Source organism: Cajanus cajan, chromosome 11, assembly GCF_000230855.2.
Source record: "Cajanus cajan strain Asha chromosome 11, NIPB_CcT2T_4, whole genome shotgun sequence".
NCBI classification, from domain to species: Eukaryota; Viridiplantae; Streptophyta; class Magnoliopsida; order Fabales; family Fabaceae; genus Cajanus; species Cajanus cajan.
The window spans coordinates 10468791-10540879 of record NC_138527.1 but is presented as its reverse complement, the minus strand read 5'-3'; the positions used below and the strand labels follow the sequence as shown (position 1 = coordinate 10540879).

At 34.9% G+C, this 72089-nt stretch overlaps 1 protein-coding gene across 5 annotated transcripts; it reads right to left on the bottom strand.

Annotated features, from left to right (window-relative positions):
- Positions 1 to 30327: 30327 nt before the first annotated feature.
- On the bottom strand, positions 30328 to 56790 carry LOC109790441 (DExH-box ATP-dependent RNA helicase DExH5, mitochondrial). Of its 5 annotated transcripts, XM_020349587.3 has the most exons (19): positions 56628 to 56790; positions 56344 to 56489; positions 56153 to 56240; positions 55547 to 55792; positions 55142 to 55237; positions 52973 to 53161; positions 52705 to 52864; positions 52490 to 52620; positions 49041 to 49208; positions 48688 to 48960; positions 48215 to 48409; positions 46889 to 47092; positions 46654 to 46723; positions 46417 to 46565; positions 44836 to 45141; positions 44652 to 44711; positions 44364 to 44516; positions 44133 to 44243; positions 30328 to 31123 (listed from the first exon to the last, which is right to left on the bottom strand). In XM_020349587.3, exons 1-19 carry the CDS (start codon positions 56736 to 56738, stop codon positions 30671 to 30673), a joined length of 3309 nt encoding a protein of 1102 aa, XP_020205176.1. In that variant the 5' UTR covers positions 56739 to 56790; the 3' UTR covers positions 30328 to 30670. The 5 variants fall into 5 exon arrangements, with proteins under 5 accessions (XP_020205176.1, XP_029125499.1, XP_020205177.1 ...); XM_029269666.2 differs by lacking the exon at positions 48215 to 48409; XM_020349588.3 differs by lacking the exons at positions 46417 to 46565; positions 46654 to 46723.
- Positions 56791 to 72089: the final 15299 nt, after the last annotated feature.

The window sequence follows — 72089 nt, the reverse complement described above, 5'->3', positions numbered from 1 at the left end:
AAAATGAATATATTTTAATTCTAGTTCCTATAAAATTTTTATTTATTTTTTATTCCTCTAAAATTTGAAACTATGATTTTAGTTTCTATTATTGTATGACTTTTTTTTAACTATTTATATGTTTTTTAAAAGGTTGTATATTTTCAAGTAATACTCACAATTGTATATGATATTTTATCTTTACATGATATTTAAAAAGAATTATAAATTCTTAAAATAGTCATTAAGAATAAAAAATAATTTTAAATTTTAGAAAAATAAAAATGAAAGAAAAATATTTTATAGAATCAAAACAAAATTTGCTGAAATTACATGGTCAAAAAATAATGCTTGCAAAAACAAAAATAATATTTACAAATTTTAAAAGAATGAAAAATAAAAATATTACAAAATTAAAATTAAAACTCGCTTATTTTTAAAGATTAAAAACATAATTAAATTTAAAGTTTAGTTATATATAATAAATATTAAAATAAAATATTATTTTGTATAAATTGTAATATACATGCAATTAAAAAATATATAAATAATCTTTAAAATTAAAAATTGCATTATATAGCTTTTTAAAATTAAAAAATTTACCAATATCGTTGGTATGATTATAATTAAATTTGGATCCATTAGATAAGATTCCAAAGCTTTGTGAATAAAAAAATCAGAGTCCAGGAAAATACTTTACAAAATTAACTAATAAGTTCCAACAAAGATTTCAACTTCAACTTTATCCATCAATCAACATAAGTTAATAAATTGAAACAGTTGATAGTACTTAATACTAATAACATAAAATTTAAAAATATAGATTAAATTATATTTTTATTTCTTTATTTTTATTAATTTATAATTTTGATTATTTTATTTTAAAATTAAAACTTTTACTTTTAACTTTTTATTTATAGTATTGTTTCAAGTTTAAATCCTACTTATGACGCTACTTTTGGAGGAAAAGTTTTATTTTCATAATAGTTTTATCCAACTCAAACATTATTTTTAATAAAAGATATTTATAGTCTTAATTAAATGAAATTAAATATTTTTTATACTAAAAATAAAATTTAATATTTTTTCAAATTAAATTTCTAAAATTTTATCTTAAATTAATTTGTTTCAATTAGGTAAGTAAAGTTTGATAATAAAAAAATTAACTCCACCAAAAATTGAACGTGGACGTTATCCAAACAATTTAATAATGAATTCAACATATTAAGAATTTGTATCCTACTTGTTAGTTAATTAAATACTAAATATTTTATAAACATATTAATTTAAAATATCTAACACTTAAAAAATATTTAAACAATTTTTATTTTTAAGAAATATATTAAAAAAAAGAGAATAATATTTTTCAAAAATAATAATGATAATCAAATATAAGTCCTCACTTTTTATAAGAGAACAATATTTGATACACAAAATTAATAATTTAAATTTTATTTTAGTTTGGCCACGAAACCCTTTGCCTAACCACAAGCTAACGCCGACTCTTGCCATTTAATTTCCATTGCTGGCAACATAATCGGTTAGAGCAATGTCAGTGTCACTAAATAGACTTTTTATCAACGGAATCAAGTTATTACATAAATTTACATGAAACATATTAAATCGTGTATATAATCTTATTAATCAACTTTTATATTTTAAATATAATTTATTCTTCAATAATAAAATTTTTAAATTTTTTAGTTTATTTGATATTTATTTATTATAATTATTTATAAATTAAATTTTAAGTTTTTAAATAAATTATCAATAAATAAAAATAATATTATATTATAATACAAATTATTTATTATAAATTTAAAATATAATTTATATGTTTAAAAATATTTATTAATATAAAATTTTAAATATAATTTATATATTTAAACATAATATTTATTTCTATATATAATTTATTATAAACTTTAACTATATATAATAAATATTTAGCATGTGAATTGTAAATGTTAAAATATTGGTCAATAATATTTTAAAATTTAAAATTCACACATTAAATATTTATTTTAATAGTATTTTATTTGATATAATATTAAATGTTTATTATATATATTCTTATCAACATTTGTACGAATATCGACGATAGAGATAATGTCATGATTATTTCAATATCAATGATAATGAAAATACCTATAAAGACACTTTGACTCTAAGGAACTTTCTTCGGTGATGTATTCTATATTGTATACATACAAAACATTTTTATGTATATGATGCATGTCAAACAAACTCTATGCATTACATTCACATGGTTTTATAATCTCATATTTGACACATTTATCATGTCTCATTACTCATCACATGCCTTTGTATATTCATCAACAGAAATCAATTTATATCCATATCAACTATACATTACAAGAGTTACAACATAGGGTTAAACATAAGAACAATGAAAGAATCATATGTAGAACGACACCCAATGACACATGTCTCGCACTCGGCGTAATACCTTTAGTGGATCACATTAGTCTATCTAGACCACAACCTAGGGTGACCGAGCCCATGCCTAATGAGAACACTACTAAGAGCTCTATAAAGTGTCCATGCCTGACGAGAGTCAGCTCACACCCAACGAAAGCATCATAGGGAAACCTTGAGCTTTCATGCCTGACAAGGATCATCCCATGTCCAACATGAGAGACCCTGAGAGTAAACTTTGCTTTTTACCTCAACAATGTCCAATGCACCCCCAAGTTGCACCCGACAACAAATCAGACACCAGGCGTAGCAAAAAATGCATAATTTTGAATCACGTGTCAATTCACCAAAACTCACAATTTGATCCATAAGCATGTTCTATAACAAGCAATTAACATCCAATATTATCCAATTCACACATACAACCGATATCATTTCTCAAAATCACATTAAACTCCCTTAGGTTTTCCCAAAGGAACCCATAAAGACTACAAATCATACAATTACCATCCAAAACATAAAATTAATCATACATTCAAACATTTCATGCCATTAATCACGTACAAGAAGAACAAGAACTAAAACAGACACAATTAGAGAAAATCTCCCATACATGAGCATACAGTATACACAAGATTCGGGTCAATCTCATTATCTAACATACAAACTCACATTCAAAGCGAGGTTTCTCACTCCCATTTACCTGAATAAGCACTAGATGATGGGTACACAACTCCAAGGTGATTTACTTCTTGCTGTTATTCGAGCTTTGATACACAAACGCATGCGTGAAAAATAAGAAAACGTAAACACTGATCAGAAACTCTTCTTTTTAAAATCTTAACTTCCCTATAACCTTAGTTAAAAAAATTAACTATAGTTACAAATTATCTTCCTCTTGATTAATTTAAATAAATATTTAATTAAAAAATTTGAATAAAACACTTTATATTATACTCTAAAATATATTAAACAATTAAATAAATATTTAATAGCTCCTATTAATATAATAAGAATACCAAAATTATTAATAAAATACATATATTATACTTTATGAAAAATGAGGTATTACAACTTAAGTGATGTTTCAATCGATCCAACTCGAACTTGTCAATAATATTAACATTTTGGCTCACGTAATTGATGTATTCCTATTATGACATTATAATAAAAGCAAAATAAATTAAAAATATGGAATATTATATAATAAATTAACAAATGCAAAAGGATTGGATAACAAATACAAATAATTAACAAGTAAATTAACTTACATTGTAGGGATGCATATCTTCCATCTCTTGATTTCCCACTAACATAAAATCTTGTCCATTTAGAAGAATAAGTTAGGAAGTTGAAGCATCCAACGATGTTGTCCTTACATTCACATATTCCTTAAAAAGCTTGTACATCTTTCCTTTTATGCCATTTATCTTTTCATCACAAGTCAAAGGTTCAAGCTTTGAATAATAAAATTGAAGTGCTTCAAGTTTCATCCGTGGGTCAAGTATCATAGCAATTGAGAGAATAATATTATAATCACTCTAATACTTGCTAAAATTTTCAAACATCCTCATCGCCATGTCTTTCATTAAAGGATCATCACATTTGAGTGTTTCTCGCAACAAACTTTCAAATTTCATACTTTCATGAAGTATTGATTAAAGATTGGATAAAATGTGCATGAAATTAAATTGGTCATCTTATAAAAAGGCGTTAAAAATTTACACATCCTTTAAGCTATTTTCCACTCATTAATTGATGGATAATACTTTTAAATTCTATCACAAATAGTGAAACTACCAAACGCACAACGATACCTAAGGGCACTTTCAAGCATGGCAAAAGTAAAATTCCATCTAGTAGATACATCCAAACTCAAGCCCACCTTGGTATCAATATGTGGGCAGAACACCTAACATGAAAAAACTCACCATCACACAATAAGCTATTTTGCAATCTTAATTTGCTCAACCAAAATTTCCTACATACAAGTATTGGCACTAGCATTGTCTAAAGTGAGGGAAAATATTTTTCTATCAATTCCTCTCTCAATCAAGCATTCAAACACTCTATTTGCCAATTCATGACCGGTATGAGGAGGCTCCATTTTACAAAATGCAAGAATTTTTTTACTATTCAATTTCCAATTATTGTCAACAAAATGTGTTGTTAAACAATTATATGAAGTTAGACATGAAACACATAGAAGGGGGGTTGAATATGTGTGTGAGTACGAAGGAAATTTTAAAACCATTTTTGCAAAAGTAATGTTCTTCGTCCAATGCACTTTTAAAAACCATACGATTATGTAGAATTTGCTTAACACAAGGTCACTGCGTCTGAACAATTTATCAACTACTAAAGGAAAATGTTTCATATAACAATAATGATTAAGGTTCTTGCATTTTCCTTTTTAAGATAGTTTCATTTAAAGATAGGCAGTAGATAAAACTTTTCAGTGTAATATATTTGGTAAACAAAATTTGCGTCTTCGTCTGAAAAATGATTTTTATGAAGAATAGACAATAGACAAAGTTTTTAACATGATTTGTCAATTAAGAAGAGTTTGCGTCTGAAATATAAATAAAACAATGCAATCATTTTTATATTGGTTCGCTCAACTGAGCTACGTCCAGTCTCCTTCAACTGAAGGGTTCCACTAGATAAACAATTCAATACAAAAGTATTGTCGATCACTTCTAGCCCGTTGACTTCACTCATCAACTCTGGTATCTTCTTATCAGCCTCTTCAGGCTAGCATTGAGTATTATGGACCACCTAGGTGAGAACCACTCCTGGTCCAAGTATTCTCGACCTCTCCAGGCCTTGAGTATTCTAGACCATCCCGGTCACGGCCACTCCTGGTCACGAGTATTCTCAACCACTCCTGGTTGGCTAGCTTCACTCACCAGCTCTAGTATTCTTAAACCACTTCTGGTTCCCCAAGTATTCTCGACCACTCTTAGCCTGCCAGCTTCACTCACTAGCACTAGTATATTCTTATCAGCCACTTCTGGCTAGCAATGAGTATTATGGACCACCCAGGTTAGAACCACTCCTCGTCCAAGTATTCTCGACCTCTCCAGGCCCGCTAACTTCACTCACTAGTGCTAATATATTCTTATCAGCCACTTTTGGCTAGTAGTGAGTATTCTTTGACTAGCCTCTCTAGGCTTTACAAGTATTCTTTCCCTAACCTCTTCAGGCTTTACAATATTAGCTAGACAGGTTTGAGTGTTTGGGTTACTCTCACAGAGGGGATACATATATGATCTACACTCTCTAAGGTTTCATTACCTTAGTCCTACAGAGATTCTGAGTGTGTGGGTTACTCTTTACAAAGAGGATACATAAGGTTATAACACTCACTAAGGTTTCCTTCCGAAGATACACTTGGAACACCTTAGACTACAGAGATGAATATAATGATACATTGTAGATTTGACTATGAAGAATCGATCTCTAATTTCTCTATTTTTCTTTTGGGCTTGATATTACTTTTGGTGCTTAATGCTTAGAGCCCAGGGTAATGCCTATGATCATTATTTCGTTGCTTCTTGCCAACCTTTTTCGGTTTGAGGTTATTGCATACTTATAGGCCTGTAGAATTTGCCCGTTGCATATGTCCGTTGAAGTTGATATAGTCTTTCATGACTAGTTTGATCCTTTCATTTAATGCATTTGATCTTGCATTAAATGTTGCTTCCTGTTTTTAGACATTGCGTGTATTGTTCTGAATCTGCAGATATTGATTTTCACAAAATCCTAGGGATTAGCTGCAGAGACGTTATCTTTATCAAAAAGTAGGTGTCCTTTTTCTGACACACTTGGGATTTGACGTTTTGTGCTTACTTTTCTTCTTTCTTCTTTTCTTCTCACAATTTTGACAATTTCGTGTGTTCTCCTGTGAGTGTGGAGGATTTTCAAATTGTCCTTTGAAACTTGATTCCTCAGGTGGTTGCGTGACAACTTTCGTCTGCGCTGGTAGTCTATATGTAGCTCAAACCTTGACCTTTGCCTAAGCATGTTATTAACGCATTGACTTTTCCTTTTCGTCTGGATAACTTGTATATGGTCAAACTTTCAAAATATCTTTGTCCAACCTTCATTTGAGTCTTTATGTTTCGCTTTAGGTTGTGCTTGACGCGCTTTTGTCTTGTTCTTGATTTGGCTTGTTGGATGCTTGTGTTAGCCTTTCGTTTGTCGTCTTGTATCGTCTGATCCATATGTTTGTTCTTCACTTTTTCTATATGTATGTTTTTCTGAAATACTAACACACTTGTTAGAGATAACCACGTGCATTATATTTGTCACACTCAAAACCTTTCTGGGAATTGCTTCGTCTGACTTAACATTATATCCCTCTTAAGTACAAGTAATCCAAAAATCAAATGTTAAACAAATTTGGTTATTACATTTTTGCATTACATGTTTCAATCTCTCCTTCAATTCATAATGAAATTCAACACATCATTCAGTGTTGTATTCCTAGTCACATGTTTAACATTCGAATTTAAATATGAGAGAAATTCCCTAATCTATTTATATTCAACAAATTTAAATGGTAAGCCATGTTCAATAATAGCCCTTGGTATAAGCTCATGTACATGTTTGTCATCAAGTTCTCTAACTCTTAACTTTTCTGCATGATCAATTATCACTCCACCTATATCTTGATATTTAATGACACCTCCTTTACACTTTATCTTATGGAGTTGTAATGTTAGTCCCTATTTTAGTCCCACCAACTACATACTCATTCCCACATGCATTATATTTTGCTTCTTTTCCATCTTTTACACCAATTTTGGTAAAATACTTCTAAAATTCAGATGTACATATCCTAGCTTTCTTACCTTGTTTTTCATTGTCACTTTTTTCCTTGTCAATTGGGTTTGGTTCCATGGGTTGTTCATCTCTGCATTCATTATCATCTTCACTGGATATTTAATTAAAACTTCTTTTATGGATAGTTTCAAATTCCACAGTGCAACAACCAGCAAGCCAACAAACATCTATAAGACAAGTAAAAAATTAATTGTCAAAAAATTTAGTTTACTACAACTATATATATATATATAAAGCAAAGTTAAAAAATTTTAAAAATTAGGCCATGCGACAACAATGGACCAAAGGAGGCCACAGGTTGCAAACAACATGACGAAAACAAACCAAGCAGGCACACAAACAGGGACATAAGGTAGATGGCAAATACCTATCAATAGGGATAAAAGAAAGGGCGCGCAGAGGTGAAGTGGTGAACAAGGACAACTAGACAAGGTAGAGGCGTGTAAATGCGAAGCCGCAAACAAGTAGAGGTGCAAAGGTAGAGCCATAGACAAGTAAAGGTGCACAGAGGCAGAGCCACAAACAAATAGAGTTGTAAAGAAGCAAAAGTGATAGGGTTTCTGATTTCTCCCTTCTTTTGAAAAATGAAACCCTCTTTTCTTTTTTGATTGACTCTACTAAGACTGGGAGTGAGAGATCAAAGATGGGCTAATGACCTATAGAGGTTAATAAGGTAAGTTAATTTTGTCATAGGATGTGGGTATGGTTTTTTTTTATTAATAATTTTAGTGGGTTAAACATGCCAACTAGACTCACTTAGGTTCGAACTCATTTAACTCACGAGTTAAGTGAGTTAAGATGGATTTAAATAACAGTTGTCAAGTTTTTTTCTCTTGACCCAACTCGACCTTTACCCGTGGTGAGTCGGGTTGGCCCATCGAGTTTACCTCGTTTTGACACCTTTATAAGTAAAGAGTCCTTGGACATCAATTTCTATATATTAAACATAAACCTTTATCTAGCGCGATAGTGTTTTTAGAAGCTTTTTTTTTTAATGAAAGGGTTTATTTGATTTTTTTTAATTTCTTATTTAATTCTATTTTTATTTATCACACTTATTTATAAATTAAATAATAATATTTTAAAATAAATTATCAAAAAATAAAGAAAAATTTGTTACAATACAAATTATTTATCATAAATCTAAAATATAATTTATATATTTAAAAATATTTATGTATACTAATTTTAAATATAATTTATATATCCTAATATAATATTTATTTATATACATAATTGATTACAAACTTTAATTACATATAATGAATATGTTTGTACATTACATAGACTAAAATATTAGTTAAAATAAGGAAGAATTAACATTAATGCCACAACATAATGATTCTTTTGAAGAAATTGGAAACGGGTTCAACAATTGTGACCAAATTTGGAAAGGAAAGGTTTATTTGTTGAAGAAAAATAAGGAAGTTGAACATGTGCAAACTCTACAACATTACCATGAGTCTAAACCAAGATAGAATTTAATAAACGAACTTAATATAGGTAAGACTTCTTTCAAATCCAATAATCAAATTGAGTCTTTTGAAATAAATATGCCTATAACCCTTTTGTAAAGGTTTTAGATCTTCTATAAGCATCCTCTATCCCAATTTGTGTCATTCTCAAATTTGTCTTCTTCCTTTGGTGTATTTACCTCTTAGTTGTTTAGTGTAGAAATTCTAAAAATGTACAAGAAGTTCTAAAGTTTCAAAATGGAAGGTAGTTTTTCTTGAGGAAATAAAAACTCTTGAGAAGAACCATAGTTGGAGTATTATGCCATTACTAGCTTGCACTACAAACAAAACGCAAATTTTCGACGGAAATATCCGTTGGAAAATTTATATTTTTTGACGAAAAATTTTTGTCGGAAATTTTCGACGGATTTATATTTCTGTCGAAAATTTCTGACAGAATTTTCCGTCAGAAATTTTCAACAGAAATATCCGTCGAAAATTTTTTCGTCAAAAAGTTCTAACGGAAAAATAAATCTGTCAGAAATTTTCGATGAAAAATTTCCGACGGATTTATTTTTCCGTCGGAAATTTCTGACGGATTTATATTTCCATCGGAAATTTCTTATTTTTATTTTTATTTTTAGTTCTTATTTTCATTTTTTAAGATTATAATTTTTATTTTTAATTCTTTTTTTTATGTAATCATTTTTACTACTTTTTATTTTTTTTTAAAAAAAATAAATAATTATCTTAGGTGTCACCTACAACAATTATGTACTATTATCGTATTGATATTTAACACCTCTAATTTTTTTTGTTTTTTAAAATAAATTATTTATCTACCTTAAAATAATCAAGCTAGTGAATTTATATTTTAGAGGGATGAAAATCAAAGAAAAATATTTTACTCATTTTATAAGTAGGAAACAATCTTTATAAATCTTACAAGGATGAAAGATAAAGAAAAAAATTTACAAAGACCAAAATCAAAATCACCCATCTTATAGGGACTAAAATATATTTAAACCTTCTAAAATTAATATTTTCGATCTTAAAAATTATTTTAAATAAATAATATTTATTTTTAAATATTTATAAACTACTTAGAGATGTTAGTATATTGTCTTTAAAATTATAGTAAGCAAGTTCAAGTGTGAATATTTTCATATTTGTGTGTTTGATGAGATTTCTATTAAATAATTAGTGCATATATTAGTTTATTTAACATAAATAGTAGTTTTATATTTTAGAAGAAAAAAAAATTATTTTCTAGAAGTAATAAGCTTAAAATTACATATATATATATATATATAATATAGGAGATTATAATTATACCGGTGTAACTTTTATTAAGTATTACGCCGCTCAATAACATTATATTAAATGTGAATTTTGTAAATCCAACCGTTAAATTGAAAGTTCATATCACTTTATACGTGTATATCAAATTTTGTTAAAATTGAACAACAACTGGAAGGTAATCAAAGTGTTCATATTTTAGTGTATTTTGAAATGAATATATTATATCAATCTAACGGTTGAATTTACAAAATTCACATTTAATATAAAGTTATTGAGCGGTGTAGTACTTAGTAAAAGTCACATTTAATATATATATATATATATATATATATTAAATGTGACTTTTACTAAGTACTACACCGCTCAATAACTTTATATTAAATGTGAATTTTGTAAATCCAACCGTTAAATTGAAAATTCTTTACTCTTAAATCATATATACAAAAAGTTATATTAATCGAAGATGATTTCTTATAAAACAAAATTAAATCTGTCGAAAAATTTATATTTTCGATGAAATGTTTTTTTTGTAGGAAATGCTATATTATTGATGGAATTTTTCGACAAATTTATATTTGTCGAAAATGTAAGATCTGGTTTTAAATTTGATATGAAAATATTATGATATAATTAGATAAGATTTTAAGTTATTATTTTGTTAATGGTTGATAATTAGAAAATAAAACAAGGATAAACACAGTTTTTGAATTTTATATGTTTGATTTAAGATAACTTACAAAATAACTCTTAGTAAAGTTATTCCGCTCAATAACTCATGGTGTGTGTTGAAATTCATCAATCCAATTAATTGTTAAATTAAAAGTTATTAAGTTTTACTAATAATTAATATATAAAAAAATTAATTAGCTTTGGAATAAATTATTTGCTAATTAACAATATAATTGAAACATTAATTATTTTAAATTATTTAACTAAAAGCTTATTGAAAATTTATTATATGATCTTATTATTTTTGTATAACTAATAATATTTGGTTTTAAATTTGATATGAGAATATTATGATATAATTAGATAAGATTTTAAGTTAGTATTTTATTAATGGTTGATAATTAGAAAATAAAACAAGGATAAATACATTTTTTGAATTTTATATGTTTGATTTAAGGTAAATAAATATATTAAATTAATTAATAATTTATTTAAAATGTTAAAATTTAATTTATAAGTATGTAAAAAATAAATATTTATAATTTTATAAATTATATTATCATTATAGTACAAGTATGAGATTGTATAGTTGAGGATGACTTAAATGAATTAATTTGTACAAGTTATACTGACAACATACATATACATTTCAGTAGCTTACTCTCATCAGAACTTCACAGTTAAGCGTGTTTGACCTGTGGTAGTATTGGGATGGGTGACCTTTTGGGAAGTTTCCCAGAAATTGCGCAAGTAAGGATAAGACACGCTAAAAGTGAAATGTCATGAAGTAGAACCCTTGAGAGGCCAAATATGAGGACTGTTACATTAATAAATTTATTAAAATTTTCCGTCGGAAATTTCTGACGGATTAAATTATTTCCGACGGATTTTTTTTCCGACGCCACTTTTTCCGACGGATTTAAATCTGTCAAAAAAAACAAAATCCATCAGAAATTTACCCTTTTTCGCCGGAAATTTTCGTCGGAAATTAGCATTTTTCTTGTAGTGTTGGAAGAATATTGTGGGATATAAATGGGTTTTCACCATGAAGTATAATATTGAGGTTCAATGGAAAGATACAAGGCCCAATTGGTAAAGTTGAACAATATTAGAATTCTCTTACATCTTTTGTCACCTTAGATTTGTCGTTGCATCAATTAGATGTAAAAAAAATTTCTTCCTCAACAATGACTTAGGGGAACATGCATAGATGTATTGTTTTTGTTAACTCAAAAGAGAATTTTGGATCCCTTGAATCTAGAGTTTTGATGCTAACTGTGACGTAGCAAGTTGGTGTTTTAGTAGCCCAGAACGGGCCGTTCCCAATCTGGAACGAGCCGATCCAAGCTATTAAAATGACCTGTATATCGTGGTTGAGAACGGGTCGTTCTAGAGGGAGAACAGGTCGTTCTAGAGGGAGAACGGGTCATTCTGGTTGGAGAACGGGTCGTTCTGGATGGAGAACGGGCCGTTCTGGATGAGTTCCAGAATGGGCCGTTCTGATTTTAGAACGGGCCGTTCTGCATGTGATTTTTGCACATAATGAAGGGGTGCAGAACGGGCCGTTCTGGCCACTCCGGAATGTCTATAAATAGAGGTTGTGAGCAGTTGAGGAGATGAGGTTTTTAGAGAGAAGTTCTAGAGAGAAGGGCTCTGGACTAGAAAGCTTACTTTTGAAGGATTAAAGTTCCAGGTTGAGCTTCGGAAAGGGAATTTTGTTTCTTGGCTATCCTGATCCAATCTTCAGGTAAGGGAAGCTAGTTCTTTGGTTGATTTTTGTTTGAAAATGAGTTCATAAACTCATTGAGTGGCTGATTTTCTGATGATTGATGAGCTATTTTGATGAAAACGAGTTTTCTGGGTTTCCGGGGTTTTGATGAAAATCTTGGGGTTTTTCTTGATTGTGGTTGCATGTGGGAAAAGCTGGGATTACTGGGTTGTTTGATGAAAATGTGATGTTTTGAGCCGATTGCATGCGTCTGGAAAGATGAGTTGGTGCAGGTTTTGAAGAAAATTTTCGAAGTTTGAGGGTTGCTGCTGGGTATCACGCTGGGCGCGTGACCATCAAAGAGCTCCATTGGGCAAGTCCACCGGGCGCAATGGTGTATGCGCCGGGCGTGGTTAGACCGCACTGGGCGCGATATCAGTAAGTGACATTGCTTGGGGATTTCTGGTGAGGCACCGGGCGTGACCTTGTCTCGTCGGGCGTGGAGACTCCTTGAGAGTCTCTGCCAGAGGTGGCGCCGGGTGCAATTTATATTGCGTCGGGCGTGAGACTTTGGGGAAGTCTTTGCTTACCCTACGCCGAGCGAGGGTTTGCACGCTGGGCGTGTGAGACCTTCTGAGGTCTCTGCCTCCAAGCACGCCGGGTGCAATGAGAATTGTGCCGGGCGCGCTGAGCCCTGGTGCCCTCTAGTTGTGCCACGCCGGGCGCGACTATGAGCGCGCCGGGCATTGTCATGATATTTGATGTTAAGATGTTATGTGTAGAAATTTGCTGATAGATATGCTAAGCTGAGCTGTAGATGTTAAATATTGTTGTGCTGACTAGTGGATAATGCTGAATTATGATGTTGAGCTGTAGTTGATGTTTATAGCTGTGTTGTAAGTTGTTTAGCTGTGCTGGATGCCGATATTGCTGTGCTGTAAGTTGTTTAGCTATGCTGGATGCCGATATTGTTGTGTTGTAAGTTGTTTAGCTGTGTTGGATGTTGATATTGTTGTGTTGTAAGTTTTTTAGCTGTGCTAGATGCCGATATTGCTGTGTTGTAAGTTGTTTAGTCGTGCTGGATGCTGATATTGCTGTGCTGTATTTTATTTAGCTGAGCTGTAAGCCACTATTGCTGTATGCTGATTTGTTGTGTTGTGGTATATATTGTTGACTTGTGCTGTTATTGCCGCTATGCGGTGCTGTTATTGCCACTAATGTGGTGTTGTTATAGCCGCTAAGTCGGTGTTGTTATAGCCGCTAATTCGGTGCTGTTATAGCCACTAAGTCGGTGCTGTTATTGCCACTATGTGGTGCTGTTATTGCCGCTATGCGGTGCTGTTATTGCTGCTATGCAGTGTTGTGCTCCGTGCTGTTAGGAGATGTCGTAGGCCGTAAGGCTGAGCTGTTGATCACTAAGACTAGAGGAGATGTTTTTCGAAATTTCTCATCCCATTGTGTGGATTGAGTGGCTGTGGTGCTCTTAGAGCCCAATTTGTTGAAAAACCTCCCTGGAAAGCTGACCCTTGGAGTGGTAACTTGCTGTTCTCCTCTAAGTTCTTAGTGACCCGTGTGTGGGCAAGGTCGAGGCACACGTGTACAAAGCGACCACGGTATAGGGGCCAAGTCGAGCTATACCGCTTACAAGCGACCAATACTAACTTATATGCGTGACGACGCACTGTGTGTTTACTGCTATTTACCGCTGTGTACTGTTGTTTACTATTGTTATTGCTGAATGATGTAAGATGTGTGCTGTTATATATATTAAGCTGATGTTGTTAAGCTGATTGATGTGCTGATAGCTGTAGCTGTTTATTATTCATATATCTACATATGTATGTTGTTTCTTTTCACTAGCTTACCCTTTGTTGTTTCCATATGATTTGGACTGCGATGATCATACTATGTATGGGAGCAGAGCAGGGTTAGATTGGTGTGCTGAGGAGAGTCTGCAGCTGGCAGATGACGTTTGATTATTCTGTTGTATTTAGCTATTTAGTATAGTGATGCTGGTTGTATTTTGTGCACTCTAACTCTGGCCAGATTTGGACCTTGTATATATATATATATATATATATATATATATATATTCTAGACACTATATGTATATACTTGTTCGTTTCTGTGTGGTGTTCTGGTGTACTGTGCTGTGTGTAGTGACCAGACGGGTCATTACACTAACAAATAAAATATTTTTATATAAGAAAATATCTTCACAAATGTCTTTAAAAATACTTATCAAATGAAGTGTCAGATGCATATTGTCTATAAGAGGATGTAAATCAAATGAAGCACATAGTTTGTCTCACATATAATAAATATTTATTATTTATTGAGACTTACAACAAAAGTTTTTTGAATACTTCATTTATTAACAGACCGAACTAGAAGATTATCTTGAAACTGACAAATCTGTTAAAGAGAACAAGATCATACTTTTCATTAGGACCAAGGACAAAGATCCCTAAAATCACATAGAAAAGTAGATAAAGTCACTACTTTCGCACTACACTGACATTGCCTCTTTAAGCTTCGTTTTGGTATGAAAAGTTGATAAATAATTTTCTTGATCAGATAAGAGGTATTATTTGGTAAAATATATTTAATGCTCATATTTAATGAGTCAAATAGTTACCTATCATCATAAGGAAAGATAATGAAGACAAACAAAGGAAACTTGCGAGCTGGACTCAAAGTGTTACAATGATCATCTTCGAACAGGTCTATAATTTACTTAATCTACAAAGGCAAGGAAAAGATGCCTCGGTATAATCTTGATAAACGCCATGATCGCTATGCACGCCATCATAGTTCCCAACTTATTTATCTTACTATTGAGAAGCCTAAATGACTTCCCCTTGTCTTGGGTCAATACTTCACCATTTACTCTCTCTTTTCCAAGGCCAAGCCTACTCCATTCAACACTCTCTCTATCAGACGATGACTATACAAATATTATTCCCCTTATAACATTACTTTTCATATGCATTGCACACTTTCAGGGAGAGTCCCCTATGCATTGCATATAGCACTTAAAGTATGCATATATGATTTGATTACATATGTTCTAACATCTAGGGTAGAAATATATGCTTTGATATACTTTGATATCCTATAATATGCATAATAAGAAAAAGATAAAACAAGTATGCTATGCCTTATATAATATATCCCTTGTATGCTCTAATTTAGCTCTGAAATAACAAGACTAGATCTCATAAAATCTATATGCACACTTAGTCTAACATGCTCTAAGGATTATTAGATATCATTGTAGTTGACTTGATATAATTCCTTAGTCTATCTCAAATACTATTTCGAATAATGATAGAACTAAGTAAATTGAGATGATACATGTCTTTAAAAGAATGTACTCGTAAAAATCAATTTGCTTGAATGATCTTACAATTTCTTAGATGTGTGCCTTACATAACTATGATAAAAACATATCCAAATTGCTTCTACATTTTTAAGAAAAATATCTTGGGCAATATTGAAAAGTTTTATTTTCTTTTAAGGTTAAAAAATTCTTTTCAAGAAAAATACCTTTTAAAAGATGACAACATTTTCAAAAAGACAAAAATCTTATCGTCTTATCAAAACAAAATATTTTCTTAGGCAAAAAATGGCAATTTCAAAAATACAAAAATGTGTTTATCACCATAAAAAAAGGGGAGATTGTTAAGTCAAAAGACAATCTTGGATTCCAAAAGTTTAGAATTTTAATGTTAACAAACATAATATTTTTATAAGAGAAAATGTCTTCAAAAACGTCTTTAAAAATACTTATCAAATGAAGTGTAAGATGCAGATCGCCTATAAGATGATGTAAACTAGACGAAACATATGTTTCATGTATATTAAATACTTATTATTGATTGAGACTAATTAAAAAAGCTTTTTGAATACCTCATTCCTTAATAGATCAAACTTGAATATTATCTTCGAACTCACAAATCTGTTAAAGAGAACAAGATCATACTTTTCGCTAGGACCAAGTACAAAAATCCTTAAAATTAAGGAGAAAACACAATTAAAGTCACTATTGTTGTTGCACTGCATTGACATTACCTCTACAAGCTCTGTTTATTATGAAGTGTTGATAAGTAGCTTCCTTGATTAAATAAGAGGTACCATTTGGTGAAATGCATTGAATTCTCACATTAAACGAGTTGAACGATTACCTGCCATCATAAGGAAAAATGATGAAGATAGACAAAGAAAACTTATGAACTAGACTCGAAGTGTTGCAATAGTCATCTTTTTCAAGCTACTATATTAGAAGATCCAAAGCTCAAGAAAGAATACACACATATAGAAAAATATATAGAGGACCAAAGATAGAAATATAGACATATACAAGAGACACGTAGTATACAAGAAATACTTATATAAAAAAACACTATAAATTTACTATTTCTTGTAAAAAAACTTACTGCTTTATATTGGTTGTATAACGTCTAAGTGAGACAAACACAACATTTGTGTAACCTTCATAACCATTGTTATAAGGTTGAGTCTGGAAGGGCTTGACTGTAAAAGAATACTTGATTGTTAAGCTTTGAGAGACTTATTGTTAAAAGAATACTTGAGTAGTTGCTTGAATAGACAAGTCAAAGAATACATAGGGTTGAGCCAGAAGTGACTCGTTGAAATAATATTTGTATCTTTGTTTAAAGATAGTTGAACTTAATCTGGTTGGATTGAGAACTGTACATAGTCCCAATGGTAGAGATGAACCAACATAAAAATACTCAGTGTTTCTTTTGATTGCTTTTTTCACTTCATCTAACTAGCATTACTACTTCACTACGAAAAACGTGCGAGTTTAGTCAACCCCCTTTTAGTGTTTATCTTTTCTCCATTATCCTCTTGACTTTGAAGACAAATTTGGGTTAAAGGTATGTAAACTTAAAAAGTCTCTCTATGAACTTAAATATTCTCTAAGAGAAAGGTTTATAACATTCACTAAAATAGTAAAAAAGGTGAGGGTACTCCCAAGGCCAGGAAAATCATACCTTATTTAGAAAATATTCCTTTAAAAGGAAAGTTGTTGTACTAATAGTCTATGTTGATGCCACCATTCTCACTAAAATGATGAAGTAGAATCTAAAAGTTGAAAAAGAGCTTGGTAGTCGAATTCAAGATCAAGGACTTGGGATCTCTAGGATATTTTTTGGCATTGGGTTGCTCATTCAAAAAAATGGAGATTACTATTTCCCAATGAAAGTACATTTTGAACCTTTTGGAGGAAACTAAAATGAGTGGTTGCTTACCAACATATACACCTATGAATTCTAATGTGAAACTTTGGGAAGAAGGAATTGTTACAATGAACATTGGAAGAGACCAAAGGTTAGTTGGAAGGCTAATTTACTTATATTATACCTGACCAAGCGTTAATTTTCAGTGAATGTTGTAAGTTAGTTTATGCATTCTCCTCATGAAGAACACCTTGAGGTAGTCTACCAAATTTTAAGGTACTTAAAGAGCAACTCAGGTAAAATTCTATTTTATAGAAAAAATGAAAGTAATGTTGTTGTGTTCACTAATATGAATTGAACAGGTTTTGTAACTTTTAGAAAATTTACCCCAAATTATTGCTCCAATATATGGGGGAAATCTAATAACTTGGAGAAGTAATAAATAGTAGTTGTTGTTGGAAGCAATGCAAAAGTTGGGGAAATATACCTAAAGAATTTGTGGGGGACTATGGATTTATATTCCTAGAGGAACTAAAGATGACAATTAAACTCCAATTGAAGTTGTACTGTGACAATAAGGTTATAATGCACATAGTTCATGTAACACCCTTTACCCCACATATATATAAAATTTAAAATTCATAATAAAGGGTATAAAAATCTCCAAAATCGTTGCATAAATAATCAAAGTGAAAATCCCTAACATGAGGTAAAGAGTCTCACATAACAAACTCTCAAACAAAACCCCATTCTAAAGCAGAAATATATAACTAAACATTATTCCTATCACAAGAATTAATAAAGAACATTCTTAGTCAAAGTCCTAATGTCACACGTCTTATCAGAGTACTCCAAGGTAAGGACTAAGTCTCATTACTAGCATCATTGATATCTAGATGACTCTCACCTGTATCAACATTCTCAACAACAATAACATAAGAACTAGGGGAGTGAGAAACATCTCACTCTAACTCATGGCATGAAGTAAGAGATAAATAATCAAACACACTTAATAGATTTTTATAGCATTATCAATTTGATGGAGGACCATCCTTGGAGCTTCATGTGGGATCCATCAATAAAGTCCATGGCTAGGAGATGGGAAGAGTATAGGGAAGCTAACACCCCTAGAGACATGCTTCCCTTGGCTAAGGAATATCAATCTTTCTCCTAAACCTTATTAGCATAGAATTTATCTTTTATGCCTATTTTTCCCTTGTCTTTATTTTTCCGTTTTTACCCTTGTATTTTGGGTATCTTAGACACAGGATTTATTTTATTTGTATTTTCCATTTTACCCTTGTATTTTGGGGTATTTTAGTCATAGGATTTATTTTTTTGTATTTCTCATTTTACCCTTGTATTATGGGGTGCTTTAGATCTTAGGATTTTATTTTTGAGCTAAGGTATTTGATTAGGGTGGGATAAAGGCTAGACACATTTTTTGGTGGTTATTGGACCTATTTTTGGACTTGGAAAGGCTTAGGCCCAAGTGGAGAGCACTAGGTTGCATGGTCTTATCATGCACCTAGATGTAGCCTAACCAAACCCAAAGATTTCATCATTGGCCACCAAGTTGCATCTAGGGTTAATTTGGATTTCATTTGGTGTGCATTTGGCATTGCAAATTTCAGCCATGCAACCCTAGATGCCTCCCACTACTATAAATACCCTAGGCACCTCACCTTGTAAATACTTTGGATTATATGAATTAGAGAGAGCATTTTGCCTTAAATCCTTTCCTTAGTCACTTGGTCTACACGACCTACCTCTCCTATCTCCTCCCTTGAGTGAGTTTAGGGTTCCTTGAGTGGCCTTCACCTCCACTTGGTGAAGAGAGCCAACCTAGAGCCATCAAAACACCTACCTCCACCCATTTCTCCTATTCGCCCACCATAAACATCTCATGTTCCTCCACCCTTGAAGGAAAATCCACCCTCTAAGGTCACCATCTTGGCCTTGTCAAGGAGCTCCTCTTCACCATTGAACGTCTTGATCATCCCTTCGTGGAAGGAGTCATCATTTGGTATCATGAGCTTTGGTTGTCTTCAAGGGTAACTAAATTTTTCTTCACTTCTTTGAGTCTTTATCTTTTTTTTGAGTCATCATTTGCGTCTTCTTGAGTCTCTTTGTCATCCATGAAAACCTTATTAAAAATGTTTTCTTATGTTGCTCCATGGTTCATTACTTGTTCATGAGTCTCCTTTTGTGTTTCAGGGTTTTTCTTGAGTTTTAGGTTCTTGTGTGCCATTTTTGTTTTTACTCTTGTTGCTGGAAAAATATTTCAAGAACATGAAGAACATGTATTACATCTCTTTTTGATCTTTTTACCTTTCAATTTTTGTCAAAAGTTGTGTTTCTCTCACCCATCTCAAAAAGACAAATATCTTGATGTATGATGCACCCATTTGATGTATAAGAAAATGAAAATTTGTGATGTATGTGTTTTTCCATGAGGTGGCCGAAATTTTACTGCACCATTTAGAGGTCATTCATACATGTTGATTAGTCCTTGGCATGCTCCAAATTTGTGTTGAAATCTATGTGTTATTTGCTTCCTACACATACATGATTGGCCACCTTTCCATGCACATCATTACATGATTATCCCTTTGTCCTTTTGTGCACATGTGTGAGTGATAAATTTTGTGTGTGAGTGCTGGAATCTTTGAAAAAAATCTGCACCAAAAATAAAATAGTACAAGACACACTCCACTCACAAAATGCTTCTATACCCACTCATGTGTTGCCACTTGTCTCTCTATTTTTGACTCCTTATATGTGCTGCATTTTTAATCACCCACAAGTGTAAAAACCAAGCAACAATTTTAAGAAAAAAAAGAAAACAAAATCTGGACAGAAAAGTGAAAAAAAAACCGTGACCAAAAAGACTTAAAGAAAAGAAAGAAAAACAAAAAGGACTTGTTGCTAGACTTGTGGACATTGATCTAATTACCCTTGCACATTGGGACTTGGACTGAATTTTTGGACCTTATTGGACCCTTTTGAGACACAAAACCGTGGCTGAACCTTTACCAAAAAGGACTTAAAATTTCACAAGTGCAAACCATTTAAGTTTTAACTACATTCTAGTGCCATTCTAGGACTTTTCCTTTGTGTGCTAGCCTTTTAATGTGTCTTAATTTTTGCTTGTCTTCTTTGGAACTCTTATGTTTGTCTCATTAATCTCTCTTTGAGTTTAGCTTTTTAATTGAGCATTTTCAATTTTTATTCCTTTGGCCTCCTTCTTGTTCTTGGTTGGTGTGTTATCTTTGGGTGTACGTGAAGTACTACCTCCAAGAAACCCTTAGCAAAATTTCTTTGGGGGATTAAGAGGAGATTAAATCCGTGGGGTCCCAAGTGCTGTGGAGAAGGATACCATATCTCAAAGAGTGCAAACACCAAAGGAGAGGACTAACCAAGTTTGTTCCTTGTGAAGGGGAGCCAAATTGGAGGAGTTGAAGACTTGAAATTTTGCTTTCTTACTTGTTTTCTTTCTTGGTCAATTTTTGTCCATTTGTATTTGGGCCTTTTTTCTTTTATTTTGGGTTGTAAATTGGCCTCTTTAAACCTCATAGTCTTAGGGTAATTTGAATAGTACTTGTGGGAGTGGCTTGAATACCACCAAGGTTTCTTCAAGCTCTCACCCTAGGGAAACTGACTAGCACATGTTTTAGTTGCTTTCCTTGCATGTTTCTTGCTTTAGTAGTATAATTGTTTAGGTTTATTTTACCTTGTCATTTTCGTTTAGAAGGCCTCTTTTTGCCTACTAAGGGTCCATGCACACACACCTTATTCTTGTGCAAAATTGTTTTGTAAGAAAAGTGTCAAAAGGGCTTAGTGATTTCTACTTGAAAAGGCTTGGTTTTTAAGTGATTCCTTGTAGTCCACCTCCCTTTGATAGTTCAATTTGTACACTTAGGCCTTTTTATACCAATCTTGAACCTTTAAAAACTTTTTGTGAAAACCTTTTTATCACTCACTCTTTGTGAAAACCTTTTTGTGCCAATATTTTGAACTTAATTTGTGAAAATCTTTTTTTGATCAAAGATGAGTGATCATTCTAGTGTACATGGTCATAATTCTTGTAGTACTAGGTTTAGTGTTAGGGATGAGCTTAGACAATTAAAAGAATACTTGAGAAAAAAGAGGAAGAAAATATAAAAAGAGAAGAAGAGAAAAAGAAAATGAGAAAAACAATGAAGAAATAAATAGGTTGCTTGCTAGATTAGTTGTGGGAGGAGAGGCTAGTGTATCAAGACCAAAAGTCTTTTACCCTAAATCCTCAAAGGGCAAAGGGGTTAGAATACCCTCAAGTGTTCATGAGGAGGAAGGGCATCATACCCAACCTCCAAGTGATATCTTCTATAGTATTCATCACAATGATGATTACTATCAAAGACCCCCAAGTCAACCAAGACATAGGGAGTCTTCCAATAGGGAACCCAACATCACTCTTCCCCTATTCCATGGCAAAGACAATGTTGAAACCTATTTAGATTGGGAAATGAAACTTGAACAACTTTTCTCTTGTCATGGAGTGAGTGAAGAAAGGAAGGTTTCTTTGGCAACCCTTAGCTTCCAAGGGAATGCCATGTATTGGTGGACCTCCTTAGAAAAAGAAAGGAGAATAAATCAAGAGCCCCCAATTCAATATTGGAATGAGCTCCGTAGTGCCTTGAGAAGGAGGCATATTCCTCCATACTATGACCGAGAGCTTATGGATAAGCTACAAAGGTTAAAACAAGGGTCATCTAGTGTGGAAGAATATAGGCAAATTATGGAGTTGCTAATGATAAGGGCTGGGATTAGGGAGGAAGAGAGGACCACAATCTCTAGATTTCAAAGTGGTCTTAATCTTGAGATAAGAGACAAATTTGAACTTTTGCCTTATAGAGATTTGAATGAACTTGTTCAACTTTGTTCAAGGGTGGAGCATCAACTAAAAAGAAAATCTTTTCAAAAAGACTCCACTCCCTCTTATCCCAAGAGTTTTAAGAAGGAGGGTCACTTTTCCCAACCTTATCCCAAAGAAGAAAAAAAAAAGAAAAAGAAAAAGAAAAAGACAAATAATCTTTCAAAGCACATTCCAAAGACTCTAAGTCAAGTGAAATCAAGTGCTTCAAGTGTCTTGGAAGAGGACATATTGCTTCTCAATGACCTACAAAGAAGACTATGGTTTTAAAAGCCCAAGATCACTATAGTAGCCTTGATGAAGCTACTTCATCTTCCTCTAGTAGTGAAGAAGAAGCCATAGAGTCCGAGGAAGAAATCTTACCTTGTGAAGGAGACTTATTATTGGTTAGAAGGCTCCTTAACAATCAATCTAGTGAAATTGACCATTCTTAAAGAAAGAACTTATTTTGAACGAAATGCAAGGTTCTAGAAAAAACTTGTTCTCTCATTGTAGATAGTGGGTCTACTTCCAATTGTTGTAGTATTAGATTGGTTGATAAGCTAGCCTTATCTACAAAACCTCATCCTAAACCTTATAAAATGCAATGGATCAATGAGGAAAGAGGTATTGTAGTTGACCAACAAGCAAGCATACCAATCTCCATTGGCAAATACCAAGAAGAAATTTTGTGTGACATAGTGCCATTGGAGGTTAGTCATGTCTTGCTTGGGAGGTCATGGCAATTTGACAATAAAATAATCCACGATGGCCTCACATATAAAATAAGTTTTCAATACTTGGGCAAGAAATTTGTGTGGTGTTTTCTATCACCTTTCCAAGTGAATGAGGACCAACTGAAATTGAAAGCCAAGAAAGATGAAGAGGAGGAAAGCAAAAAAAAAAAAAAAAAAAAAAAAAGAAAAGAATTCTCCCTTTGGAGAGAAAGAAAGGATAGGTTCAAGAGAACCTTAACCCTTGTGTCATCCTCATTCTTTTGGTGCCATAGAAAGATGGCGATGGAGGATGAGCTCCTTTTATAAAAGTCATCATTGAATAAAATATAGGCACCCAATCCCTAAGCTAGATGATTTGATGAATGATTTGTATGGGGTTAACAACTTTTCAAAATTTTCTTGTGTTGGTGATGTCTTTTTGGCTCCCTCAATACCCCTAACACTTTCATTCAACAAATTGTGTACGTAAGGATTGCATATCTAAGTTTACTTCCCTAATTGTGGTCTCACATATTTTGAAGGACCAATGGAATGGAAGAGCTTCAAGATTTGAGGTCAAATCCTTTTCAAGAAGGAGGGGATGATGGAGGACCATCCTTGGAGCTTCATGTGGGATCCATCAATAAAGTCCATGGCTAGGAGATGGGAAGAGTATAGGGAAGCTAACACCCCTAGAGACATGCTTCCCTTGGCTAAGGTATATAAATCATTTTCCTAAACCTTATTAGCATAAAATTTATCTTTTATGCCTATTTTGCCCTTGTCTTTATTTTTCCATTTTTACCCTTGTATTTTGGGTATCTTAGACATAGGATTTATTTTATTTGTATTTCCCATTTTACCCTTGTATTTTGGGGTATTTTAGTCATAGGAATTATTTTTTTTATTTCCCATTTTAGCCTTGTATTACGGGGTGCTTTATATCTTAGGATTTTATTTTTTAGCTAAGGTATTTGATTAGGGTGGGATAAAGGCTAGACGCATTTTTTGATGGTTATTGGACCTATTTTTGGACTTGAAAAGGCTTAGGCCCAAGTGGAGAGCACTAGGTTGCATGGTCTTATCATGCACCTAGATGTAGCCTAACCAAACCCAAAGATTTCATCCTTAGCCACCAAGTTGCATCTAGAGTTAATTTGGATTTCATTTGGTGTGCATTTGGCATTTCAAATTTCGGCCATGCAACCCTAAATGCAACCCTAGATGTCTCACACTCCTATAAATACCCTAGGCACCACACCTTGTAAATACTTTGGATTATATGAATTTGAGAGAGCATTTTGCCTCAAATCCTTTCCTTAGTCACTTGGTCTACACGACCTACCTGTCCTATCTCCTCCCTTGAGTGAGTTTAGGGTTCCTTGAGTGGCCTTCACCTCCACTTGGTGAAGAGAGCCAACCTAGAGGCATCAAAACACCTACCTCCACCCATTTCTCCTATTCGCCCACCATAAAAATCTCACGCTCACCTTTCTTGTTCCTCCACCCTTGAAGGAAAATCCACCCTCTAAGGTCACCATCTTGGCCTTGTCAAGGAGCTCCTCTTCACCATTGAACGTCTTTGTTGCGGGTTGCATCAATTGTCCCGTGGCGGAGGCTAGGTGGGCCAAGTCACTGTCGAATCATGGCGCTTGGGCTACTACGCTCTTAAGTAGAAAGAGTTGCGCCCTGACTATCAGCTATAGCTTTTGGCCTAGTGGTAAGCGCTCGATCCAACAATTGGTATCAGAGCCAAGGTCATGAGTTCGATACCCAGCGGGGCAATTGCTGAGGGAGAGATTGTTGCGGGTTGCATCAATTGTCCCGTGGCGGAGGCTAGGTGGGCCAAGTCACTGTCGAATCATGGCGCTTGGGCTGCTACGCTCTTAAGTAGAAAGAGTTGCGCCCTGACTATTAGTTATAGCTTTTGGTCTAGTGGTAAGCGCTTGATCCAACAGTCTTGGTCATCCCTTGGTGGAAGGAGTCCATCACAATTGTATTAAACTTATAATTAACACTATAAAAAATAATAACTCATTCACAATATATTAAATCATTAATCTTAGGATACAAATATAGCTACATGCGAATATGAGATGTAATAGACTAGACTCTCGATTTGCACACATGTAGTACTAATCACAAAATATGCACAATGCATATGTAACAATTTGTTGATTTATCGATTTACATGCATATGATACATGTCACACAAACTCTCTATCATATCATAAATCACTATGTATACTCAATGATTTTCCATGCTTACGATTGTTATTCACAACGATTTACCATACACAGGATTACCCTGCATAATTCAAGTATCACCCTCAATCAGTACATTAATAACATCCATGTTTATTTCACACTCATCAAGCATTAAAATACTCAACCAATTCATTTTAATTCAAGTAAAAGAATAGTTTCATACATGAGGTGGCTCCCGATGAAAGTCAACTTATGTCCGACATCACTCATCCAAAGAGAACTCATAGCTCTTAGGATGGTTTACACCTGACAAAATTGCAACATGGGGTTCCCTAGAGCTACCATGCCCAATGAGCCTCAACTCGTGCTCGAAGTGAATGGCATAAAGGCTCACCTTGATAACACCCAACAATACATGACTCGCATCTAGTGTGAGCGAAACAAAGAGTACACTCTACTCTCAAGTACAACGGTGCCCAACGAGACACAACTAGCACTTGACATCATATCAATAAACCAAACCTACAGAAATGCAAAGTTTGCCATTTTCATACCAAAAGTCACAATTATTATTTAATCGGTAAAACACTTCAAAATAATCTTAGCAAACATCTATAAGACATTGAATGCATACAATTACATACTTCTACTATTTACTCACACCACAATTCCCAAGCGCATACTCTTCGGGTTCTCATAGGCAACTCAATTAAGACCAACAAGGCTCAGTATACGAAATTATTCATAAATAATCATAATTTATAACAATTCAAGAGTAGAAGAGTCATGAGAAAAATAACAAACGAAAACAGAAAGCAATTGGGGTTTCCCCTTCATACAATGCACACAACAAGAAAAGGTTGGTGACCAACCCCACTATTTATAAATTATCCCACACCCTAGAGTGAAATTATTCACTTTTTCCTTACCTTCAGCAAAGAGCGAAAAACGTGGGTCTTCGAGATGATTTCCTTCTGTCTCATCTCCTTTGGATTCTTCAAAGCATAAAAAGAAAAATGGAAGCATAAGAAGAAACTGACATATCATTTCTTTTAATTTAAAAACTGACTCAGCCTCTCATTCACCCTACCAACAATTACATACCTCTAACTAAGGTTATATTTTCCTTTCCCTCAAAATAATCTTAATAATAATAATAATAATAATAATAATAATAATGACATAGTAATAAAACATTATAACATATCATACTTGCATATAATATTAATTAAACAATTACGAAAATACTTTATTTTATAATTAAAGCACTCCATAAAATTAGCCTATTAATATCTTAAAATAAAACATTAAATAATTAATTTTAAAAAATGCAAAGTTTATGATTCATAATCCCATTCAACATGATAAGATGAAGCATATTGGGATTCAATCAAGGAATAAACCTTAAAAGTGTGTTTGGATGAGGAATTTAGTGGAGTAATTCAATTTTTTTTTAAGAATTACAAATGCTTTGAAGGTGAAATATTTTATTTAGATGGAAAATTCATAAAAAATTTGAAATTCAAACATTTTTAAAATTTTTTGTTTGGATAAATCAATTCAAATTTCTTAAATTTTAAACTTTTAGTTTAGATATTGTGATTTGATTTTCACTATGGATAAAATTGATTTTAAATATATATATATATATATATATATATATATATTGAAATTTTATAAAAATATTAATCAAATTTTAAATATTTAATAATTTTTAGAAAATAATGTTAGATAATATTTAACAACTAAAAAATAATTTTAAATATTTAATAATTAAAAAATCTATTAATATTTTTTTATGTAAACTTTGAAAAAGATGAGAAGAAAGTAGAAGCCAAAGAAAATGGAGGGAAATTTGAAAATAAAGAAGGGCAAATACATGGAGAGAAAAAAAATAAATAAAAGAGAGATAAAAGACAAAAGAGATATATGAGAAAGAAAAGAGATAAAAGTAATATCTCCACACCTACAATAAAAAATAAGATCTCCATTATTGTTTGTTTCCTTTTATTATTCCTTGAATCAAGGAATAAGTCTATGAAGCATATTAAGAATCATTCAAGGAATAAAAAGTTTTATTCCTTGATTGAGAAGTTTTATTCCTTCATTGATTCTTAATAGGCTTCATCCTATCACACTAAAAGGGATTGTGAACTATGTGGAATGCAACCCTATTGTTATAGTACAACTTCAATGTTAAATGGTAGGGATGAAAAATAAACATGTACATGTAGATATTGTTCAAATCCGCCTTGATTTTAATGAGAAATTTCTAGAAACTTATCTCCACCCCTCTTTAAATTTCAAGAAATGTAACATATATTTTTTTAGAATTACTTGATATTTATGTAATTCTTACTCTATTTTAAATTTTGTTAAATAAAAATTATTTAATGTAATTTTTTAATTATTACTCTATGTTGGAATTATGTTTGTTTTTTTAATATTTTTTGCAAAATAAATATTTAATTAATTTCCGAGCGAGTACATGTATACTCGATAGTCTACGAAGATGAAAAAGAAATATGCTTTTTCTATATTTTTTTGCAAAATAAATATTTAGTTAATTTCTGAGCAAATACATGTATACTCGATAGTCGATGAAGACAAAAATGAGACATAAATTTCATATTCATTGGTTATGAAGATAAAGATAAGTATAGGGTATGAACTCGGAGACAAAAACGAGTGAGTATATTGAGACCTGCATATGGTTATATGTGTGAGTACAAAATCAATTTCACCCCTGACAAAAATCAAATTTTGTTTTCCAAACTAACAATTCAAAATTTTAAAAATTTAAATTCATCTATCCAAATTTTTTTTTAAAGAATGATAAAAATTAATTTCAAATTCCTTGAATTTTCAAAATTTTTCATCTAAACACACCGTTAAAGTAATTCAAATTCTTAAATTTTCAAATTTCTTGAACCTCCATATACACTATAACATAATTTCTAAATATAAGCATTGTTATACCAAAGGATAAGATATGAAAGTTTCCACTATTGCTTTCTACATATACCATATTAAATTTTGAGAGACAAATATTTGAGAAGAGTTTCAGACTTGAAAAAATTGTCTTATTCAACCTGTATGTTGTATATTACATCATACTTATATCGAAGAGAAAGTAGCTTCTAATGGAAACTATTGTAACCGAAAGAGTAGCCTCTAAAGGAAGCTATTAACTCTAACTAATTCTTCAACTGGTTAAAGTATTAGAGTATCTAAGTAAATGTAAGTTACTTAGAGATGCCAGACGGAACTGTCAAAACGATATTAGAATCTATATCAAATTTAATATTAATTTATGCGTTATAATCTACTATAAATTTAAATAGCATACCAAAGCGTCTCAACTATGTATAATCCACGTACCAATATTTTGTAAGGTCACGAACAGCATACATAGCATATTACGAATTATGACTGATATACACATGGTTGTCAATCTCTAGTGATAACTCGTAAACTCGTACGAGTTTACGAGTTTACAAGAGCTTACCTGTACAACTCGGAGGTAAACTCGTTTTTTAGTGAACTCGGGGCAATCTCGGTGAACTCGGGTAAACTCGTGTAAACTCGCGAGACTACTTTCAATATTAAGAGATCACCGTTTTTTTTTCCACTTACACAAAACGCACGTTTTGTGTTGTGTGTTAGGGCACTTTCACTCCAGACCAGACCTCTCCTACTCTCCTCTCCATTTCAGACCTCCGCAGCGCTTCCACGGCTCTCCTCCTTCGCGCCTCACCTCCTTCGCGCCTCACCTCCTTCGCGCGCCTCACCTCCTCCGCGCGTCTCCTTTCCTCTCCGCGCGACACCTCCGCGAGTCTCCTCTCCTCTCCGGCGAATCTCCGCCGATCTATCCTCTCTGATAGTGGCTCTGTATTCCCCGGCATCTGCAGATCTGTCTTCTTCTAAGAGGGAAGGCAGCGACGACGGCTTGAGGAAGGGTTGCATTGCAGGAAAAATAATTAGGGTTGGAATATGGGCCAAATGGGCCAAGTTTTATTTTTTGTTTTGATTTGGTTAAGAGGGTTTTTACTTCATTATTTTTTTTAGAAAGTAACCTCTCTTTATTAATTATTAATTATTATTATTATTATTTAGATAATATTTTAAGTAATACAAAATTTAATATAAGACCTTAAATATTTTTTCTTAATTTTTTTATTTTGTTTAACTACTATAAATTTTTATTATTAAAAATATTTAATGTATAAATAGTTATATTTTTATTTTTATATGTATATTATTAATTATTTGTATTATAAATTATCTAATATTTATATATATATATATATATATATATATATATAAATAAATTAGAATGGTGTAATCCTGCTATATTTAATAAATTATTTTATTATTAATATAATTTGTTATTTTACTCTTTAATATAAAGTTAAAATGTTTAATTATTATATAATTTTTAATTATTTTTATAATTTTGTTTATTGAGTAATCTCTTACGAGCTTACGAGACGAGTTTACGATACGAGTTTACGGAGCCTTCACGAGATTATGTAAACTCTCGAGATTGACAACCTTGGATATACACGCCCAGTTCTGTTGTACAATGTACAGAAAAGCTACATATTGAACCAGATCTACCGCTATAGAAAATAAGGAAAAGAAAAATAGAATAAAATTGTACTCCATTAGTAAGAAAAGCTATCAAAAAAGTTCTGATAGTCGCAGAAAGTCCCCAGAATGTTGTCGGAAGTTGCCAGAAAACCATCAGAGATATGAAGGTTGCTGGAAAATGTCACCGGAAAATTTCAGCTGTATTTTCTAATATTTGGCAGCTTCAAGAGCCCAATCAAACCTTCTACAAAGATGCTTTTTTGTAGAAACAAAGGCACAGCCCTTTTGGTCGGGAGCTCAGATACCGCAATAAAATGAAAAATAAATATTTTTTTTGAATATGCTTGAGTGATTAATTCCATCGAGCAAAATGGACTTATTTATATTCAAGAGAATTACAAAATGGAAAAACAATTTACAAGAGAACTATTAAGATGCCACTACTTTCTATGATGCATTGAACCTAGCTAATATCAAGTATCTAGGAAACAGAAAAATAAACATGAAAGGAGTTCCTATCTGCTAAGATTTTCCTTTTCCAACAATACTTAACATAAATCTCGTCTTGTGAATGTATTGTTTGCTAACACAAGATTTATGTAAAGTATGATCCTTCTTAACGGCCCATAAAGCTCATCATCATATCTGATTGCTCAATTATGATCTTTCTTACTTTTCTTCAGCAACATTGTCATGTGATTGACATCCTCATTTCCTGTTTGTCTTCTATCCATAAGCCACTGCAGTGCCTCAGCCGCAGCATCTTTCTCTGCATTCTTCTTGTTGTTATAGGGATGACCCATTATTTGGACTCCGTTAAACTCAACTGTAGCCTGAAACTGGTTGTTCTTCAATTGCTTAGTGATGTAGAAGGGTGCACCATATCCAGCTCGTGTCAGCAACGTTTGAAGCTGACCTTTAGAATTATCACCCCCGGGTCCACTGTCTGTTCTTGAAACCAATTTTTGCTCCAATGCCATCATTGATGGTTTAAGCAGCTGGCTACTAAATACAAATCTGCCTTCACATTTGTCATTGCAAATCAGCAACCGTATAGCAAATAAGAGCTCATGGAATGAGTGTATGCTCATCAATGGACTCTGCAGCTGCAAAGAGTAATTTTAAATAGAAACCATTATCAGTGCAAATTGGTCCAACAAAAAACACCAAAAGATACTACAGCCTACACCAAAAGAGTTGTTACGATAGTTTACTTTCTAGTTATTCTTATGGTAGTTAGGTTAGCTATTGTCTGTACTTTTAATGATTCTGTTTGTTATGGAAGCTCTCTCTTGATAAATCAGAGAACAGTGAGGTCAAAATTTCACTGCAGAAGTTTCTCCTTTTTCATGTTTCACATGGCATCTAGAACAGGGTAGAAAACCATGGTAGTAAATGGCAGATAGTGGCGTGGAGCAGCCACCCAAAAAATGCTGTACGGCTATAGTAGGATCATAGATACCAGGATTACCACTATTTACATATTATAATAAAATAAAATAATATTAAGAGCTATAATAAATAATCTGCTAATAAATTTATTGTATATTAATTAAATATTTGTATATAAAAACCTATAAAAATTAATATTTAAATTTATAATAAATATTCTACAATTAAATTTATTATATACTAAGGGTATGTGAAAATCTTGATAGCCTGAAGGTGTCTCTCTTGAAGGTCATGCATAAATTTACTAGCCACACTAATAGCATAGGCAATATCATACTTAGTGTTTGATAGATATAGTAGCTTCCCTTCCAATCGTTTGCTCAATGGGCACCCTAGTGGCATTGCATCCCAATTTTCCTTTCTCCTTCAAAAGATCAAGTACATATTTCCTTTGAGAAATAAAAATGCTTTTTTCTGAAATAAGCAACCTCTATGCCAAGGAAATACTCAAGTTTTCCCAACACTTCCATTTCAAAATGAGTTACCATCTTTTCTTTTAAAACTAGTTTCTCAACTAAATCATAACCTATAAAGATCATATCATCTACATACACTATGAGAAGGGTGAGTTTGCCATCAGGGGAATGTTTTATAAATAGAGAATGATCACCTTGATTCTATTTGTATCCTAGGGATTTCATAGCTTGAGTAAATCTTCCAAACCATTCTTGGGGAGATTGTTTGAGTCCATACAAAGCCTTTATCCACATACTCACTTTGTTCCTTCCACCATAAGATTCAAATCCTAGGAGACTCTCCATGTAAACTTCCTCATCCAAGCCGCCATGCAGGAAGACATTTTCAACATCAAATTGTTGTAGATCCCAACCAAAGTAGGCAACTAGGGAGAGAATGAATCTTATTACTTTCACTTTTGCTAAAGGGGAAAATGTCTCCTTATAATCAACACCATAGATCTATGAGTACCCCTTGGCCAGCAATCTTGCTTTGTATCAATCCAACGTCTCATAAAATTTACATTTCACCGTGTATTATCGATATGCAACCTACATCTTATTTGTTTGGGTTTATCAACAATCTCTCAAGTTGAGTTTCTCTCTAATGCCTTCATCTACTCATTCATGGCTTTAACTTAGTTTCTATCTTTTAAAGCTTTTTGGACTGATGTAGATGTTTTGATTGCATCAATGGTTGCAATAAAGCTTCAATCTTGAAGAAAGAGATGGTCAATACAAAAATTGAGAAATAAGACACCTGACACATGATCTCTTCCTTTTCCTCAAGACAATATGCATATCGTTTGTAACTTTTCCAAAGAATCGACCTTCCTCTTTTGCATCATTATGATATTCCTTTGACTTTTCATTGTGATCTTTTTGTGCTTCTTCAATATTAGTGTCTTGGACATCCTACATGGAAGAGATAATGATCCAAAGACAGACTCAACTTCTAGAATACTCTCCCTAAAGTTGATGGTTGAAAAAAAGGGTACGGATTCATGAAATGTGTCATTCATTGGTTTAAAAAAAATCGACGATTTTGAGGGTGATAACACTTAAACTTCTTTTTATTGGAGGGATAACCAATAAAGATACATTTGATAACTCTTGAGTCTAACTTACCATAATGAGGACTATGATAATGAAAAACTGCAACACACCCAAACACACAACATGGGAGACTTAAAAGTAGGGGAGGAAAAGAGAAGAACGACAACATGTGTTCAACTCGACTAATACCTTATAAAACATGAATGGGTGACCTGTTAATGGGATACATGGCAATTACGACAAATTCTCCCAAGTAGACATTAGGGACAAACATTTGAAAGAGTAGAGCTTTGATGACATCAAGTAGGTAAAGATTCTTTCTGCAATCTCATTTTTTTGGAGGATTATTAACATAGGTTAATTCATGGATAATACATGCTATCTAACAAACTTAGAAAATTCAAGGTTAACATATTCAGTTTCATTATCTAATGGAATTCTTTTAATGGACTTACCAAATAGATTTTTCCCAAGATAGAAAAAATTGACAAATATTTGACAATCCTCAAATTTGTGTTTCACAAGGTAAGCCCATGTCACATGGGTACAATAATCAATGCAAGTTACAAACCATCTAGCACCAGAAACAATTCAACAAGTCCCCACATATCAAAATGGACAAGATCAAAATGAGAAGCACTTTTATTATCACTAGGTGAATGTAGAAGGACAGAATTTTAGAGAATTTAGTAAAACGTATTATTGATAAAATTGAGTAAATGTATCGGTGAGGTATAAGCTATATATATATAGAGAGACCAGTCTCAACAAAGTAGATAACAATCCTAACAAACTAACCAACATGATGAGTTGGCAAATCTTAACAAAAAAACAGAATGTCTTAAGCTAAGTCAATATAGCTGATAACAAAACATTTATTATTCTATTCCCTAATAGTGAAAAGGAAGCACAATGGTATTTAGAAACTTGACAAATATTACAATTACAGGACTCAACATACTTTTTTATAAACAATTGTGGAAAAAGCAATTTAAGTACCCCAAATGGAGGATGTTCAAGATGCTTGTGGTGAAGCCAAATTTGTTAACCAACCCTAGTGTATGTGGTTTCCTGTTGACTAGAAGACAACTCCTTTTTCTGATATTTTTGTTAAAGTCAAATATGATTTTGTCATGATTCCCTCTAATGTAAATAGGGAAATATGGAAACTTGTATAGCTGAAATTTGGGATTACAGTAGTTATTTCTTTTCCCAAATTTTAGCATTATTGATTATGAATAAAGCTAGTATGTGTGATTAGTGGACATGTAAATCCCTGATGGTATCAAAAGTTTAAATTTGTTATTTTTTTCTTTTGCATGAACAGTAACACGAATTACTGTAGAACTTCATGGGCCGTTGCCGAGCCACCTTTTTTCTGGCACAACCATACCACTATAGTTACTACTCTCAGGCGACCATCATGCCACCAAACACACCATTGATTGCTACCACACACTCCCACACGCGCAGCCTCTCTCCAACTAGTGTGTTTCATGAGCTTGTCACAGATCAGCGTGTAAAGTCTTTTCCAACGAGACCCATTGTTACCTCACCATTACATTCCCTTGTACCTGACAACCCTATTCAACCCTATTTGGCTTCTTTTTCCATGGTTGCTCACGACACCTCTTTTGAATTCTGCTCTGTTGTGACCATCTCTATCTCGTTGATCCCTTGTGAAAAATTAACTGGGACAGCCAACTACAGCAATTGGGTCGTTGCTTTGCATCTCTAGTTCCATGGCCAAGGTCATGTCGACCACTTGATCGCTCAAGCCAAAGATATTTCCACCACAGATTGTATTGTATTCTTGGCAACAAGTAGATGCCTCATTATACAACTTCCTATAGTTCTCTACCATTCCCAACCTCTAGCCCTAATATCAGGCCTTTCCCACCTGTTTCGAGGTTTGGACCAAAGCCAAACAAGTGTATTCCAATGATGTCCATTGTCTCTAGTGTCATCACCACTTTGATGAATGCAAAGTTAGAGAACATGGGTATGTAGACCTATCTTGGTAAGCTCAATCATTTAATTGTTGATTATGCCACACTTATGCCATTTACTAATGATGCAAAGATGTTTCATAAGCAATGTTGCCAAATCTTTATAGTGTTGGCTCTTGCTACTCTCCCATCTAATCTTTATGTTCTCCACAATCAGATTTCATTAGGACAAATGGTGCCTACTTATGACATGGTCCATGAACAATTGTTATGTATCTTGACTCCACATGCTGGTGATTCTTCCACTCTTGTCTCCCACTCTTCTACTCGAGGTGGACGAAGTGGGGGTCATGGTGGTCATCGTCTACCTTGTTGCAATTACTGCAACTGACAATTACTACCCTTTGTTACCCTTTGTTACTCTACATCCTAACCTTTTCCTAAAGTTTGCCTTATTTGTCCCTGGTTGTCCTTTTCTTATTCAAGATTGACATACCAGACAAACAATTCGAGCAAGGCATGAGTCTAGAGGATTGTACCATCTCTCACCACCAATTGCCTGTGTCTCACATTACTCCCCAACTCTTGCACATCAGTGTCACAGACACCATAGTTGAGAAGTTACACCTTTTGGTTCCTAGTCTTTCTACTATTACATTTCTTTAGTGTGAGTCTTGTCGGTTAGGCAAACACACTTGACATACTTATAATAAACATGTCATGTCATTATATGCTTTAATACACTCGACATACTTATCTCTATCGATGTTTCTTCAAGTTCACCCCTTTCTTCTCTTGTCCCACAAATGAAGATGGTCCTCTAGATGTTTTGTTTGTTCTTCCGATTGTTCCAATATCAATTGTTGCCTTTGCTCCACCACCACTAATTAACTACCACAGGTAGACACAACCTCCCTCAGCAATCCCACCTACTAATCCTCCAGCATCATCTCATGCTTCAACTGCCCCTCTGCCTATGTCTCCTGCACCAGATCTTCCTATTGCCCTTCGAAAACGTATTCGATGATCTCACAATCCTAACCCTTTATATGTTTTTTCTCTCAATTATGATTGTGTATCTCCCTCCTATTTCTCCTATATCTTTTTTTTGGAATTTGCATCTATTCCTAAGTCTACAGGTAAGGCCATGGCTGATCCTAACTAGCAACAAGTGATGTTGGAGATTCTGCTTTACATGATAGCAACACTTGGGAACTTGTCCCTCTACCCCTTGACAAGAAAACAATGGGTTGTCAATGGGTCTATACGGTGAAGATCGATCACATGATAAGATTGATTACTTTAAGGCTTGCTTGGAATCTAAACGATACACTCTGTGAGGGAAAAAGTTGCCCTTAGGAGAAGTCACTATAAACTTTGTGAGCTCCAGTGAACAAGTGGCAAACATGTTTACTAAGCCTCTCAAGGGCTCTCGTGTTAATGACATTTGTAATATTGAATAACAGAAAGAATTGTGATGAGAGAGTTGTGAGAAGAAGAAGAGAGATTGAGTGGAAGCAATTCAGTAGAGAAAGAAATTATATTTGCACGGACTGATTTGATTAACATTACAACTTGTCTATTTATATGTATCTATAGCTTCAAAGGAAGCTATAGATACATTGACCTGTTGAGCAGGTAACCAAACCAGAAAACAGAAAAATAACTAACAGATAACCAACTAATACAAGAATAAAAATAATACAATACGAAGGAGTAAAGATATACTCCAATAGCCCCCCGCAAGATCAAGTAGGGTGAGGCGAAGAATCAACCAACTTGAGCTTGGACCGAAGTTCACAAAACCGAGATGGAGATAAGGACTTAGTAAGAATATCAGCATATTGATCAGTTGCCGGAACATGAACCACGTGAAGAAGACTGGCAGCTACTTTCTCCCGAACGAAGAAGAGATCCAGCTCCATATGTTTGGTTCGAGCATGAAGGACAGGATTATGCGCAAGAGCAACTGTGCTCATATTGTCACAGTAGATTACAGGGGAATGATGAGAGACATGTAATTCGGAGAGTAAGGTTTGAATCCACAGAACTTCAGCAGTGGCAAGAGCAAGATTGCGGTATTCAGCTTCAGTGCTGGAGCGGGCAACAACAATTTGTTTCTTTGACCACCAAGAGATGAGATTGGGTCCAACAAAGATGGCGGCACCAGAGGTAGAGCGGCGATCATCAGGATCAGAAGCCCAATCAGCATCACAGTAGGCATGAATGGATAAGGGAGAGTTAGTAGGAGCAGGTTGGAGATGGAGACCCAGGGACATGGTTCCCTTTAAGTAGCGAAGGATACGCTTGACAGCAGACCAATGGTGCTCCAAGGGATTGGACATGAACTGACACACCTTGTTGACCGAAAAACTAATTTCAGGACGAGTGATTGTGGCATACTGTAAGGCGCCAACCACAGACCTGTATAAAGACACATCCAAAAATTTGTCAGAACCAGACTTAGAGAGTTTACACCCAGAGACCATGGGTGAAGTAATGGAATTAGAGTTTTCCATGTTGGTGCGATTGAGGAGATCACGAATATATTTGCTTTGAGTCAGAGTGAGCGAGCCATCAGAATTGGATTTGACTTCAATACCAAGAAAATAATCCAATCTACCAAGATCCTTGAGGGAGAAGGCGGAATTGAGTTGGGAAACAATATTTCTTAGGAAAGTAGTATTATTGCCAGTGATGATAATGTCATCTACATAAACAAGAATGTAGATGACATTATTGGCATGGGAATAAACAAAGAGAGAGGGATCACACTTGCTGATCTGAAAGTTGATATGAAACAGTGTGGCTTTTAGTTTATCAAACCAGGCACGCGGGGCTTGTTTAAGACCATAAATGGCTTTGTTAAGTTTGCAGACCAGGGATTTGTTTGAGGACTCAAAACCGGGAGGCTGGGACATGTAAACTTCTTCTTCAAGATTGCCATTGAGAAAGGCATTGTTGACATCCAGCTGCTGAATGGACCAGTGATGGGTGAAAGCAAGAGTGAGAATTAGACGGATGGTAACAGGTTTCACAACCGAAGAGAAGGTCTCGGTATAATCAAACCCAAATTGCTGATGGAAACCCTTGGCAACCAGGCGAGCTTTATGTTTGTGAACAGTTTCATCAGGATTCTCTTTAATACGAAAAACCTACTTACAACCAATGGCTGTTATGTGGGAGGGAAGTGATACTAGAGTCCAGGTGCCATTGGCCATTAATGCATCATATTCCTGCTTCATGGCAACAAGCCAGGTGTCACTAGCCAGAGCTTGTTTGGTACTCTTGGGTTCAAAATGTGTGAGTAAAAGAGTGGGTTGCAGTTGGGGTTTGACAATACCCGCTTTAGCCCGAGTAGTCATGGGATGAAGATTGACAGGGGGAGCCTCAACATGAGTGGGTAAAGAAGTGGAGGAAGACGGACTGGGTGTGGGAGAAGTATGACTAGGCCGAGAAGGTGAAGAATCAGTGGAAATTGGTGGCGAGGGTGGAGAAGGAAAGTTCGAGGTAATAGGAGCCTGTGGATTGGTGATAACAAGAGGAACAGAGATGGATGAGAAGGGTGAACTGGGAGTGGATGGTGGGAACAAGCTTGGGTAGGGAAAACGATTTTCACAAAATATGACATCTTTGGAAATGAAAATCCTACCAGATGGAGCAAGACATTTGTAACCCTTATGCGAAGTGGAGTAACCCAAGAACACACATTCTTGAGAGCGAAATTGAAGTTTGGTTTTATTGTAGGGCCGAAGGTGAGGAAAACACGAGCAGCCAAAGACACGGAGAAAGTTGTAGTCAGGGAGCTGATGAAACAATTTTCGGAAAGGAACATCCTGTTGGATTGAAGAAGAGGGTAGTCTATTGATGAGATAGACACTTGTTAGGAAGGCATAATCCCAAAAGTGCATAGGAAGGTGAGCTTGGGCCAGCAAGGTAAGGCCTAACTCAACAATATGACGATGTTTGCGTTCCACAACACCATTTTGATGGTGAGTGTGGGGACAAATGATGCGATGATGAATACCATGTTGGGCCAGGTAAGAGGTGAAAGAGCGAAATTCGCCACCCCAGTCAGTTTGAATTGCTTTAATAGGTAATTGAAATTGATTTTGAACCATGGCGTGAAATTGTTTAAAAATATCAAGCGTATGAGCTTTACTTTTGAGCAAAAAGATCCAAGTAAATCGAGTATGAGCATCAACAAATGTAACGTAATATTGGTAACCATTATCAGACAAAACAGGTGCAGGGCCCCATAGATCACTGTAGATTAATTCAAAAGGAGTATGATAAACAGTTTTAGATAATTGAGAGGGTAATTTGTGAGATTTGCCAAGACAACATGAAGTGCAAAAATCAGAAACACTTTTATTAATGATGGGAAAGTTACACAGTTTGAATACAGATTTGAGTACATCATTATGGGGATGTCCCAATCTAGAATGCCAAGTGGCATAGGAAACAGAATGAGAAGAGACAGTGTGAGCAGAGGGTTGTCTTGGCAGAAGCAGAGACGGAAACTGATATAAGCCATCAGGACCGACAACTCCAAGGAGGAGAGTTTCGTTATTGGCCTGTGATTTAACCAAACAAAAGGTTGAGTGAAATTCAAAGAAGACAGAGTTATCCTTACAGAATTGACTCACACTAATCAGATTTTTGGTGATAGTGGGAACATAAAGGAGATTATGAAGAGTAAGAGAAATGTGAGGTTTGAGAGGAGAAGAGAAATGAGTAACACCTAAGGAGTTTATGGGGAGACCTTGGCCATTGCCAATTACAATCTTGTTAGATATAATTTTATCTTATGGTTATTTTATCTTATGGGCCTAGGCCCACTACTTTGTATTTAAACACATCTTTTGCTTTGCAATACACAAGGAATATGTTCTCTTCATTCACCATCACTCTCAACATGGTATCTAGAGCCTAATCCTTGACCTCCCGGTGGACCCACTGTTCATCGGTGCCCGGAAAACGTGTCTCATTCCGTTTTCCGGCTACCCACCCTGTCGTGTCTCATTCCGACAATTTTTTCTATTTTTTAGGGTTTTCTTCGTCACTGCCGCCGTCGTCCACTGCCGCCGCCGTCGACTTTCCGGCCGGCGACCCACCCACCCAGGTCGCCCTGCTCCGGCGACTCACCCGCCACCGGTCGCGCGGCGAACGGAGATCGCACGCGCCCTCACGCGCCGATCTCCTCCTCGCGCGTTTTCTCTCTCATCCACGCCGGCCGCCGCGCGTGGCGGCGCGTCCGGCCACCTTTCCGGCAGCGACCACCGGCGCCGGACTCGCCCAGACCCCCTGTACCCCGATCTGTGATTTGTTTTGTGATCGGTCATCGTTTGTCACGGGTCTCTTCCTTCTCGGGCCGTTTCTTTCTCTCTCCTGTTGCTGTTTCTCTCTCCTATTACAACATCTATGGCTTCCTCTTCCGCTGCTCGGCCTGACTCTGCTATTTTCACTAATTATGTCAATGTCCCTCTTTCCATTGACAAGTTAGATGGAACCAATTATGATACTTGGGCTTCGGATATCAAGCTCTGGCTTAAGGGACAGGATTATGTTGCTCACCTTACCCAGACAACTGCTTCTATTGATGAGAAGGATCGTCCTCGTTGGTTGAAAATTGACGCTCAAATTTGTAGTGTCCTTAAGTCGACCATTCATCCCTCCTTAAAGCAAATTTTTCGTGCCCATGAGACATGTGTTGATTTATGGGAACAAGCCCGAGTGTTATACACCAATGATACTCAACGTCTCTATGGTGTGTGTCAACATCTCCAGAATATCATCTCTCCCCGACGCCTTGATGGTTCCATGGCTGAGTATTTGGGCAAAGTTCATGGCCTCCTACATGACTTCAATGAACTTTTGCCTCCTGCTGACACTCCTGCCAAGGAACTAGAGATCCGACCCTTCAAAATGGGTGTATTGTTGTATATTGTGAGATACGTTGGTAACATGATTAGAGGTGCCAGAGTCAGGATACCATATATTGGCGCCAGGTGAGGAGCCATTGCCAAAGCTGAAGGTGGGGCGTGAAGGTTCCCAGGAGAGACAAGGTAGGCTTGGGATGTGTTAGGATTGGGTGGTCGAGGCCCCAAAATGCCATTGGAGAGGCCAGCAGGGTGAGGTGCAGGTTGAGATTGAAAGGGGGAGGTAGTGTAGCCAAAAACAGGGTGGGTGATGGAGGTGTTGGCGGGGAAGGAGTTATCAAGGGGTAGGGTGGGAAAGAAGTTGCTATCAAATCGATAATAACAAGTGGAAGCAATGTGACCATAGCGATGACAAACCTGACATTGGGTACCAGAAAACCTGCCACGGCCACGGCCATAGTGGTGGTTGGATCGGCCACCGCGCCCACTGCGTGCACCAGGTCGACCACCACGGAAGGAAGGAAACTGAGAATCTTGATGGGCAAGGTTGGCTTGGGGTTGCGAGGTAGGGGTGTTAGAGCCCGATGAGGATTCAAGAAGATTGACGGAGATAAGATTCTTCTTCTTGAATTTCTCAAGGCGGGATTCATGGGCAAGAAGGAGGGTTTCAACCTCTTCGATGGACAAAACATCAAAGCGACTGCTGATTAGGAAGACCGTGGACTCGTATTCTTCTGGTAGACCTTCAAGAACAATATCCAAATGTTCTTTAGAGGAGACAGAGTCACAAATGGCTGTGAGAGAATCAACTAGGGATTGGATGCGGAAAAGATAATCGGAGATGGTGCAGTTGTCAAGGGTGGTGCTGCGAAGGTCACTGCAGAGTTGGCGGGCTTTAGCGTTTGTGTGGGCATGGAAGTACGCATGGATCTTGTCCCAAATCTGGAATGAGGACTTGCAACCGATGACGCGGGTGAGCATGTCCTTGGACATGGAGGATTGCAACCAGGAGAGAAGTAACTGGTCTTGCTGTTCCCAAGCCAGATACTCTTCGGAGACGCGATTTTCATCCCTGTCGGAAACCGTGAGAAATTTTGGAGGAATTTGAGGATTGACCAGAAAATGATGAAGACGATGGCCTTTGATGACGGGTTCAACTTGTTGGCACCAAAGAAGATAATTCTTGGTGTCAAGTTTCTCAGAAATAGTATAGGCAAAGGTGAGGGAGGGAGACGGAGAGGGTTTTACTGGGGTAGCTTGAAAGTGTGGTGGTGCAGTTGAGGAGGACGATGGTGGTTTGTGGCCATGAGGAAAGACCGGCAGCGAGAAAGAAGGGGGCTGAGAAAGAGGGGAGGAGGGATTAAAAAGGATAAGATGGAGGAGGATCGATGAGCTCTATGATACCATATTGAGTAACAGAAAGAATTGTGATGAGAGAGTTGTGAGAAGAAGAAGAGAGATTGAGTAGAAGCAATTCAGTAGAGAAAGAAATTATATTAGCACTGACTGATTAACATTACAACTTGTCTATTTATATGTATCTATAGCTTCAAAGGAAGCTATAGATACATTGACCTGTTGAGCAGATAACCAAACCAGAAAACAGAAAAATAACTAACAGATAACCAACTAATACAAGAATAAAAATAATACAATACGAAGGAGTAAAGATATACTCCAATATGTAACAAGTTTGGTTCATACGAAATATATGTTCTAGCTTGAAAGGGAGTGTTAAAGAAATCATATATGATTCTGTTATGATTTGCTCTTATGTAAATAGGGAAATATGAAAACTTGTGTAGCTATAAATTAGGGATCACAATAGTTATTTCTTTTCCATAATTTTAGCATTATTGATTATAAATAAAGCTAATATGTGTGATCAATTGTCATAAAGCTTCTGTAAATCCTTGAATTATCACTTGTCTTATGTTGCAAGAAGTACAACCCACCTTGCTCTTTAGCAATTAAAATTGTCTTACCTGAGGCAAGGTCTTGAAGGCATAATGAGAATGAAAAAAGGTTATTGAGCAATTCAAGTCTTGAGTAAGCCAATGTATAGAAATGAGATTATTTGCTAATTTAGGACATGAAGATTTTCTAGGTATAGAGATGATTGAAGTTCGATGCTGCTAGATCAAACAATAGGAACACGGTCTATAGCAACTATAATAAGTTGTTTTCTAGGTTCTTTGGTATATGTTGAAAAGTGTGTAGAGAACGAGGTCATGTGATCTATTGCCCAAGAATCAAGAAACCATATACTTTGGTTAATAAAATTAGAAATATTAAAGAAACCCTTACCTTTCATGGATTTTTGAGATCTCACATCCGCTCTCGAACCACCTATAGATGCCCAGTCTTGCAAATTTCATGCTTGAGATGTCCAGCCCTCAATGTGAGGGGAGTATTAGACATCTCACATTAACTAGTAGCCATAAAAGTGTATATAAGTGAGGAGCAATCCTCATCTTACAAGCCCATTTTCTTAAGAATGGTCTTGACACATGAATCAGAGTACTTACTCATGGAATAAAGGGTTCAAAAACCATTTACCTCCTCCTTAACGAAGGTTCAAATATCCCAACGAACAATAAATGTGAACAGTAAGCGAGAAGAATATTGAGAACAATGCAAATGAACAATACCCTACTAAACAGTGCTTGCTAACAGTACCACTTTGAATAGTACCGTGATGAATAGTGCTTGTGTTAGGAACCAAGAATTGAAATGAAAAAGAAAAGAAAGATTTTATATCTTGATTGCCAAAAAACAAAGAATTGGGAGGTAACTCTCCTACAAGGGTTTCCCCTTCACAAAGGATTTATCTTTTGATAAAGAGCTAATGCTCAATTTACAAATGAACAAACACGAATGAATTTTCTCCCTTTCATTCCCCATTCCAAAAGTCTTAACAATGAATGAACAGTGTTTTTAATATCTGACCGGCAAAGGAAAGTTGCACCTCATGGTCTTATTGTCGACAATGGTGACAGACAATAACACAGGTATAGCAATGAAAACAGTCCCCGGATTAGGAGCTCTAATACCAAATTGAAAAAAAAAACTATATATTAATTGTGTATTTTGTACATTCCCTAATCTCCTTTTTTATAGGGTTAATGACTATGTTTAAAGGAAATAACAATAATAAAGATATAGGGAAACAAATATCTAAAGATATTTATGGATATTTTTGACTTCTTAAATATATATGATATTTATGACACCCTATTTATATAAAGATAAAATCACATCTTTAACAATGACAAATATCAAGGGAAAGTTGGTAGAAACATGAAATTAATTTGCACCTACCTTCCTCTGAATGAGGTTTTCAAGTTCTTTCCTAATACTCTGGTACATGTCAGCAACAGCAGGTTTCATAAAAAACTCTAAATATCCTCTTGACATTTTCAAGTGACCATCCTACCAGAAAGAATAGAATTCTGGTAAATCAACATAGGATTAAAAAGTAGAGGCTAATTTGAAACTGACATTTTATATACATTTAGACTAAACATTAAAAAAAAATGAGAAGGAACTTACAGTATCTCCTTTTGAGATGCTTCCACCAAAAAGAAGCACCACTGAATCAGGCACAGCTGTTGAGTCACGGAGAAATACAGAGTTTACTTTTATCTTCTCATTAAACACTAGCCATGGATATAGAATTCTAGTATCCCGAGCATTCACTGAATTCTAGTCAAATAAAATAAACATGGAATTGGGGTCAAGACAAACGAACAAACAAAAATCAAAAGATAGAACATAAAACTTGAGTATTTATTCAATTTCAATGTCGGAAGTAAATTATAATGATTTAGATCGACTAACCGAATGTAGAAACACCTTTCCATCCTCCATTGTCTTTAGAGAAAATGACTTATCCTTATGCTGCAAATGAAATTACATCACAGTTATTTACCCATGACAAATGTATGGACTAAAGTATACAATATGATCAGTAGGGGAATCTACAATAAATGTTTTAACATTTATCCAGTGTTGCAAAACATACCACAACCGAGCAAATTCCAGGATATAGGCCATAGCAAATAGCTGCTCGTATGAGATACTTATCATAGCTCCAAGCATTGCAGCAAGTCTTGTTGCTATCAACTAATCCAATATCCTTGAGCAGGGATAAGAATTCCATTCGAAGAGCATCAATAACTCTCATGGATTGCGCAGAAAGAAAATTTTTCCAGCAATATTCATGTCCAGCAAAGTCTATTTCAGCATCCTTCCAACCCTCATAGGCCCTCAAAATGGCAAGATGATCACTGTAATCATTGGAAAATTGAGACTTTGCTTCCTCTGCAAGCTGCAACAAATAAATTTGATAAATCTACTAAACAAATCATCATAATGAAGTTGTCAAGCCATGAAAAAGAAAATGGGCTAAAATACAAAACATCATAATTCCTCTAGTTGCAGTTATTTCTACAAACATTCACCTTCCAGGTTCTATTTTTCTATTTTGAGGCCTAACAGTATATAACCACAATACCCTTTATAATGGCCTAGGCCAAGGTTGTCAATCTCGAGAGTTTACGTAATCTCGTGGAGGCTCCGTAAACTCGTATCGTAAACTCGTCTCGTAAACTCGTAAGAGATTACTCAATAATAAATAAATAAATAAATAAATAAATAAAAATAACATAATAATTAATGTGTTACATCAATTATTAATATGTTATGTCAATTGTCTATGTGATATATTAGTAATTAATATAAATATAAATACACGTTGAAAACTTTTTTAGATTAAGGATATTTCTGTATGAAAAAAATAGGGGTGAAAGTGCAAAAATTATGGGCCGTGTAAACAGCATTGATGAGCCCACTTAAATTCGGGGCCAATATACAAAACTAGCCCATCAAACCTGATCCCACGAGACACGACCGGTGTGCATCCCGAACCGGGTTTAACGAACAAAATTGCAAGAATCGAAGAAGTTAGAAGCTAGTTAGATCAAACATCTAAATAGAGATCGGAGAAGAAGAAGAGAAGAGAATGGGAACGACGGTGGCGGGTCTAGCACCGGGTCTGTCACGGAAGCTGAAGAAGGTTCTAGAATCGAGGATCGACATGTCTGATCTCTTGTCTTCGCTCAACTCGCGCAGACTAGGTGTTCCGCTCGCAGTGGAGTCGCGCGGACCAGGTGTTGCGCTCAAGGTGGAGTCGCGCGGAGGGGAGAGGAGACTCGCGGAGAGGAGAGAAGATGCGCGGAGGTGTCGTACGAAGGAGGTGAGGCGCGCGGAGGAGTCGCGCAGAGGAGGTGAGGCGCACGGAGGATTGAAAAAAAAATGGTGATCTCTTAATATCGGAGGTAGTCTCGCGAGTTTACACGAGTTTACCCGAGTTCACCGAGATTGCTCCGAGTTCACTAAAAAACGAGTTTACCTCCGAGTTGTACAGGTAAGCTCTTGTAAACTCGTAAACTCGTACGAGAGTTTACGAGTTTACGAGTTGTCACTAGAGATTGACAACCATGGCCTAGGCAATCCTTGTCCCTCAAGCTATTCTTTTGCAATTAAGTACAGTCTGCTCTCAATTCCAATAATGTCGCAGTCATTTATAACATAAAAAACTTACATCCTTTTTATCCAAAGGTGTTAGAAAAGGATCTCTAACACTAAGGCCAGCAACAATAGTTAATATGGGATCCAGGCAATTGAAGATAACACCAAATATAAGCATCTTGCCAAGTTTGGGTTCCATGGGAAGCACTGTCAAGTTGTGCCCTGTCAATTGGCAGACCAGCTATGAGGCTTTATAATTTTAAGGAAAATAATCAGTATGCAGATTTTCATGCCATAATGGTCAACAAACCTAAAATAGTCAGATTCTCATCCTCATCCAAAGCACCAATTATTTTTAAATATTCAATTGCATTTTGCACCTACGTAAAAAACAAAAAGAAAAACTAAGGTGACAGAAAAACTATATACAAATAATCAAATACTAAATGAATAAGTGGATGTATTTCAAATATAACAAGAAAAAAATGTGCATGAATTGGAGATAAAATGATAACACAAAATTAGAGCATTGAATTTATCATTACCGCAAGTAACTCAGGAGACTGTAAAGCCCTAGACAAAAACTCAGATATACTTCCTAGTTTCAAACTTTTGATTTGCAGGCAGAGAGACTGCAAGGGCGTCCTCAAAATTTCAGGTAATTGACTCTCTGCAAAGGCATCATATACACATCTAGGATAAAGATGGTAACATTCTCCTGGTTGAACCCGACCAGCTCTTCCTCTTCTCTAGAAAAAAAAAAAAAAACGAATTCAGTGGGAGGATAAAAAAAATTGTCAAAAGGTCAAATGGTCTTAGTTAATGTAGGATCATGGTTTATAGGTAATTGGACTTTTGAACCATGATCATTGTGTTTGATTAAAGTTTCCTTACGGATATCTAAAAACCAGCACATTGCACCCCAAGATGATGCCAATCTCCTCCTAATCTGTTAGATTTAACAGCTATAGATCATATTCACATGACACTGGGAAAAGGTACAAAGCCAGTTAAACAAACGGATACATTAAAATGGTGGAATGCACATACAACCGTTCATTAGAATGGCAAGGCATTCAATCCCAAAGTATGTGTGAAATATCACACATTGTAATCTGACATTAACTTGAGAGCTAGCCAGTTGATATGGACTGGCTGAAAATGGCAACAAAGCTTATATATTAGGGTGTAACGGTCACTTTCCAAATATCATGAGGAAAATACAGCTCAACCTAAAGATTATCAGCTAGATTATTGGTTCCAAAAGAATATAAAATCAATTTTAATTGCATAACTTGATGTAAACAAAGGGCCAAACATTAACAGTAATCATTTAACACATACAACTTGTTGACCAATCCCCTCTCCCCCACCCCTTTTTAAAAAAGGACATTCAATCAGCCCATTAGCCTTGTTTTTATGTAATCAAATTTTACCATATAACTTTAACCAAGTATAATACCAGCATTCCTGTAATCACAAGTTATTCAATTCTAACTGAATAAGTTGATGTTTACAGAGAGCTAAACATTAAACCATATAATCATGTAACACAAATGTCATGTTTGCCAATCAGGCCCCCAAACCCACCCTCCCCCTTTTTCCAGAAAAGGATCTTCAATTAGTCTATAGCCATGTTTTTATGTAATTGAATTATACCCACATAACTAAGTACAATGCCAGCATTCCTGTAAACACAGCACTCAGCCAACTAAATTAATAAATTAAGCAGATACTGTTGCCAAAATTTCTACTAAATTTTTTTTGGATAAAATGAACCCAGTATAATATGTCAGACACCAGAAGCAAATGGACCCATTAGATATAATCATTACTTCCCATGACATAAAAAAGTTACAACATAACCTTACTTGTTGAACTGAAACCTTAGAGATCCAGGTGGGAAGCAAACAAGGTGTATTATTCAGTGCATCATATGATGATTCTTTCACCTTCCCACAGTCAAGAACAAAAACAACATCATTTATCGTGATACTAGTTTCAGCAATATTTGTTGCTAGGACTATTTTTCGTACTCCGTCTTCAGGTTCTTCAAATATTAACCTCTACATACAATATGAGTTTATCAATAAATTGATTGAAAGCAAGGTGGTAAAATACAACAACACTACAACAGTAAGTACAAGCTTTGTTATCAGACTGCAAACAATAATTTATGTTCTAAAGTAAATATGTTGCCAGAGGACCTAACATTATGCTTATTTTCTTTAGCAACAACATTATAATATGTAATCCAGCTTAAGAATGGCTAACAAGTAACAATGTAAGTTTGCACATTAATAAGTAAACACAAGCAGAATACAATCAACAGACAACTTATTACCTGCTCCAAACTGTCCATTGAGCCATGACACATCCGCAACAACACTCGGCTTGGATCACTCAAGACAGGATGTGTTAGGAGCTTCTCCTTGAGAGCATTTATATCATCCCATCCCATCATAAAAACCAAAATAGCACCAGGTCTTTCATGCTCACATATATTGCACAAGATATATTGTATGAGGTTAAAACCAATACAATCAGGATTCCAACAAGACAAAGACTCCCTTGTCTGCAGACTGTAATCATTGAAATCAGCAGCTCTTAATGCATCCTGATCATATTTTTCCAAAAGGAACTTAATAAATACATGACACGGATTGAAGCAACTGTAGCTCAGGAATATTTAAATACCTCTACAGCAGAAGAAATTTGGCTTTTCCTTTTTCTTGGGGCCTGTTTGTTCATTTTCCAAATCCTTTCTTGACCATAGTCATCAATTTGATTGTCAGCAGTCAATCTGTATCCCGACATTTCCAAAATATCCTCCAAAAAATGAGTTCTAACAGGGTATGTGAAACCCTATTTTAGTCACCACAACCCCAACCAATAAGAATGGAAAACTTTTAGCTTTTAGCACCAATATAGTAATGCTCAGTAACATCAAATAAAGAAATAGTATTGCTCAGTTACGTCAAATAAAAAAAAACAGTATTATCAAATAAAAAGGTAGAACATAAATTTGAATCTCCATCCCATTTCCAACCTCCCTACCTCCCTAAATTTGAAAATAGAAAGGAAATTAAAACCTGTTAAAATTACTACAGAAACAACTAGAAATACTAATAATGAATTCTTGAGCATTTTCAATCCCGTTTAAGATGATATTTTATCTAGTTTGCACCCTGTAATTACTTATATACTTGCAAATAGTGTCATTTTAACATAGGTATCAATCTTGGATAGTGGCATGGTACAGAGCGTCTAACCCCTAAACAGCTATAGTGGGATACTATTGTGAAATTTGTAAATATAAATTAAACAATTTATATTTCATAAATACAAATTCTCAAAAATAAATAAAAAAATTGACCATAATTAAAGACGTTCATAATTAATAATTAAAATTCAAAATTTTAAGCCAAACACAAAAGTTAATAACAAGAGTCAAGTAATATAAAAGGGGGGAAAATGGCCAACATAGGGTAACCTATCTGAATACAACATTGAAAGACCAAGAACAAGTTGAAACATGACAGGGCCAAGTATTTTATTAATTTCAATCATAAAAATTACATTCTGATACTGGTTATTAGTAGAAAAATTCTGATACTGATTGGAACTAAAACCCTGGTTGTAGTTATTGGTGGTGGAGGGAGCATAGTTGGGGTTAAGGCGATGATAGCATATTGATGCGGTGTGTCCAAACTTATAACAAACTTGACACTATTGATCCTCGCCCTCTGCGGCTGTGACCACGGCCACGACCTCGGCCTTTACCATAGCAAACACCATACTGCATGTTAGGGTTTGCAAAGTACAGCTGCGAATTGTTTGCAATAATTGCTTGTGGTTAATTTGTTAGGTTTTAATCACTGTTCTTCTAATCAGACTGCACAAGAAGAACAGTGGCAAAAGTAACATTGTTTTGACGATATCGCTCCAAACGAACTTCTTGAGCTAAAAGAAGAGAATCGTACTCCTTGGGAAGACCTTCAATAATAACATCTAATTGTTCCTAAGACGAGACCAGATCACCAATAGAGCAAAGCGCATTGACTATCGCTTTGATACGAAGAATGTATTCATAAATCAACTTGTCCTCTTTCTTTGTGTTTTGTAGTTCTGTGTGAAGCATTCTTACACGTGCACGTCTATGCGTATTCAAATAGTTTTGCAGCTTGTCCGAGAGCTGCCAAGAATGAACGCATCAAATGAGGCGAGAAAGGATTGGTGTTGTGATTGAAGATTGCAACCATGACAAGAGAAGTGAATCTTTCTGTTCCCATCGAAGAAAGAGAGGATTAACACTTGTGGCATTGCGATCTTCTTTGATAATAAATCGCAGTGAAACTTGTGGATTTACAAGAAAGCAATGATGCTGATGGCATTTGATTAATGCAATTACCTTTTCTCACTCAGTTTCTGAAAAACTTGATTCGAAAAAATTATCTTCTATGGTGCTAGCAAGTTGAACATGTAATCAAGGGATATTGTTTGCATCAATATCTTGTTAATCCTCAAATTCTTCCAAAATATCTTACTCTTGAAAATCAAGATGAATATCACATCTCTAAAATGTACCTTGCTTGGGAACAACAAGATCAACTTCTATTGTCGTGACTACAATCATCGATGTCGCACGAATTGCTTATGCACGTAATTGGATGCAAATCCCTGTGGCAGCTTTGGGATGAAATTAATGCATTCTTTCATTTGCACACTAATGCAAAAGTGAGGCAATTGTATTGGAACTTTGTAATACATTGCTCAAAAATCACATTGTCTTGTATTATCTCCTTCATATGCAAACACTCATTGATGCTCTTACCCCCATTGGAGATATTGTTTCTGTGCGCAAACAGCTCAACGTCATTATCAAAGGTCTTCCAGAAGAATATGAATCTTCCGTTGCTCTCATCAGCAACAAGATTGAACCTCTTTCTATAGACGAGGTTGAAACTCTCCTCGTGCATGAATCTCATATTGAAAAGTTTAAGAAGACTATAGCTTTGTAAATATTGTTGAAGCATCTCCTCTAATCTCGTCTTTTCAACATAATTTTGGTCAAGAGAATCTGGTTGAGACATATACACCACATTAGGGAGATTGAACCTCAATTACCTCTGAAGTTTTCTTATCAACAACCTATGGTTCCAAATTGGTATTCTCAACCATAGAACACCTTTAACTATCAACTACGTGGACCTCTTTTATCTCATAATCAGTACACCAGGCCAACAAATACTACTATTCCTCCCTCAACAGCTAATTCTTTTCAATCACCTCATGCTATGGTTACTACAGCTAATCCTTTTAGCACTTGGTATTGGTATCCTGACTTAAGATCCTCACACCACATGACTAATGTTTCTCATAACATTGAGCAACAAGTTTCTCTTTAAGGACTGGATCAAATTCTTATAGGAAATGGCCATGGCCTTGCCATCCAATTTTCCGGTATTACCAAATTCTTTTCCTCTCATTCCAACGTTCCTCTTGTTCTTAAAAATCTTTTGTTCCCTTCAAAAACCAAAAATCTTATAAGTGTGAGTCAGTTTGCCAAAGATAACTATGCTTTCTTTGAGTTTCATCCAACCTGAAGCAAGTACAATGCACCAGTTCTAAGGACCCTGAATAAAGTTGAAACTACAACTAAAGAAGAAGGAACCACTTCTAAGGACCCTGAACAAAACTTAGATGTAGACTAATTCTACCAGCAACATTTTAACTCATGGAAGGAATTGATAACTCTCCTAAAAGCTTAAGCTATCAAGTAAAGCTACTGAATCATTTTAATTTTTATATCTAGCACAACATACACAAACCATTTTGAAGCACGTACAATGCACCAATCCATTTTAACTTGTGTATTCAACTTTTATTAGAAGAACAAAGGCGGCGAGGGTTCAACTTCAACTTGTGACCACTTTGTCAAAGGCATTCATCATAAGACTTAAAAGTGTAGGCTCTCATGTAAAGAGTTAAGAATGATTAATATCTAACATTTATCCTTCAGGTTCAATATAAACATAAACCAGTGTTTTCTTGTTGAGATTCATGATCCATCAATCATAGTAAATTCCCAGTGATATAACTGTCTCATTGACAACAAAATAAGCTATGTCATTCAGTTACCATACCGGAATCTTCATAGTTGCAGCACCATTAAAATATGAAGAGAAGAGTTCAGCATCAAGGGTAGCACTCATTAAAATCAATTTCAGTTCTGGTCGGCAGGCTAGGAGATCTTTAAGGACAACAAGCAGAAAATCTATCACCAAAATAAAAATTTGCATGAGCATTATAATAAAAATTATCTTAAAAACCCAAGACAAAATCAATTTCAGAAAGCTACCTTCATTGATCCCACGCTCATGAATTTCATCAACAGTAATATGAGTTACACCTTTTAAGTTTCTATCATCTAGTAATCTTCTTAATAATATGCCTGTGGTGCAAAAGAGAAGATGGGTATCTCTCCCTCTCATACCTTCAAGTCTAACTTTATATCCAACCTTTCACAAAAGAAGTCAAAGATAGGAGAGACATACTTTAAATTGCAACAGACTAACAGAAAATTATTGTGCTGGAACAGTAATTAACAGTAACTGTCTAAAACTCACAGATTCACCCAATTTCTCTCCTCTTTCAGAGGCAACTCTCTCAGAAACAGAAATTGCAGCAATGCGTCGTGGTTGTGTGCATATAATATTACACACTGCTCCACGAATTGATTCTATCTCGGATTCTAGGATAACTTGTGGAAGTTGTGTTGTCTTACCACAACCTGTTTCACCTGAAATGATAAGTACCTGAAGAATATGTCAATAACTAAAAATTGAATTTGAGAAGCTTAACTTTAAAAAGACTCAAAATAATACTGCAAACTACTTTTCAATGATACAGTTACGAAGTCAGATGGCACTTGTAAATCAAAGAAGCATTTTGAAGCGTAGGCAAAACCTTAACTAAGATGCATGCTGAAATTTTGCAAAGATTGTTTAATAAGCATTGATCATAACGAAGCATGCTTTTAAAAAATGAAGCACATAAAGAGTTTGTGAGAGCAAGAGCTTGTGACGAACCCTAATGGCTTCTGATTCTCCTCCTCTACCACTCCCACCATTTTCCACAACACCATCATCACTGATTTGTGTTCCACCATTCAATCAAGCACATCAAGAGTATGATGAGAGCGGGTCAGAATTCTGTTCATTCTTGGACAGAAAAGGTGGAGTTACCTTCCTTTGGTGGCAATGCAGTGGGATAAACAAACAGGAAAGTGTGTGTTTGGGAATTCATTCAACACCAGTTGAACGGACTTTTTTCACTTTTCACTGAAAAAAAGCCAAAGCAAGTGGTGTGTTGCTTTTGGGTTATGTTGAACGTAACTGAAAAACAAACACACCCGAAGACCACATCTACATGTTAGATCAAGAACCAGGAATGGAATTATAAAATGGAGTGTGACATGAGATGGTGGAGGGGGGGGGGATCATTGGAAGCCTTGAAGCCAGAGAAAGGGCTTGTTTTCATGGAGGAAGAGCCATACAGCCCATTGCCATTGCCAGTCCCAGCAAGAATCATCCATAGAAATAGACATTGCTGTGGGAGGCACTGGTGAAGGGGAGTTGGTAGGCTGTACAAGAAAAACGAACTAAACCCCATCCACGCTAGATTACACTTTAAAAGTCCAAATAATATAAACTAGTTTTAAACCACATTGGTTTAATTCTAATTCAACAAATAGTTTGGTTATCTGGTTTAAAAAACTGCTTTTGATAAAAAGCTGGTCTTGTTTTCATTAAAACCAGTTTTAAAACTAGTTATTAACTTTTAAAAGCATCTTTTTACAAACCAATTTTAAACTAGTTTGAATCATTTTTCAAATGAGATTTGATTTTAAAAAATGATTTTGAATTAGATACCAGTTTCAAAACTGGTTTTTGTACCAAATCCTTTATGCCCATAATTCAGTTTAGAAACTTGTTTGAAACTGCTTTGGTTAAAAATAAAACCAGTTTAGAGAAAATACAGTGGTTTGGTTTAAAGTTCCAATCCACTTACTTGATTTTGTTTTATACATAACCAAACCGTGGACACCCCTAGGAGGCTAGGAGGTGGTTTTTGAAGAGTCCCTAGATACCCCCCCCCCCCCTCTCTCCAAACGAGCTTGAACTGAATCGCTGTTTTGGACTCTATAATTGGGCCTTATACAATGCCTCGTTGAAGCAACTTTACCCTGCCAAATTAAAGGTCAAACCACATTGAGCCCAATAAAGAGCACATTTTGCCCAACATAGAATGCAGCCGAGGGGGAAGTAGTAGGTGGGTACAGCAGAATTCAGTTGACTGCAAAACCCAATGAAAGTAATTTGGCGGAAGATGCAAATTGGAATGAAGAAAGCAGGTACTACTACCTGGGTAGATTTAGCAGAAACAGTAACAAAATCCATTCAGTTAACTCTTTCTTTGGTTTGTAACATTTAGTCTTAATTCTCTCCTCTTCCTCACACTGTCCCTAAAACCCTAGAATTTCAACATTATATAGACTAAGGTTAATATGAGTCATATCTACTAGAAAATAACAAGAGCCCTATTATAGGTTAAAATTCTTTTATGATAAAAAGAAAATAAGGAAAAAAAAATTGTACATACAAAAACAAAATAACTCTCAACAAGTCTACAAATTAATATCCAAATGAAAACAAAACAGACTTTTAATATCGAAGGTGTGTTATTAAGTAGTCATTAGTGACTAAGCAATAATAAAATACATTCATTCAACAAACCTGATTCCTTGAAATGGCTGATAATATCGCTTCCTTCTCTTTATAAGCAGGTAGGCTGCTACGAAATTCTAGCATTCTTCTTCCTTCTGGCGATTCCTGAAATGGAAAGAGAAGACATTAAAAACATTAAACAATTTTTTTTTGTTTCATGGTTCTCAAAACTCATTAGATAATTTTGCAAATCATTTATGAAGAATTAGCGGCAACACATCTTTATGAAAATAATTGCACTAAAACCTTTTATCTTCTAGAACTTATACAAATAATGAGAAAGGACAAATAACTGAAGCATACAAAGACAATATTTTTATTTTCTGGATAAAAGAAGAAATTCATGAAGACAGAGAGTTTCCTCCAAGAAGAAATTCATGAAAACCATAATTTTGTATTTTCAGTGAAGATGACCTGCCAAGCTCGTTGCTGATCACGCATTTGTAAACTTCTCTGGCGTAGAATTTTCTCCCCTACAGCCCTACTGGATGCTAGTGACTGATGTGGGTCAAAAAGCCCTTCATCTGTACCAATACTACCACTATTGCTTTGTTTTGCAGACCACAAATCTGTAAAGCTTTCCTTCATTCTTGACTTTTGGCTTAGGTATTCTTGAAGGTATCCATCAACTCGCCTTAACAAAGAATTAGGTAGGTTCACCTGTCAATTCTTGAAGCTTTTACTCAAGCGTCTCTAAAAGACAGAGATAGTTAAGTTTTCAAATGATATAAAAGAAGCAGTTACAAACTTCTAAATTCTTTATCATTTTAAGAACAGACAAACCAAGAAAAGGAGAACACTTCTAACAACTTTTGTTTAGAGCTTGTTTGGATACAAGCTAGAGCCTAGAAGTGTTTTTCAGAGCTTCTCAACTCAAAATAAAGAGTTATGTCCAATAAAAAAAAATACCCTCGAAAGCACTTCTAAGTTTATATCTAAACCGACTCTTAATCTTTAATGCTTGTCCTCCTCAAATGATTCAGAAAAGTCCAGAGAAGACATGGAACATGATCAACATACCTCCCTCAGCGGGCGTTTATCGTCCAAATCATATCTGTAGTTTGGAAGTGGCACTTTACTGACAACAACTACCTTCGCATACATATTGCTGCCATATATAAATGCAGTTGAGATCCCCCACAAAGCAAGAATAATAAAAAAAAATTCTATAAAGAAGTTCTCAAAAACACTTATAAGGGTAAGAAAAATACCTATACAACCCCATTCTGGTTGCCAAAGCCTCTATCTGCTGAAAATGACGTCTATCCTTTTTCTCCCTCGAGATCAACTCTTGCCTATTCTTGTCATCTAAAAGCATGCTCAATTTCTGCCTCCACTCATCGCTGGGGAAAACACTCTGAAAAACAATTTATCAGCACAAACGAAACTTACAAAAGAATTGAGCGGGAAAAGGGCCAAAGAGAGAGTGGAGAGAAGAAAATCACAACATGAAAGGCTGAAAGTATAACGAGCGTTGTATTGAAAATAATCTCACTAGTAGTGAAGAAGCCCCAAATTCAGCATCACAATTAACCCCATTCTCAGCAGCAACATGATCAACACCGTGAGAATTCATGGCGAGAATTGGAATGTGAGAAGAGGACATGCAAATATGCAATGCAAGCCTGAGTTTGGAAAAATAAATGATGGGTACAAATAAAAGTAAATAAAAATACCCTTTTTCTCTATTCTCACCCCAGTCAAATACTTTCAACACTTCAATGACGTCGCAGTACACGTTTCTCTTCTATTTCTCCCATGTTACATTACATCATCTATACTTCTATATACTATATATTTTTAGTGTAAATTGTTTTTAATCAATTTATTTTTGTAACTTTTAAAGTATTTTATTTTTGTTTTTTATTTAATTTTATTGCACCCTTAGCTAATTACTTGAAATTAAGTGCTAATCATTCTCTCATATTTAACTTTAAATATGTTTATCATTTATTTTATTTTACATGACATATACATAGGGACGAAATGTATTTTTAAATATGTCTTTTAATTTTGTTATCTAGTATATTATTTTTATTAACTTCTTTATATTTTTAATATATGATAAATAATATGTCTAAAGTCTAATTGATTGTTCACTTATACCATTTTATCTTAGTAAAAAAAGGATAAAAAGAAAAACGGATTGAATTGATTGTCTTATTTTAGAGAAGATGTCAAATATCAAATTCATAAAATGTCTTTGGAGGAAAGAAAAAGAAGAAAGAGGAAAAAGGGGGAAAATAATAATTGACATAAAGACATTGATCTTTCTTATAATTAATTCCCTACTATGAAAATGAATATATCAATGGTATAGCATGTCAATTGACATTAGTTTTGAACTAGCATTAATTTTTGAAGCATGTATTTAATTAACTTGCATAAAAAGTTGTTTTATGTGTCCTGTCACTATTTCCTTTTATCTCACTATTTCTTTCTTATTCTTCCTAAAAGAAATAGAGTCAATCTCAATAACAAGACTTAAGCCTTTTGAATGATTCTCAATCAATAAGTTTTGCAATAGGAAATTTTGAAGCTTTCTTAACAAGTTCAATTTATCATCTTTTGGTATTCATTCAGCCACTGCCACATTTGTTTTAGATAAGTCTTTAGAGTAAAGAGAGTTTTGGTGTTCTATCTTAGCCTTTTTTTATGTACTAAGCACACACACACAAACTCAACTATGTCTTTCTTCATCTTAGGCCACCAAGTATCTTTCTAAGGTCTTGATATATCTTAGTGCCACCTGGGACTCCTATGTCCCTCTTCTACGATTAACTTTTTAAGATCAGGGTCATTAGGCATGCAAACCATATCTTTAAACTTCAACACTCTATCATCTCTTATATTAAACTTGTCACCCATTTCTTGACCAATAACTTCCACTTTAGTCATCAAAAATTGATCAATCTTTTGACCTTCCTGATGGCATCCTAGCTTGCATGAACTTGATATGATCAACAAAGAATAGGACGCCTTCTCCAAGGATCAAGTTCTTCAAAGGTGGCACAAGGTTTTAGGGTGGATGATGATGGAATGGACGAAAATGGAGGTTGGGTAGAAGGTGTTTGAGGAAATGCTTGAGAAGGGTACTCTAGGGTTGGCTCACTTCATGATGATGAAGGCCACTTCTAGAGTTGTTTCTCTCAAGGTGAAGATGGGAGGGAGGTGGCCAAATTAGCCAAGGGTGTATTTACAAGGTGTGGTGCCTAGGGTATTTATAGGAGTGGGAGGCATCTAGGGTTGCATTTAGGGTGCCAAATGCACACCAAATGAAACCCAAATTAACCCTAGATGCAACTTGGTGGCCAAGGATGGAATCTTTGGATTTAGTTAGGCTACATTTAGGTGCATGATAAGACCATGCAACCTTTGCGCTCCACTTGGGCCTAAGCCTTTCTAACACCAAAAATAGGTCCAATAGCCACAAAAATATGTCTAGGTTTTTGTTCCCACCCTAATCAAATACCTTAACCCAAAAATAAAATCCTATGATCTAAAGCACCCCATAATACAAGGGTAAAATGGGAAATAGAAAAGAAAATAAATCCTATGACTAAGATACCCCAAAATACAAGGGTAAATATGGAAATACAAGTAAAATAAATTCTGAGACTAAAATACCCTAAGATACAAGGGTAAAATAGGAAATCAAAGAAAAGGGCAAAATAGGAATAAAAAAATGCTATGCTAATAAAAACTTAGGAGCTAAGGTCCAAAAGTGGCCTCACTCCTCCTATGGCTTTTCAACACTAACTCATTCCTTTTGCTTCCTTCAATACATCACCTCTTGGACTTCTTGGCCTTAGTGTTATTCCATCATTCCCTCCCTCTTGAAAAGGATTTGACCTCAAATCAAGAGGTTCCTCATGGTGGGCATTGTTGTATGGAAAACCGCAAGTGTACGGTTGTCGTCAAGTAATAAATATCGAATCACAGGGACTACGTGTTTGACCTAGAATTACTAGTATTTTAATTTGAATTTTAAAACAGATAGAATGTTTGTTTTGAGATGATAAGATCAGATTCGCTGGTAAAAGAGATAGTAATGCAATTAATGAATAAGATAAAACTTTAAGATAAGATAAGGAGATTTCCGGGAATCTAGGGTTCGCACAAAGAGTTCCAACAATATTGAATTATTATTTTCATTAATTAATTCTATTCCATCTTGAAGGTAGTCTTAACCTAATTTAATCCTTGCACCTTCTCAGGCTACGAGGACGTGTTTAATTAAAATTAATCCCTACTCTCGTGGTAATTACGTTCAATTAAACCCATTAAGATCTTTGTTAATCTATTGCTCCTCGAAAGCTTAAATCAACTCTCGTGATTTAACACTCAAGTCTGTTCCTTTAGGTTCCGATAATTAGGTTCTCCTCTCAGTTCATCCCTAATTATCTATGATTATGAAAATTAAGATTAATTGTTTATCATAATTATAATCAAGTTCTCCTCTCAGTTCATCCTTAATTAATGTTATTATGAAAACAATAATGTTAAAGTTCATATATAAAATATAAAAGAACAAATCAAGAATTGGAATAAAATTAAGAAACTGAATAATGCATTAATAAAGAGGTTCTCAGAGGCTAAGCCCTGATCCCAGAAAAAGGGAAACTACTCACAGGAGTTCATAGTAGTTCTCCAAGAAAAGAAGAATAAAAGAAAAGCAAACCTTCGAGTCGATGGCACAGGCGCCCAACCTTCTCTAAGTGTCAAAAACTAAAAAACTGTCTCCGAAAACAAAAGTCCCCTGTTCTAGGCTAACCTCATCTAATTTATAACCTAAAAGGGTAAAAAGGTAAAACTACCAAGATAAAAATTACAAAGATAAAATAAAAATAAAACATAAAACTTAAAAAGCTGGGACGCGAAGTGAATCACGGCCGTGACTGAGAATCACGACCGTGATCTTCTCTGGAGCACATCTATGAAGGGTCAGTGGCGTTCACGGGTGTGATTGGGAGTCACGGCCGTGATTTTCTCTGGTGAATCACGGGCGTGATTTAGAATCACGGCCGTGATTTTCCCTGTAGCTCAGCATTTCCTCTTTAATTCTTAAATCTTGATCCTGTTCAGAGAAAACACAACACATACCAAGAAAAGCATAAAATAGGAAAATGATATAAAAATTTATTAAAAACATGAAAGATATGCATGATTATGCTATGAATTCTTGTGAATTAAAGTGCTAAAATACGAGTAAAATACACAACATCAGGCATCATGACCAACAAAAACATAAAAATAAGCATTAGAGGTAATAGTATATGATAGAAATGGAAAGTGTATCCTAAGAGGAGTTCTACAAAAAATGCTAAAAAGATTGTCTAAATTAAAAGGACTAGACTCTCTAATGAGAAAGATAGGATCCTCCCCATGGTGAAGTCTAGATGTATAACCAAAACCTAAAAAGTTAAAAAGACTAAAACTATAGCACACTAATGCATTAGTCCTAAAAACTAAAATATCTTGTTGTAGGTACCCAATGTAGTGACCTAGGTATGTACTAGAAAATAAAGATAACTTAACTAAACAATTACCTAAACAACTTTTTATTGCATTATTTGTTATATACATATGAGAAAAAGGTGTTAAGAGGGGTCTAGAAAACTCATATAATCTAAGTTTGTCTTGTAGGGAAGTAACCAAGTTAAGTTTAAATAAGTTTGAACTTCCCTCAAGATCAAAAATAGAAAATAGGACACCATGAGATGTATCCAACAAATCATACAAATCAAAAGTTGGGTGCTTTATGAGGACAACTAAAGTAGAAAGAGTCTTAAAGAAAGAAGGCTTATCTTCCTTGGGCACCACCAAGGAAGTAGCATAAGAAGTGGGACTAAGTGAAGTCCACTTCTTCTTCACTAAATCTTGAAGTTGAGATTCTTTTTCTTTAAAAAGGATTTGTTTTTGAATCTCCACTTCATGACTAGTGGCAACGTGAGAGAAAGAGTTAAGGTCTTGATGAATGAAGAAAGTCTTTTTTAAATCATTTTCAATGGGAAAGTGACTATCTTCAAGCATAAGCCCTTTGGAAGAAACATTATCCTCCTTACTCTTCTCTAAGAGTGTTGGTTTTTTTTTCATTTTCTAACCACTCTTAAACTTTTTCTATACTTTTCTTTATTTTTTCTTTCTTTTCTATTTTCTTTTCTTTTTCTTTTCTTCTAAGTTCTACCTCTCTTGTTGTATTTTCTTCCTCATGCATACTCCTAGGGACTCTAACTTCTTTGCCTATTTGAGATCTAGTTGGAACAACCCTAGGTTTGGATCCACTAGTTTCTCTCCCCTCAACTAACTTTGCAAGTAATTGTTTTATTTCCTCCTTATTCCTAGCATTTTATTTTTCCCTTTTTCTAATTTCTTTCTCTCTTTTTATGTGTTCCTCTTCTTTTTTTCTTATGTACTATTTTAACTCTCTAATCTCATATCTAACACTAGACCTAGTACTACAAGAATTATGACCATGTACACTAGAATGATCACTCATCTTTGATCAAGAAAAGGTTTTCACAAATTTGTTTTCAAAAAGGTTGAAAAAGGTTTTCACAAAGAGTTTTTCAAGATACAAGATTGGTATGAAAAGGCCTAAGTGTACAAAGTGAACTATCAAGGGAGGTGGACTACAAGGAATCACTTAAAAATCAAGCCTTTTCAAGTAAGAATCACTAAGCCTTTTCACACATTTCTCACAAAACATTTTTTTTTTTTGCACAAGAAAAAGGTGTGTGGTGTGCACGACCCCCTAGTAAGCAAATTGAAGCCTTCTAGACGAAACAAATAGAAAAAGTAAAGACCTAGGCAATTATACTACAAAAGCTATAAAGCATGCAAAGGAAAGCACTTAAAACATATGCTAGTCGGATTCCTAGGTGAAGGTTTTCAAATCACCTTCAAACTACACGAAATTACTACCAAAAAATGAAGAGGTTTAAAATGGCCAATTACAACCCAAAATGGAAGAAAGCAAAGGCCAAATACAAGAAGGCCAAAAATAAAACAAGAAAGAAACAAGTAAGAAAAAGAAATTGTTGAATCTCCAAGTCTTTAAATCTCCACCCCTTCACAATGAACACCCAAGGTTAGCCTTTCAATGGTGTTTGCACTCTTTGATTTGGTGTGATCCTCCAAAGTTCCTTGAACTTAAATCGGACAGCCCTTCCACTCAATCCACCAAGAAAATGTGTGGTGTTTAGAAGCTTTCCTCACCTAGGTCAAGAAGAAAACACAACCCAAGAGTACACCAAGAGTACAAGAGGCCAATGAAGAAAACTAAAAAGGCACAATTAAAAAGGCTAAACTCAAGTGGATTTGTTGAGACAAACTTAAGAGTATAAAGAAAGACTCAAAAACTAAAATTAAGGCACATTAACAAAAGGCAAGCACACAAAAGAGTAAGTCCTAGAATGGCACTAGAATAGAATTCAACAAGTAGGCTTAAAAGAAAATAATGCACTTAAGGTGTTTGATTAAATGTCTCATAAGGTAAATAAGCATTGTTCAATGGTCCAAGATTAACTCCAAGTGCCAAGGTATGAAAATTTTGGGTCCAAACTCCACAAGTCTAGCAAAGGTTCCCTTTTTCTTTTGTCTTTGATTCTTTTGATTTTGTTTCTTTTGACACTTGACTAGGTCACAGTTTTGAGGTCCAAAAGTCCAGCCAATACTCTTTTTTTTATTTTTTTATTTTATAGTTCTCCTTTGCTTGGGTTTTACACTTGTGTTTGTTAGTTTGATGAGTAAGTCCTTGGAGTATCTTTTTAGCAACTTACAATGGCTTAAAGAGACAAGTTTTGAGTGTCTTCTTAAGGTTTTTAATGTGCAATGTCCAGCAACAAGAACTTGCACATAAAAGGCATTTTCATACTCAAAACATCAAACAATACATAGGCATGTTAAGTGCACCAAGGAATACACAAAGTGGCCGAAAATTTTAAAGCAAGTATGTGCAAAGAAATTAATCACAAATGATATTTTAGGAATGTAGAACATGCTAGAACTAATTAGCATGCATGATTGACTCTCTAAAGCACATCAAGGACTCACGGCCATTTTATCAAACAAGTGGCATGCATGTCATTTTTTGTTCATTTCAAAGGCTAAACATAAATACTTGGAATTTCTTTCAAGGTAGTTCAAAGGAAACAAGCTTATGACAAAACCATATGGATTATAAAATGAAAAACATCATTATATCATGCAGCCCAAAAATTTCCAGCAACTCAATTTTAAAGAAAAAATGGTAGGAACCCTAGCAAGGAAGCCTAAAGCACCAAGATGATTCACAAGAATGATGAGGCATGAATCAATACATGAAAAGGAGGAATAAGAATCATGACATATGACAAGATGATGACTCAATCACGCACAAAAATTTAGACATTCAAGGAGACACAAATGACATGATCGAAAATACCAAAGATGGAAAAGTTACCCTTGAAGAACCAAGGCTCTAGATACCACATGATGGCATCCTAGCTAGCATGAACTTGAGATGATCAACAAAGAATAGGACGCCTTCTCCAAGGATCAAGTTCTTCAAAGGTGGCACAAGGTTTTAGGGTGGATGATGATGGAATGGACGAAAATGGAGGTTGGGTAGAAGGTGTTTGAGGAAATGCTTGAGAAGGGTACTCTAGGGTTGACTCACTTCATGATGATGAAGGCCACTTCTAGGGTTGTTTCTCTCAAGGTGGAGATGGGAGGGAGGTGGCCGAATTAGCTAAGGGTGACTAAGGAAAGATATAAAGGCACAAAAGGCTCTCTTTATATTCAATATCCAAAGTATTTACAAGGTGTGGTGCCTAGGGTATTTATAGGAGTGGGAGGCATCTAGGGTTGCATTTAGGGTGCCAAATGCACACCAAATGAAACCCAAAATAACCCTAGATGCAACTTGTGTTGAGCTTAGAGAAGCTTGAAGCTTAAAAGAGTTTTGATGATCACAAGATATGAGACAACAACAACAACAATTTGGAAGCACAAAAACAAAGTCAGAGAAAGTCAAGAAAAGGCTATGAAATAGAGCTATGTAATAGAGTTTAGAAAATAAAATGCTTTGAATGAGATTTTATGTTGTGTATGCTGTGTGCATGAGCAAATCGATATCTAAGCTAAGTAGAGAGTGTATGATGATGAGTTAAAAAGGTTAGAAAGTTATTTTGAGGCTTAAAACGAAGTTTTGAAAACTAACTCAAAATAATCGATTATCGTTAAATATAATCGATTATTCCAGCAACAAGCAAAATGAGATGCCTTACTGCAATAATCGATTATTTTCCAAAATAATTGATTATCCCATAAATAACTCTCTGGAATAATCGATTATCCAGCAAAATAATCGATATATTGTTCTTGGTTGGTTTCCAGAAAACCTGAAGAACAAAATAATCGATTATTCTTTAAAATAATCGATTATCTGGGTCTGAGACTTTTATAAATAGTTTGAACTTTGAGAAACTTCAGACATGAGTTAGAACTGATAATCAAATTGAGAAAAGCATTTTTGTGGAGTCTTTGTGACAATCTTGGAGAGTTTTCTTTGTGAAATCCAAGAGTAAAAACGTTTGTGAAAAACTTTGTTAGAGGATCATCATCATCATCATATTCTTGAAAGGGGAAGATTAAGATTTGCTTCTGAATTCCAGGTGAATTCGTTCCTTTATTCTATGTGAATACTTGTAAATCTTGAGAAGGGTTTCTCAAGTGGTAAGGTTTCTTGTAGTGGGTTTCTACAAGGGGTGCTTTCTTGGGGTCAAGAAAGTGGTTATCTTTTGTGTTGAAGTATATGCATATGTGTGCTTGTAAACCTTCTTCCTTGAGATAGTGGAACAAAATCTTGATCAGGTGCTGATTGAGGACTGGATGTAGGTCACATGTGGAGTGGCTGAACCAGTATAAAAGACTTGTGCAATCTTCTTCTACCTTATCTTTTACTTTGAGTAATTTTTTGGTTGAACATTAAAGAAGATAATTCTTGATTAACATGTGTGTGTGAATATTGATGATTTAATCTGAATTAGAGCATTGCATTTCAACCTCATTGTTTTGTAATCAAGAAAGCATACTGCATTCATACTTTCATAACAAGTCTTTAAAGAAGCTTCATTTGAAAATTCAGTCTTAGAAAAGTTTAAGGGAAATAAAGATCCTAAATACTCTGAAAAATTTTAAAAGGTCATAGAATCCAATTCACCCCCCTCTTGGATTGTGCCATTCTTTTCTAACAATTGGTATCTAGAGCAAGGTTCTTGAGAGTTATTCAAGATTTCAAAAATGGCCAACAACCTACCCTATGGTGAGGGTGTGTCTATTCATAGACCTCCTGTTTTCAATGATGAAAACTATTTCTACTGGAAAATTAGGATGAGGATTTTCATTGAAGCTATTGATATTGCTGTATGGGATGCTATAGAAAATGGACCCTATATCCTTATGAAAAAAGATGATGACGAGCTTAAAGAAAAACATTGGAGTGAATGGAGTGATGAGGAAAAGAAAAGAGCCCAACATGATAAGAGAGCTAAAAATATCATAACATCTTCATTGTCAATTGATGAATTTCTTAGAATTTCACAATGCATATCTGCTAAAGAAATGTGGGATAGTTTGCAAGTCACTCATGAAGGAACAAGTGATGTAAAGAGATCAAGAAAACATACTCTCATAAGAGAATATGAGCTGTTTAGAATGCAAAATGGTGAATCTATTTCTGATTTTGAAAAGAGATTTACACACTTGATAAATCACCTTGTTGACCTTGGCAGGAAATTTGAGAAAGAAGAGCTGAATTTGAAAGTGCTGCAATGCTTGGACAGATCATGGCAAGCAAAGGTGACAGCCATTGAAGAATAAAAGGATTTGACCTCCTTGACACTAGATACTCTCTTTGGAAAGATGAGAGAGCATGAGCAAAAACTGCACATATTTGATGAACATGAGCAGCAGGATAAGAAAGGCAAAGGAGTGTCATTGAAAGCCTTGAAATCTGCCAAAGGAAAAGAGGTGTGTGAAGAATCAAGCTCCGATGATTCTGAGACTGAGAACTTCAATTTGCTGGTGAAGAAGTTCAGAAAATTCATGAGAAGAAAGAAAAATTCCCCCTACAAATTTAATAAAAAGACAAACAAGAAAGAGGAAGCAAGCACATCCTCCTTTAATTGCTTTGAATGTGGAAAACCGGGACACATGAAAGCTGAGTGTCCAAACCTCTTGAAGAAGCAACAAGAGGAGAAGAAAAGCAAGAGAAATGGAAAAGGAAGAGAGCCTACATTGCTTGGGAAGATAATGACTCAAGCACAACAAGTGATGAATCCGAATGTGAGGAGAACAACTTGTGCTTGATGGATGGAGCTGACCATGACACAATTGTAAGTGATTCTGACCTTGAATCCAATCCAGATTATGATCAACTCCAAGAAGCTTTTATACAAATTCATGAAGAAGCTGTCAAATTAGGAGCCTTAAATTCAAAGTTGAAAAACAAGCTGAAATGGTATGAAAATGCTTTAATTAAAGCTGAACAAGAGCTTGAGGATTTAAAGCGTGAGCATGAAAATCTTCAAACTATGTTTAACTTTAGTGAAGCTCATTATGAAAACTCCACTTCCTCAAAAGTTGTTTGTGAACATTACAAGACCTTTGAGAAAGAAAATGCTGATATAAAATCCACTCTTGCAAAGTTCACTAATGGAAATGCAAACTTAAACATTCTTTTGGGAAAATAAAGAAACAATTTTGATAGGAGTGGACTTGGTTTTAATCCAAGCATGAGCATGCCATTTAAGTCAAAGAAAGAAGCTTTTAAGAAAAATCAAAATTTTAGAAAATTTAAAAGCAATTTCTCTAGACAAACAACTTGTTTTTATTGCTGTAAAAGAGGCCATACAATTAGGAACTGCTATTCTAGAAAATATGGAGTTCCAAATGGAGAGATGGTTTGGGTTGAAAAGAGTCAAAGACTGAGAACTAACCAACAAGGACCCTTCACATGGGTACCTAAATTTTTTCTTTGAATCCTTGTTGTAGGAATGCTTGAGGGCCAAAAATCTACTTTGGCATCTTGATAGTGGCAGCTCAAGGCATATGACTGGGGATCCTTCAAAATTCTCAAGTCTGAAATTGAAGAATGAAGGGTATGTTACCTATGGTGACAACAACAAAGGGAAAATTCTTGGCCATGGCAATGTTGGTAATTCCTCCTCTCAAACATTGATTGAGAATGTATTGCTTGTTGATGGTTTGAAACATAATTTGCTGAGTATAAGTCAATTAAGTGAAAAGGTTTTAAAATTGAATTTGATAATACATGTTGCTTGATATGTGATAAAAAGACTAAAGAAATCAAATTCATAGGAAAAAGAATTGACAATATATACATGCTTGACTTAGAACACTCTATAGCAATTTCAAACACTAAGTGCTTAATAACTCAAGAAGAAAACATATGGCTTTGGCATAGGAGAGCTGCACATATTCATATGGACCATTTGAATAAGTTGAGTAGGAAAGAATTAGTGATTGGTTTACCTAAACTCAAGTTTGGAAAGGACAAACTATGTGATGCTTGTCAAAAGGGCAAGCAAGTGAAGGCTAGCTTTAAAAGCAAAAATCATATTTCCACAACTAGACCTTTGCAATTAATTCACATGGATTTGTTTGGTCCTTCAAGAACCATGAGCTTAGGCGGAAACTACTATGGCTTAGTGATTGTTGATGACTACTCAAGATACACATGGGTTATGTTTCTTGCAAACAAAAATGATGTTTTTAATGCCTTTAGAAGATTTGCCAAGCTTGTTCAAAATGAGAAGTGTTCAAACATCACCTCTATAAGAAGTGATCATGGAGGTGAGTTTCAAAACATAATGTTTCAAAAATTCTGTGAGGAACATGGTATAAACCATAATTTCTCAACACCTAGGACACCTCAACAAATTGGGGTTGTTGAGAGGAAAAATAGGTCCTTAGAAGAACTTGCTAGAACAATGTTGAATGAAACAAACTTGCCAAAATATTTTTGGGCTGATGCTATTAACAAAGCTTGTCATGTGTTAAACAAAGTTCTGATCCGGCCTATACTAAAGAAAACACCCTATGAAATTTACAATGGTAGGAAGCCTAACATTTCATATTTTAGAGTGTTTGGGTGTAAGTGCTATGTGCTGAATAATGGGAAAGAGAAACTTGGAAAATTTGATGCAAAGGCTGATGAGGCAATCTTTCTAGGATACTCTACAAATAATAAAGCCTATAGGATCTATAACAAGAGAACTCTAGTTGTAGAAGAATCTGTTCATGTGGTATTTGATGAGTCAAATAAACAAGAGAAAAGACAAACTGAAATTGAAGATTTAACTGAGTTGCTTGATCAATCCCTATTGGAGAATGAACCAAATGAAGAGCCTAAGGAGAGTGAATCACATGAGAAAGCAAAGGAAACATGTGAACAATTGGCCAAGGAATGGAAAACTTCTAGAGACTTATCAATGGATAACATAATTGGAAATATTGGTAAGGGAGTTTCAACTAGGAGTGCTATTAAAAATATTTGCAACACTATGGAATTTGTGTCACAAGTTGAACCTAAGAGCATTGATGAAGCACTAAAAGATAAGCATTGGTTAATGGCCATGCAAGAGGAACTAAATCAGTTTGAAAGAAATGAAGTATGGGATTTAGTGCCATTACCAAAAGATTATCCAATTATTGGAACCAAGTGGGTTTTTAGAAATAAGCTTGATGAATCTGGGATAATTCTAAGAAATAAAGCAAGACTAGTGGCTAAGGGGTATAACCAAGAAGAGGGAATTGACTATGATGAGACTTTCGCCCCTGTAGCAAGGATAGAAGCCATTAGATTACTTCTTGCTTATTCTTCTATAAAGAATTTCAAGCTTTATCAAATGGATGTGAAAAGTGCTTTCCTCAATGGGTTGATACAAGAGGAAGTGTATGTTGAACAATCACCAAGCTTTGTGGACTTTAAGAATCCTAATCATGTGTATAAGCTCAAAAAGGCACTCTATGGCTTGAAGCAAGCACCAAGATCATGGTATGACAAGTTAAGCAAATTTTTGATTGAGAATGACTATGAAAGAGGAAAGGTGGATAATACATTGTTTGTCAAGAAGTTTAAAAATGATACAATGTATGTACAAATATATGTGGATGATGTTGTGTTTGGATCCACAAATACCTCTCTTTGTAAAGAATTTTCTAAAACCATGCAAGGAGAATTTGAAATGTCAATGATGGGAGAGCTTACATTCTTTTTGGGGTTGCAAATCAAACAAATGCATGATGGAATATTCATAAGTCAAAGCAAGTATTGCAATGAACTTCTAAAAAAGTTTGGTATGGAAGGGTGCAAGGAGGCTGCCACACCTATATCAAACAATTGCAATCTTGACTTAGATGAGAAAGGAATTGTTGTTGATAGTTCAAAGTATAGAGGTATAATTGGATCACTCTTGTACTTGACAGCAAGTAGGCTTGATATAATGTTTGCTGTGTGCCTATGTGCAAGATTTCAGGCTAATCCTAAAGAATCTCACATGAAGAGTGTAAAGAGAATTTTGAAGTACTTAAAAGGTACAACCAATGTGGGGTTGTGGTATCCAAAGGGAGTCTCACTAAGTCTGATAGGCTACTCAGATTCAGACTATGCTAGGTGTAGACTAGATAGAAAGAGCACAAGTGGTACGTGTCACCTACTAGGTAGTGCACTTGTCTCATGGCATAGCAAAAAGCAAGCTTGTGTTGCTTTGAGTACAACTGAGGCTGAGTATATAGCTGCTGGAAGTTATTGAGCTTAAATTCTTTGGATGAAACAACAATTAAGAGATTATGGAGTTGAGCTGAATAAAATTCCTTTGAGGTGTGACAATACTAGTGCAATAAATTTGACCAAGAATCCAATTTTGCACTCTAGAACAAAACATATTGAGATAAGACACCACTTTCTAAGAGATCATGTTCAAAGGAATGATTGTGTTGTAGAGTTTGTAGAAACTAGCAAACAATTAGCTGATATTTTTACAAAACCTCTACCAAGGGAAAGATTCAACCAATTGAGAATTGAATTAGGGAATCAATGAATCATGTTTAAATTGATTATGCATTGAGAGTAATAGTTAGAGATGTATAGAAGAGAGTGTTCAAGTGGAAATTAGACTTGGTGTAACTTGAATAGTTAAAATTTCTGAGAAGCAAATCTTCTCTGGAATAATCGATTATCTTAAAATATAATCGATTATTTTAAGCAAACCCATGAAAATAATCGATTATCTTGGGAAATAATCGATTATCTGGGCAATGTTAGGAGAAATTACTCTCTGTAATAATCGATTATATTGAAAATAATCGATTATCTATATCAGATTACGTTTTTAGAGGGATTTTGCTGATGCAAATAATCGATTATTTGCATAAATAATCGATTATCTGGGAGGTTTCTTGAAATTCCTGAAGCGTTTGAACGATTATCTACGCGCCAACTCTTAAAACCACCCATTACTCTTAAAACCTTTCCCACTCAGAATGTGCTAGGGCATAAAAACATTTCTCACAACTTCTCTTCTCTCATTCTCTCATTTTCTCTCAACCCACAAACCCTAACTCTATCAAACCCTCTCAAATCTCTCATTTTCTTCATCTTCTTCAATACTGATAGAAGGAAGTAGGAGAGGTGAAGAATGGACTCCTCCTTGACTCCTCCTAGGCACAAATCCTCTTCAATGGAGATGAGACCGAGATGATGAACACCTTAGAATGAAGAACACTTGCGGAAGGTAAGGTCTAAACCTTAGAGGGAAGCATCCAAGCTCAAGCACTCAAGGGATTGCACACTTCAAAGAGAAGGAAACTAGGTTTTCCTAAGGAATTGAAGGCACTCTCTATGGCTCTCTCTTAGAACTTCGGTGACTCTTGAATTGGCTGAAAACAATTTTAGAATCTCATATATTCAAAAGTGTTTCAACATGGTAGGAAAAGATACATTTATAGGAGAGAATTTAGGTTAAACTTGGCGGCAACTCAAGTAAGCCTAGTTGGCGCCAAGTTTGAATTTCAAATTTGAATATGAAATTCAAACTTTGGCCAACTCACATGCTCACATCGGTTGCTACCATCATTTAGGTGTCATTTAGGAGTGATTTGAAGTGAATTTGAAGCTCACATGGCCAAAACCATTCCATGCCATCCATGTGACTCAAATTCAATTCAAATTACTTCTAAATGATGCATAAATGAAGCCTAATTATCCTATTAATGTATTCCTCATATAAACCTAATCTATTGACCGAAATACATTGGTTTAATGAATACAATGAATAGGAAAAAATACAAGAAGAAGAATGAGCCTAATATTGGGTACCAAAAGCCCAAAGCCTAAGAAGCCCAAAATTAAGCCCAAAAGCCTAAACCCTAATCTATGGTCAAAATACAAGACCAATATCAACGTAAATTCCTATACTAAGAAAATGCAATAAAACATGGTGTTTAATCAATCAAAGTCCAAGTGAGAAGCACCCTAGGCCCACCAAGCCCATTGGGCCCACTAAGCTCTGAAACAATCAAGTCTTCAAGTAATCTCCTGGCCATAGCTCTAGTGGTTGGGCCTTTAGCCCATGCTCTTCCATCAAATACCCACTCATGGCATCTTCATCAAAGAGACCAAAGAAGCTTGAAGTGAGGGGGAGCAAACGTCCTCTACTCTCTGGGCAACTGATTTCGAAGTGGTTTCCAGACGAGAAGACTCAAGAATACTATTTTGAGTGGTACGCCGGGCGGAGAATCATTCCTCTGAAGACTCTTAAGCTTGAATGGTTTAAGAATGAGGGTTTTAGTTTTCCAACCCTGTTAGAGCATGGAAAAATGATTAAGTTGGACGGGCCAACGTTGAAGGTTGCTGCGGGGCTAAGCGGCACTGGACGGGAGAAACCCCAAC

Bases quoted from the DNA above. Each gene is read 5' to 3' on its own strand.
- LOC109790441 (XM_020349587.3), bottom strand. From the start codon at position 56,738: ATGTCCTCTTCTCACATTCCAATTCTCGCCATGAATTCTCACGGTGTT. The intron at 55,238-55,546 runs GTCATCTTCACT...TTTCCATTTCAG, and splicing joins ATCAGCAACGAGCTTGGCAG to GAATCGCCAGAAGGAAGAAG. The intron at 48,961-49,040 runs GTATTTAAATAT...AAATATGATCAG, and splicing joins AAATTTCTTCTGCTGTAGAG to GATGCATTAAGAGCTGCTGA.